This window comes from Osmerus eperlanus, chromosome 24, assembly GCF_963692335.1.
Source record: "Osmerus eperlanus chromosome 24, fOsmEpe2.1, whole genome shotgun sequence".
Classification (NCBI taxonomy): domain Eukaryota; kingdom Metazoa; phylum Chordata; class Actinopteri; order Osmeriformes; family Osmeridae; genus Osmerus; species Osmerus eperlanus.
The window spans coordinates 8,497,786-8,569,874 of NC_085041.1; the positions used below are offsets into that span (position 1 = coordinate 8,497,786).

The 72,089-nt window shown below is 40.7% G+C and overlaps 1 protein-coding gene across 1 annotated transcript; it reads left to right on the plus strand.

Annotated features, from left to right (window-relative positions):
* Positions 1-41,590: 41,590 nt before the first annotated feature.
* LOC134011026 (vitellogenin-like) lies at positions 41,591-50,606 on the plus strand. Its single transcript, XM_062450427.1, has 34 exons — positions 41,591-41,687; positions 41,776-41,796; positions 41,888-42,039; positions 42,128-42,379; positions 42,477-42,638; positions 42,732-42,880; positions 42,997-43,147; positions 43,240-43,397; positions 43,691-43,856; positions 43,937-44,062; positions 44,142-44,360; positions 44,448-44,665; positions 44,775-44,872; positions 44,977-45,101; positions 45,182-45,283; positions 45,394-45,513; positions 45,677-45,863; positions 45,959-46,052; positions 46,180-46,365; positions 46,459-46,597; positions 46,696-46,915; positions 47,014-47,537; positions 47,617-47,658; positions 47,734-47,802; positions 47,910-48,116; positions 48,367-48,509; positions 48,640-48,778; positions 48,872-49,001; positions 49,090-49,267; positions 49,408-49,502; positions 49,615-49,709; positions 49,820-49,985; positions 50,136-50,297; positions 50,387-50,606. The coding sequence occupies exons 1-34, from the start codon at positions 41,648-41,650 to the stop codon at positions 50,497-50,499; spliced, it is 5,148 nt and encodes a 1,715-aa protein (XP_062306411.1). The 5' UTR covers positions 41,591-41,647; the 3' UTR covers positions 50,500-50,606.
* The last annotated feature ends 21,483 nt before the right edge of the window (positions 50,607-72,089 follow it).

Consider the following 72,089-nt stretch of genomic DNA (forward strand, 5'->3'; position numbering starts at 1 on the left):
ATTATTGATTAATCCATAGACAATAAATCAATAAAAACACCAATATTTCAGTATTTCCTCAATATCTTTGTCAAAAATGAAAATAGAAACTTCAGACCTGTTTCACAGTCTTCTACTCCTAGCTGACCAAGTTGTCCAAGCTTTGGTTTGGTGATAAATTGATTATTGATTAACACATAGCCGATAAATCAACAAAAACACCAATATTTCAGTATTTCCTCAATAACTTTGTCAAAAATCAACATAGAAACTTCAGACCTGTTTCACATTCTTTTACTCCTAGCTGACCAGCTTGTCCAAGCTTTGGTTTGGTGATAGAGTTGATTATTGATTAACCTATAGCCGATAAATCCATAAAAACACAAATATTTCAGTATTTCCTCAATATCTTTGTCAAAAATGAAAATAGAAACTTCAGACCTGTTTCACAGTCTTCTACTCCTAGCTGACCAAGTTGTCCAAGCTTTGGTTTGGTGATAAAGTTGATTATTGATTAACCTATAGCCAATAAATCAAGAAAAACATATTTTCCAATATTTCATCAATATCTTTGTCAACAATGATCACAGAAACTTCAAACTTGTTTCACATTCTTCTACTGCTAGCTGACCAGCTTGTCCAAGCTTTGGTTTGGTGATAGAGTTGATTATTGATTAACCTATAGCCGATAAATCCATAAAAACACCAATATTTCAGTATTTCCTCAATATCTTTGTAAAAAATGAACATAGAAACTTTGAACTTGTTGCACATTCTTCTAATACTAGCAGACCAAGTTATCCAAGCTTTGGTTTGGTGATAAAGTTGATTATTGATTAATCCAAAGCCAATAAATCAAGAAAAACATTTTCCAATATTTCATCAATATCTTTGTCAACAATGATCAAAGAAACTTCAAACTTGTTTCACATTCTTCTACTGCTAGCTGACCAGCTTGTCCAAACTTTGGTTTGGTGATAGAGTTGATTATTGATTAACCTATAGCCGATAAATCCACAAAAACACAAATATTTCAGTATTTCCTCAATATCTTTGTAAAAAATGAACATAGAAACTTTGAACTTGTTGCACATTCTTCTAATACTAGCAGACCAAGTTGTCCAAGCTTTGGTTTGGTGATAAAGTTGATTGTTGATTAATCCATAGCCAATAAATCAATAAAAACACCAATATTTCAGTATTTCCTCAATATCTTTGTCAAAAATGAACATAGAAACTTCAGACCTGTTTCACATTCTTCTACTCCTAGCTGACCAAGTTGTCCAAGCTTTGGTTTGGTGATAAAGTTGATTATTGATTAACCTATAGCCGATAAATCCATAAAAACACCAATATTTCAGTATTTCCTCAATAACTTTGTCAAAAATGAACATAGAAACTTCAGACCTGTTTCACATTCTTCTACTCCTAGCTGACCAAGTTGTCCAAGCTTTGGTTTGGTGATAGAGTTGATTATTGATTAACCTATAGCCGATAAATCCATAAAAACACCAATATTTCAGTATTTCCTCAATATCTTTGTAAAAAATGAACATAGAAACTTTGAACTTGTTGCACATTCTTCTAATACTAGCAGACCAAGTTGTCCAAGCTTTGGTTTGGTGATAGAGTTGATTATTGATTAATCCATAGCCAATAAATCAAGAAAAACATTTTCCAATATTTCATCAATATCTTTGTCAACAATGATCACAGAAACTTCAAACTTGTTTCACATTCTTCTACTCCTAGCTGACCAGCTTGTCCAAGCTTTGGTTTGGTGATAGAGTTGATTATTGATTAATCCATAGCCAATAAATCAATAAAAACACCAATATTTCAGTATTTCCTCAATATCTTTGTCAAAAATGAACATAGAAACTTCAGACCTGTTTCACATTCTTCTACTCCTAGCTGACCAAGTTTTCCAAGCTTTGGTTTGGTGATAAATTGATTATTGATTAACACATAGCCGATAAATCAACAAAAACACCAATATTTCAGTATTTCCTCAATAACTTTGTCAAAAATGAACATAGAAACTTCAGACCTGTTTCACATTCTTCTACTCCTAGCTGACCAAGTTGTCCAAGCTTTGGTTTGGTGATAAAGTTGATTATTGATTAACCTATAGCCGATAAATCCATAAAAACACCAATATTTCAGTATTTCCTCAATAACTTTGTCAAAAATCAACATAGAAACTTCAGACCTGTTTCACATTCTTTTACTCCTAGCTGACCAAGTTGTCCAAGCTTTGGTTTGGTGATAAAGTTGATTATTGATTAATCCATAGCCAATAAGTCTATAAAAACACCAATATTTCTGTATTTCCTCAATATCTTTGTAAAAAATGAACATAGAAACTTTGAACTTGTTGCACATTCTTCTAATACTAGCATACCAAGTTGTCCAAGCTTTGGTTTGGTGATAAAAGTTGATTATTGATTAACCTATAGCCAATAAATCAAGAAAAACACATTTTCCAATATTTCATCAATATCTTTGTTAACAATGATCACAGAAACTTCAAACTTGTTTCACATTCCTCTACTGCTAGCTGACCAGCTTGTCCAAGCTTTGGTTTGGTGATAGAGTTGATTATTGATTAATCCATAGCCAATAAATCAATAAAAACACCAATATTTCAGTATTTCCTCAATATCTTTGTCAAAAATGAACATAGAAACTTCAGACCTGTTTCACATTCTTCTACTCCTAGCTGACCAAGTTTTCCAAGCTTTGGTTTGGTGATAAATTGATTATTGATTAACACATAGCCGATAAATCAACAAAAACACCAATATTTCAGTATTTCCTCAATAACTTTGTCAAAAATGAACATAGAAACTTCAGACCTGTTTCACATTCTTCTACTCCTAGCTGACCAAGTTGTCCAAGCTTTGGTTTGGTGATAAAGTTGATTATTGATTAACCTATAGCCGATAAATCCATAAAAACACCAATATTTCAGTATTTCCTAAATAACTTTGTCAAAAATCAACATAGAAACTTCAGACCTGTTTCACATTCTTTTACTCCTAGCTGACCAAGTTGTCCAAGCTTTGGTTTGGTGATAAAGTTGATTATTGATTAATCCATAGCCAATGAGTCTATAAAAACACCAATATTTCTGTATTTCCTCAATATCTTTGTAAAAAATGAACATAGAAACTTTGAACTTGTTGCACATTCTTCTAATACTAGCAGACCAAGTTGTCCAAGCTTTGATTTGGTGATAAAGTTGATTATTGATTAACCTATAGCCAATAAATCAAGAAAAACACATTTTCCAATATTTCATCAACATCTTTGTCAACAATGATCACAGAAATGTCAAACTTGTTTCACATTCTTCTACTGCTAGCTGACCAGCTTGTCCAAGCTTTGGTTTGGTGATAGAGTTGATTATTGATTAATCCATAGCCAATAAATCAATAAAAACACCAATATTTCAGTATTTCCTCAATATCTTTGTCTAAAATGAACATAGAAACTTCAGACCTGTTTAACATTCTTCTACTCCTAGCTGACCAAGTTGTCCAAGATTTGGTTTGGTGATAGAGTTGATTATTGATTAATCCATAGACAATATATCAATAAAACACCAATATTTCAGTATTTCCTCAATATCTTTGTCAAAAATGAAAATAGAAACTTCAGACCTGTTTAACATTCTTCTACTCCTAGCTGACCAAGTTGTCCAAGATTTGGTTTGGTGATAGAGTTGATTATTGATTAATCCATAGACAATATATCAATAAAACACCAATATTTCAGTATTTCCTCAATATCTTTGTCAAAAATGAAAATAGAAACTTAAGACCTGTTTCACATTCTTTTACTCCTAGCTGACCAAGTTGTCCAACTTGGTCAGCTAGGAGAATCCATAAAAACACCAATATTTCAGTATTTCCTTGAAATATTGGTGTTTTTATGGATTTATCAGCTATAGGTTAATCAATAATCAACTCTATCACCAAACCAAATCTTGGACAACTTGCTCAGCTAGGAGTAGAAGAATGTTAAACAGGTCTGAAGTTTCTATGTTCATTTTTGACAAAGATATTGAGGAAATACTGAAATATTGGTGTTTTTATTTATTTATTGGCTATGGATTAATCAATAATCAACTCTATCACAAAATCAAAGCTTGGACAAGCTGGTCAGCTAGCAGTAGAAGAATGTGCAACAAGTTCAAAGTTTCTATGTTCATTTTTTACAAAGATATTGAGGAAATACAGAAATATTGGTGTTTTTATAGACTTATTGGCTATGGATTAATCAATAATCAACTTTATCACCAAACCAAAGCTTGGACAACTTGGTCAGCTAGGAGTAAAAGAATGTGAAACAGGTCTGAAGTTTCTATTTTCATTTTTGACAAAGATATTGAGGAAATACTGAAATATTGGGGTTTTATTGATTTATTGTCTATGGATGAATCAATAATCAACTCTATCACCAAACCAAATCTTGGAAAACTTGCTCAGCTAGGAGTAGAAGAATGTTAAACAGGTCTGAAGTTTCTATGTTCATTTTTGACAAAGATATTGAGGAAATACTGAAATATTGGGGTTTTATTGATTTATTGTCTATGGATGAATCAATAATCAACTCTATCACCAAACCAAATCTTGGAAAACTTGCTCAGCTAGGAGTAAAAGAATGTGAAACAGGTCTGAAGTTTCTATTTTCATTTTTGACAAAGATATTGAGGAAATACTGAAATATTGGGGTTTTATTGATTTATTGTCTATGGATGAATCAATAATCAACTCTATCACCAAACCAAATCTTGGAAAACTTGCTCAGCTAGGAGTAGAAGAATGTTAAACAGGTCTGAAGTTTCTATGTTCATTTTTGACAAAGATATTGAGGAAATACTGAAATATTGGTGTTTTTATTTATTTATTGGCTATGGATTAATCAATAATCAACTCTATCACAAAACCAAAGCTTGGACAAGCTGGTCAGCTAGCAGTAGAAGAATGTGAAACAAGTTTGAAGTTTCTGTGATCATTGTTGACAAAGATATTGATGAAATATTGGAAAATGTGTTTTTCTTGATTTATTGGCTATAGGTTAATCAATAATCAACTTTATCACCAAACCAAAGCTTGGACAACTTGGTCTGCTAGTATTAGAAGAATGTGCAACAAGTTCAAAGTTTCTATGTTCATTTTTTACAAAGATATTGAGGAAATACAGAAATATTGGTGTTTTTATAGACTTATTGGCTATGGATTAATCAATAATCAACTTTATCACCAACCCAAAGCTTGGACAACTTGGTCAGCTAGGAGTAAAAGAATGTGAAACAGGTCTGAAGTTTCTATGTTCATTTTTGACAAAGTTATTGAGGAAATACTGAAATATTGGTGTTTTTGTTGATTTATCGGCTATGTGTTAATCAATAATCAATTTATCACCAAACCAAAGCTTGGACAACTTGGTCAGCTAGGAGTAGAAGACTGTGAAACAGGTCTGAAGTTTCTATTTTCATTTTTGACAAAGATATTGAGGAAATACTGAAATATTGGGGTTTTATTGATTTATTGTCTATGGATTAATCAATAATCAACTCTATCACCAAACCAAATCTTGGACAACTTGCTCAGCTAGGAGTAGAAGAATGTTAAACAGGTCTGAAGTTTCTATGTTCATTTTTGACAAAGATATTGAGGAAATACTGAAATATTGGTGTTTTTATTTATTTATTGGCTATGGATTAATCAATAATCAACTCTATCACAAAACCAAAGCTTGGACAAGCTGGTCAGCTATCAGTAGAAGAATGTGAAACAAGTTTGAAGTTTCTGTGATCATTGTTGACAAAGATATTGATGAAATATTGGAAAATGTGTTTTTCTTGATTTATTGGCTATAGGTTAATCAATAATCAACTTTATCACCAAACCAAAGCTTGGACAACTTGGTCTGCTAGTATTAGAAGAATGTGCAACAAGTTCAAAGTTTCTATGTTCATTTTTTACAAAGATATTGAGGAAATACAGAAATATTGGTGTTTTTATAGACTTATTGGCTATGGATTAATCAATAATCAACTTTATCACCAAACCAAAGCTTGGACAACTTGGTCAGCTAGGAGTAAAAGAATGTGAAACAGGTCTGAAGTTTCTATGTTCATTTTTGACAAAGTTATTGAGGAAATACTGAAATATTGGTGTTTTTATGGATTTATCGGCTATAGGTTAATCAATAATCAACTTTATCACCAAACCAAAGCTTGGAAAACTTGGTCAGCTAGGAATAGAAGACTGTGAAACAGGTCTGAAGTTTCTATTTTCATTTTTGACAAAGATATTGAGGAAATACTGAAATATTGGTGTTTTATTGATTTATTGTCTATGGATTAATCAATAATCGACTCTATCACCAAACCAAATCTTGGACAACTTGGTCAGCTAGGAGTAGAAGAATGTGAAACAGGTCTGAAGTTTCTATGTTTATTTTTGACAAAGTTATTGAGGAAATACTGAAATATTGGTGTTTTTATGGATTTATCGGCTATAGGTTAACCCTTGTGTTATCTTCGGGTCATTCTGACCCATCAGTCATTGTGACCCACCGTTGTATTGCGACAACTTTACCGCATACAAAAACAAAGTGAAGCATTTTCTTTTAACCGGTAGGCTGTCTCAGACCCCCCACATTGCGAAGGTTAAAAGAAAATTATTTTTATTTGTTTTTGTATTGGGTAAAATTGGGTAAACACAACGATGGTTCGTTATGAACCTTTGGGTCATGTGACCCGAAGACAGCACGAGGGTTAATCAATAATCAACTCTATCACCAAACCAAAGCTTGGACAAGCTGGTCAGCTAGCAGTAGAAGAATGTGAAACAAGTTTGAAGTTTCTGTGATCATTGTTGACAAAGATATTGATGAAATATTGGAAAATTTGTTTTTCTTGATTTATTGGCTATAGGTTAATCAATAATCAACTTTATCACCAAACCAAAGCTTGGACAACTTGGTCTGCTAGTATTAGAAGAATGTGCAACAAGTTCAAAGTTTCTATTTTCATTTTTTACAAAGATATTGAGGAAATACAGAAATATTGGTGTTTTTATAGACTTATTGGCTATGGATTAATCAATAATCAACTTTATCACCAAACAACCCGTAAACAACCCGCCCTCTTCAGAGGATTCAGAACGCAGCGGCCCGCCTGGTCTACAATCTACCCAGACGCTCCCATGTTACCCCGCTCCTCATCTCTCTCCACTGGCTACCTATCATGGCCCGTATCAGATTCAAGACCCTGGTATTGACTTTCCGAGCAGTGAACGGGACTGCACCCGCCTACATCAAGTCTCTCCTGCAGCCTTACACCCCCACCCGTCACCTACGGTCTTCTTCAGACAACCGCCTGGTGGTCCCACCGCTCAAGACCGCCCGGTCCCAACACAAGCTCTTCTCCTGTCTGGCCCCCCAGTGGTGGAATCAACTCCCCACTTCCATCAGAGACACTGACTGTCTCTCCACCTTCAAGAAAAGGCTCAAGACGCACTTGTTCCGGGAGTACAACGGTACTTAGGAATGGTTCGCTTGACCCGATGTTAGTTTCCTCAAGGATCACAATGACTCTTGCTTAGAGACTTGTTGCTCTTGTGGTTAGTGGTAACTGACTTAAATTTTTGTACTCGCTGTGATATATTGTTTTATTATTGTTGCTTGCTTTTTTCCCACAGGTACACTTGCACTTATAGCAGCTCATGTTGTTTAATTGTAACTTGTTTAACTACATGCTCTTATGGTTCTTCCCTTTGGCACTTATTTTGGTTGTTCACAATGTGTGCTTCATGTTTTGGCTACTCGCAATGTTTTGTGGCTATCTCGTTGTTATGATCAGTGACCTATGCACTTTGTAAAGCTCTCTCTTGGAAGTCGCTTTGGATAAAAGCGTCTGCTAAATGAATAAATGTAAATGTAAATGTAAACCAAAGCTTGGAGAACTTGGTCAGCTAGGAGTAAAAGAATGTGAAACAGGTCTGAAGTTTCTATTTTCATTTTTGACAAAGATATTGAGGAAATACTGAAATATTGGGGTTTTATTGATTTATTGTCTATGTGTTAATCAATAATCAATTTATCACCAAACCAAAGCTTGGACAACTTGGTCAGCTAGGAGTAAAAGAATGTGAAACAGGTCTGAAGTTTCTATTTTCATTTTTGACAAAGATATTGAGGAAATACTGAAATATTGGGGTTTTATTGATTTATTGTCTATGGATTAATCAATAATCAACTCTATCACCAAACCAAATCTTGGACAACTTGGTCAGCTAGGAGTAGAAGAATGTTAAACAGGTCTGAAGTTTCTATGTTCATTTTTGACAAAGATATTGAGGAAATACTGAAATATTGGTGTTTTTATTGATTTATTGGCTATGGATTAATCAATAATCAACTCTATCACCAAACCAAAGCTTGGACAAGCTTGTCAGCTAGCAGTAGAAGAATGTGAAACAAGTTTGAAATTTCTGTGATCATTGTTGACAAAGATATTGATGAAATATTGGAAAATTTGTTTTTCTTGATTTATTGGCTATAGGTTAATCAATAATCAACTTTATCACCAAACCAAAGCTTGGACAACTTGGTCTGCTAGTATTAGAAGAATTTGCAACAAGTTCAAAGTTTCTATGTTCATTTTTTACAAAGATATTGAGGAAATACAGAAATATTGGTGTTTTTATAGACTTATTGGCTATGGATTAATCAATAATCAACTTTATCACCAAACCAAAGCTTGGACAACGTGGTCAGCTAGGAGTAAAAGAATGTGAAACAGGTCTGAAGTTTCTATGTTCATTTTTGACAAATTTATTGAGGAAATACTGAAATATTGGTGTTTTTATGGATTTATCGGCTATAGGTTAATCAATAATCAACTTTATCACCAAACCAAAGCTTGGACAACTTGGTCAGCTAGGAGTAGAAGACTGTGAAACAGGTCTGAAGTTTCTATTTTCATTTTTGACAAAGATATTGAGGAAATACTGAAATATTGGTGTTTTATTGATTTATTGTCTATGGATTAATCAATAATCGACTCTATCACCAAACCAAATCTTGGACAACTTGGTCAGCTAGGAGTAGAAGAATGTGAAACAGGTCTGAAGTTTCTATGTTCATTTTTGACAAAGTTATTGAGGAAATACTGAAATATTGGTGTTTTTATGGATTTATCGGCTATAGGTTAATCAATAATCAACTCTATCACCAAAACCAAAGCTTGGAAAAGCTGGTCAGCTAGCAGTAGAAGAATGTGAAACAAGTTTGAAGTTTCTGTGATCATTGTTGACAAAGATATTGATGAAATATTGGAAAATTTGTTTTTCTTGATTTATTGGCTATAGGTTAATCAATAATCAACTTTATCACCAAACCAAAGCTTGGACAACTTGGTCTGCTAGTATTAGAAGAATGTGCAACAAGTTCAAAGTTTCTATTTTCATTTTTTACAAAGATATTGAGGAAATACAGAAATATTGGTGTTTTTATAGACTTATTGGCTATGGATTAATCAATAATCAACTTTATCACCAAACAACCCGTAAACAACCCGCCCTCTTCAGAGGATTCAGAACGCAGCGGCCCGCCTGGTCTACAATCTACCCAGACGCTCCCATGTTACCCCGCTCCTCATCTCTTTCCACTGGCTACCTATCATGGCCCGTATCAGATTCAAGACCCTGGTATTGACTTTCCGAGCAGTGAACGGGACTGCACCCGCCTACATCAAGTCTCTCCTGCAGCCTTACACCCCCACCCGTCACCTACGGTCTTCTTCAGACAACCGCCTGGTGGTCCCACCGCTCAAGACCGCCCGGTCCCAACACAAGCTCTTCTCCTGTCTGGCCCCCCAGTGGTGGAATCAACTCCCCACTTCCATCAGAGACACTGACTGTCTCTCCACCTTCAAGAAAAGGCTCAAGACGCACTTGTTCCGGGAGTACAACGGTACTTAGGAATGGTTCGCTTGACCCGATGTTAGTTTCCTCAAGGATCACAATGACTCTTGCTTAGAGACTTGTTGCTCTTGTGGTTAGTGGTAACTGACTTAAATTTTTGTACTCGCTGTGATATATTGTTTTATTATTGTTGCTTGCTTTTTTCCCAGAAGTACACTTGCACTTATAGCAGCTCATGTTGTTTAATTGTAACTTGTTTAACTACATGCTCTTATGGTTCTTCCCTTTGGCACTTATTTTGGTTGTTCACAATGTGTGCTTCATGTTTTGGCCACTCGCAATGTTTTGTGGCTATCTCGTTGTTATAATCAGTGACCTATGCACTTTGTAAAGCTCTCTCTTGGAAGTCGCTTTGGATAAAAGCGTCTGCTAAATGAATAAATGTAAATGTAAACCAAAGCTTGGACAACTTGGTCAGCTAGGAGTAAAAGAATGTGAAACAGGTCTGAAGTTTCTATTTTCATTTTTGACAAAGATATTGAGGAAATACTGAAATATTGGTGTTTTATTGATTTATTGTCTATGGATTAATCAATAATCAACTCTATCACCAAACCAAATCTTGGACAACTTGGTCAGCTAGGAGTAGAAGAATGTGAAACAGGTCTGAAGTTTCTATGTTCATTTTTGACAAAGTTATTGAGGAAATACTGAAATATTGGTGTTTTTATGGATTTATCGGCTATAGGTTAATCAATAATCAACTTTATCACCAAACCAAAGCTTGGACAACTTGGTCAGCTAGGAGTAGAAGAATGTGAAACAGGTCTGAAGTTTCTATGTTCATTTTTGACAAAGTTATTGTGGAAATACTGAAATATTGGTGTTTTTGTTGATTTATCGGCTATGTGTTAATCAATAATCAATTTATCACCAAACCAAAGCTTGGACGACTTGGTCAGCTAGGAGTAAAAGAATGTGAAACAGGTCTGAAGTTTCTATTTTCATTTTTGACAAAGATATTGAGGAAATACTGAAATATTGGGGTTTTATTGATTTATTGTCTATGGATTAATCAATAATCAACTCTATCACCAAACCAAATCTTGGACAACTTGGTCAGCTAGGAGTAGAAGAATGTTAAACAGGTCTGAAGTTTCTATGTTCATTTTTGACAAAGATATTGAGGAAATACTGAAATATTGGTGTTTTTATTGATTTATTGGCTATGGATTAATCAATAATCAACTCTATCACCAAACCAAAGCTTGGACAAGCTTTTCAGCTAGCAGTAGAAGAATGTGAAACAAGTTTGACATTTCTGTGATCATTGTTGACAAAGATATTGATGAAATATTGGAAAATTTGTTTTTCTTGATTTATTGGCTATAGGTTAATCAATAATCAACTTTATCACCAAACCAAAGCTTGGACAACTTGGTCTGCTAGTATTAGAAGAATGTGCAACAAGTTCAAAGTTTCTATTTTCATTTTTTACAAAGATATTGAGGAAATACAGAAATATTGGTGTTTTTATAGACTTATTGGCTATGGATTAATCAATAATCAACTTTATCACCAAACCAAAGCTTGGACAACTTGGTCAGCTAGGAGTAGAAGAATGTGAAACAGGTCTGAAGTTTCTATTTTCATTTTTGACAAAGATATTGAGGAAATACTGAAATATTGGGGTTTTATTGATTTATTGTCTATGGATTAATCAATAATCAACTCTATCACCAAACCAAATCTTGGACAACTTGGTCAGCTAGGAGTAGAAGAATGTTAAACAGGTCTGAAGTTTCTATGTTCATTTTTGACAAAGATATTGAGGAAATACTGAAATATTGGTGTTTTTATTGATTTATTGGCTATGGATTAATCAATAATCAACTCTATCACCAAACCAAAGCTTGGACAAGCTTGTCAGCTAGCAGTAGAAGAATGTGAAACAAGTTTGAAATTTCTGTGATCATTGTTGACAAAGATATTGATGAAATATTGGAAAATTTGTTTTTCTTGATTTATTGGCTATAGGTTAATCAATAATCAACTTTATCACCAAACCAAAGCTTGGACAACTTGGTCTGCTAGTATTAGAAGAATGTGCAACAAGTTCAAAGTTTCTATTTTCATTTTTTACAAAGATATTGAGGAAATACAGAAATATTGGTGTTTTTATAGACTTATTGGCTATGGATTAATCAATAATCAACTTTATCACCAAACCAAAGCTTGGACAACTTGGTCAGCTAGGAGTAAAAGAATGTGAAACAGGTCTGAAGTTTCTATGTTCATTTTTGACAAATTTATTGAGGAAATACTGAAATATTGGTGTTTTTATGGATTTATCGGCTATAGGTTAATCAATAATCAACTTTATCACCAAACCAAAGCTTGGACAACTTGGTCAGCTAGGAGTAGAAGACTGTGAAACAGGTCTGAAGTTTCTATTTTCATTTTTGACAAAGATATTGAGGAAATACTGAAATATTGGTGTTTTATTGATTTATTGTCTATGGATTAATCAATAATCGACTCTATCACCAAACCAAATCTTGGACAACTTGGTCAGCTAGGAGTAGAAGAATGTGAAACAGGTCTGAAGTTTCTATGTTCATTTTTGACAAAGTTATTGAGGAAATACTGAAATATTGGTGTTTTTATGGATTTATCGGCTATAGGTTAATCAATAATCAACTCTATCACCAAAACCAAAGCTTGGAAAAGCTGGTCAGCTAGCAGTAGAAGAATGTGAAACAAGTTTGAAGTTTCTGTGATCATTGTTGACAAAGATATTGATGAAATATTGGAAAATTTGTTTTTCTTGATTTATTGGCTATAGGTTAATCAATAATCAACTTTATCACCAAACCAAAGCTTGGACAACTTGGTCTGCTAGTATTAGAAGAATGTGCAACAAGTTCAAAGTTTCTATTTTCATTTTTTACAAAGATATTGAGGAAATACAGAAATATTGGTGTTTTTATAGACTTATTGGCTATGGATTAATCAATAATCAACTTTATCACCAAACAACCCGTAAACAACCCGCCCTCTTCAGAGGATTCAGAACGCAGCGGCCCGCCTGGTCTACAATCTACCCAGACGCTCCCATGTTACCCCGCTCCTCATCTCTTTCCACTGGCTACCTATCATGGCCCGTATCAGATTCAAGACCCTGGTATTGACTTTCCGAGCAGTGAACGGGACTGCACCCGCCTACATCAAGTCTCTCCTGCAGCCTTACACCCCCACCCGTCACCTACGGTCTTCTTCAGACAACCGCCTGGTGGTCCCACCGCTCAAGACCGCCCGGTCCCAACACAAGCTCTTCTCCTGTCTGGCCCCCCAGTGGTGGAATCAACTCCCCACTTCCATCAGAGACACTGACTGTCTCTCCACCTTCAAGAAAAGGCTCAAGACGCACTTGTTCCGGGAGTACAACGGTACTTAGGAATGGTTCGCTTGACCCGATGTTAGTTTCCTCAAGGATCACAATGACTCTTGCTTAGAGACTTGTTGCTCTTGTGGTTAGTGGTAACTGACTTAAATTTTTGTACTCGCTGTGATATATTGTTTTATTATTGTTGCTTTCTTTTTTCCCAGAAGTACACTTGCACTTATAGCAGCTCATGTTGTTTAATTGTAACTTGTTTAACTACATGCTCTTATGGTTCTTCCCTTTGGCACTTATTTTGGTTGTTCACAATGTGTGCTTCATGTTTTGGCCACTCGCAATGTTTTGTGGCTATCTCGTTGTTATAATCAGTGACCTATGCACTTTGTAAAGCTCTCTCTTGGAAGTCGCTTTGGATAAAAGCGTCTGCTAAATGAATAAATGTAAATGTAAACCAAAGCTTGGACAACTTGGTCAGCTAGGAGTAAAAGAATGTGAAACAGGTCTGAAGTTTCTATTTTCATTTTTGACAAAGATATTGAGGAAATACTGAAATATTGGTGTTTTATTGATTTATTGTCTATGGATTAATCAATAATCAACTCTATCACCAAACCAAATCTTGGACAACTTGGTCAGCTAGGAGTAGAAGAATGTGAAACAGGTCTGAAGTTTCTATGTTCATTTTTGACAAAGTTATTGAGGAAATACTGAAATATTGGTGTTTTTATGGATTTATCGGCTATAGGTTAATCAATAATCAACTTTATCACCAAACCAAAGCTTGGACAACTTGGTCAGCTAGGAGTAGAAGAATGTGAAACAGGTCTGAAGTTTCTATGTTCATTTTTGACAAAGTTATTGTGGAAATACTGAAATATTGGTGTTTTTGTTGATTTATCGGCTATGTGTTAATCAATAATCAATTTATCACCAAACCAAAGCTTGGACGACTTGGTCAGCTAGGAGTAAAAGAATGTGAAACAGGTCTGAAGTTTCTATTTTCATTTTTGACAAAGATATTGAGGAAATACTGAAATATTGGGGTTTTATTGATTTATTGGCTATGGATTAATCAATAATCAACTCTATCACCAAACCAAATCTTGGACAACTTGGTCAGCTAGGAGTAGAAGAATGTTAAACAGGTCTGAAGTTTCTATGTTCATTTTTGACAAAGATATTGAGGAAATACTGAAATATTGGTGTTTTTATTGATTTATTGGCTATGGATTAATCAATAATCAACTCTATCACCAAACCAAAGCTTGGACAAGCTTGTCAGCTAGCAGTAGAAGAATGTGAAACAAGTTTGAAATTTCTGTGATCATTGTTGACAAAGATATTGATGAAATATTGGAAAATTTGTTTTTCTTGATTTATTGGCTATAGGTTAATCAATAATCAACTTTATCACCAAACCAAAGCTTGGACAACTTGGTCTGCTAGTATTAGAAGAATGTGCAACAAGTTCAAAGTTTCTATTTTCATTTTTTACAAAGATATTGAGGAAATACAGAAATATTGGTGTTTTTATAGACTTATTGGCTATGGATTAATCAATAATCAACTTTATCACCAAACCAAAGCTTGGACAACTTGGTCAGCTAGGAGTAAAAGAATGTGAAACAGGTCTGAAGTTTCTATGTTCATTTTTGACAAATTTATTGAGGAAATACTGAAATATTGGTGTTTTTATGGATTTATCGGCTATAGGTTAATCAATAATCAACTTTATCACCAAACCAAAGCTTGGACAACTTGGTCAGCTAGGAGTAGAAGACTGTGAAACAGGTCTGAAGTTTCTATTTTCATTTTTGACAAAGATATTGAGGAAATACTGAAATATTGGTGTTTTATTGATTTATTGTCTATGGATTAATCAATAATCGACTCTATCACCAAACCAAATCTTGGACAACTTGGTCAGCTAGGAGTAGAAGAATGTGAAACAGGTCTGAAGTTTCTATGTTCATTTTTGACAAAGTTATTGAGGAAATACTGAAATATTGGTGTTTTTATGGATTTATCGGCTATAGGTTAATCAATAATCAACTCTATCACCAAAACCAAAGCTTGGAAAAGCTGGTCAGCTAGCAGTAGAAGAATGTGAAACAAGTTTGAAGTTTCTGTGATCATTGTTGACAAAGATATTGATGAAATATTGGAAAATTTGTTTTTCTTGATTTATTGGCTATAGGTTAATCAATAATCAACTTTATCACCAAACCAAAGCTTGGACAACTTGGTCTGCTAGTATTAGAAGAATGTGCAACAAGTTCAAAGTTTCTATTTTCATTTTTTACAAAGATATTGAGGAAATACAGAAATATTGGTGTTTTTATAGACTTATTGGCTATGGATTAATCAATAATCAACTTTATCACCAAACAACCCGTAAACAACCCGCCCTCTTCAGAGGATTCAGAACGCAGCGGCCCGCCTGGTCTACAATCTACCCAGACGCTCCCATGTTACCCCGCTCCTCATCTCTTTCCACTGGCTACCTATCATGGCCCGTATCAGATTCAAGACCCTGGTATTGACTTTCCGAGCAGTGAACGGGACTGCACCCGCCTACATCAAGTCTCTCCTGCAGCCTTACACCCCCACCCGTCACCTACGGTCTTCTTCAGACAACCGCCTGGTGGTCCCACCGCTCAAGACCGCCCGGTCCCAACACAAGCTCTTCTCCTGTCTGGCCCCCCAGTGGTGGAATCAACTCCCCACTTCCATCAGAGACACTGACTGTCTCTCCACCTTCAAGAAAAGGCTCAAGACGCACTTGTTCCGGGAGTACAACGGTACTTAGGAATGGTTCGCTTGACCCGATGTTAGTTTCCTCAAGGATCACAATGACTCTTGCTTAGAGACTTGTTGCTCTTGTGGTTAGTGGTAACTGACTTAAATTTTTGTACTCGCTGTGATATATTGTTTTATTATTGTTGCTTTCTTTTTTCCCAGAAGTACACTTGCACTTATAGCAGCTCATGTTGTTTAATTGTAACTTGTTTAACTACATGCTCTTATGGTTCTTCCCTTTGGCACTTATTTTGGTTGTTCACAATGTGTGCTTCATGTTTTGGCCACTCGCAATGTTTTGTGGCTATCTCGTTGTTATAATCAGTGACCTATGCACTTTGTAAAGCTCTCTCTTGGAAGTCGCTTTGGATAAAAGCGTCTGCTAAATGAATAAATGTAAATGTAAACCAAAGCTTGGACAACTTGGTCAGCTAGGAGTAAAAGAATGTGAAACAGGTCTGAAGTTTCTATTTTCATTTTTGACAAAGATATTGAGGAAATACTGAAATATTGGTGTTTTATTGATTTATTGTCTATGGATTAATCAATAATCAACTCTATCACCAAACCAAATCTTGGACAACTTGGTCAGCTAGGAGTAGAAGAATGTGAAACAGGTCTGAAGTTTCTATGTTCATTTTTGACAAAGTTATTGAGGAAATACTGAAATATTGGTGTTTTTATGGATTTATCGGCTATAGGTTAATCAATAATCAACTTTATCACCAAACCAAAGCTTGGACAACTTGGTCAGCTAGGAGTAGAAGAATGTGAAACAGGTCTGAAGTTTCTATGTTCATTTTTGACAAAGTTATTGTGGAAATACTGAAATATTGGTGTTTTTGTTGATTTATCGGCTATGTGTTAATCAATAATCAATTTATCACCAAACCAAAGCTTGGACGACTTGGTCAGCTAGGAGTAAAAGAATGTGAAACAGGTCTGAAGTTTCTATTTTCATTTTTGACAAAGATATTGAGGAAATACTGAAATATTGGGGTTTTATTGATTTATTGGCTATGGATTAATCAATAATCAACTCTATCACCAAACCAAATCTTGGACAACTTGGTCAGCTAGGAGTAGAAGAATGTTAAACAGGTCTGAAGTTTCTATGTTCATTTTTGACAAAGATATTGAGGAAATACTGAAATATTGGTGTTTTTATTGATTTATTGGCTATGGATTAATCAATAATCAACTCTATCACCAAACCAAAGCTTGGACAAGCTTGTCAGCTAGCAGTAGAAGAATGTGAAACAAGTTTGAAATTTCTGTGATCATTGTTGACAAAGATATTGATGAAATATTGGAAAATTTGTTTTTCTTGATTTATTGGCTATAGGTTAATCAATAATCAACTTTATCACCAAACCAAAGCTTGGACAACTTGGTCTGCTAGTATTAGAAGAATGTGCAACAAGTTCAAAGTTTCTATTTTCATTTTTTACAAAGATATTGAGGAAATACAGAAATATTGGTGTTTTTATAGACTTATTGGCTATGGATTAATCAATAATCAACTTTATCACCAAACCAAAGCTTGGACAACTTGGTCAGCTAGGAGTAAAAGAATGTGAAACAGGTCTGAAGTTTCTATGTTCATTTTTGACAAATTTATTGAGGAAATACTGAAATATTGGTGTTTTTATGGATTTATCGGCTATAGGTTAATCAATAATCAACTTTATCACCAAACCAAAGCTTGGACAACTTGGTCAGCTAGGAGTAGAAGACTGTGAAACAGGTCTGAAGTTTCTATTTTCATTTTTGACAAAGATATTGAGGAAATACTGAAATATTGGTGTTTTATTGATTTATTGTCTATGGATTAATCAATAATCGACTCTATCACCAAACCAAATCTTGGACAACTTGGTCAGCTAGGAGTAGAAGAATGTGAAACAGGTCTGAAGTTTCTATGTTCATTTTTGACAAAGTTATTGAGGAAATACTGAAATATTGGTGTTTTTATGGATTTATCGGCTATAGGTTAATCAATAATCAACTCTATCACCAAAACCAAAGCTTGGAAAAGCTGGTCAGCTAGCAGTAGAAGAATGTGAAACAAGTTTGAAGTTTCTGTGATCATTGTTGACAAAGATATTGATGAAATATTGGAAAATTTGTTTTTCTTGATTTATTGGCTATAGGTTAATCAATAATCAACTTTATCACCAAACCAAAGCTTGGACAACTTGGTCTGCTAGTATTAGAAGAATGTGCAACAAGTTCAAAGTTTCTATTTTCATTTTTTACAAAGATATTGAGGAAATACAGAAATATTGGTGTTTTTATAGACTTATTGGCTATGGATTAATCAATAATCAACTTTATCACCAAACAACCCGTAAACAACCCGCCCTCTTCAGAGGATTCAGAACGCAGCGGCCCGCCTGGTCTACAATCTACCCAGACGCTCCCATGTTACCCCGCTCCTCATCTCTTTCCACTGGCTACCTATCATGGCCCGTATCAGATTCAAGACCCTGGTATTGACTTTCCGAGCAGTGAACGGGACTGCACCCGCCTACATCAAGTCTCTCCTGCAGCCTTACACCCCCACCCGTCACCTACGGTCTTCTTCAGACAACCGCCTGGTGGTCCCACCGCTCAAGACCGCCCGGTCCCAACACAAGCTCTTCTCCTGTCTGGCCCCCCAGTGGTGGAATCAACTCCCCACTTCCATCAGAGACACTGACTGTCTCTCCACCTTCAAGAAAAGGCTCAAGACGCACTTGTTCCGGGAGTACAACGGTACTTAGGAATGGTTCGCTTGACCCGATGTTAGTTTCCTCAAGGATCACAATGACTCTTGCTTAGAGACTTGTTGCTCTTGTGGTTAGTGGTAACTGACTTAAATTTTTGTACTCGCTGTGATATATTGTTTTATTATTGTTGCTTTCTTTTTTCCCAGAAGTACACTTGCACTTATAGCAGCTCATGTTGTTTAATTGTAACTTGTTTAACTACATGCTCTTATGGTTCTTCCCTTTGGCACTTATTTTGGTTGTTCACAATGTGTGCTTCATGTTTTGGCCACTCGCAATGTTTTGTGGCTATCTCGTTGTTATAATCAGTGACCTATGCACTTTGTAAAGCTCTCTCTTGGAAGTCGCTTTGGATAAAAGCGTCTGCTAAATGAATAAATGTAAATGTAAACCAAAGCTTGGACAACTTGGTCAGCTAGGAGTAAAAGAATGTGAAACAGGTCTGAAGTTTCTATTTTCATTTTTGACAAAGATATTGAGGAAATACTGAAATATTGGTGTTTTATTGATTTATTGTCTATGGATTAATCAATAATCAACTCTATCACCAAACCAAATCTTGGACAACTTGGTCAGCTAGGAGTAGAAGAATGTGAAACAGGTCTGAAGTTTCTATGTTCATTTTTGACAAAGTTATTGAGGAAATACTGAAATATTGGTGTTTTTATGGATTTATCGGCTATAGGTTAATCAATAATCAACTTTATCACCAAACCAAAGCTTGGACAACTTGGTCAGCTAGGAGTAGAAGAATGTGAAACAGGTCTGAAGTTTCTATGTTCATTTTTGACAAAGTTATTGTGGAAATACTGAAATATTGGTGTTTTTGTTGATTTATCGGCTATGTGTTAATCAATAATCAATTTATCACCAAACCAAAGCTTGGACGACTTGGTCAGCTAGGAGTAAAAGAATGTGAAACAGGTCTGAAGTTTCTATTTTCATTTTTGACAAAGATATTGAGGAAATACTGAAATATTGGGGTTTTATTGATTTATTGGCTATGGATTAATCAATAATCAACTCTATCACCAAACCAAATCTTGGACAACTTGGTCAGCTAGGAGTAGAAGAATGTTAAACAGGTCTGAAGTTTCTATGTTCATTTTTGACAAAGATATTGAGGAAATACTGAAATATTGGTGTTTTTATTGATTTATTGGCTATGGATTAATCAATAATCAACTCTATCACCAAACCAAAGCTTGGACAAGCTTGTCAGCTAGCAGTAGAAGAATGTGAAACAAGTTTGAAATTTCTGTGATCATTGTTGACAAAGATATTGATGAAATATTGGAAAATTTGTTTTTCTTGATTTATTGGCTATAGGTTAATCAATAATCAACTTTATCACCAAACCAAAGCTTGGACAACTTGGTCTGCTAGTATTAGAAGAATGTGCAACAAGTTCAAAGTTTCTATTTTCATTTTTTACAAAGATATTGAGGAAATACAGAAATATTGGTGTTTTTATAGACTTATTGGCTATGGATTAATCAATAATCAACTTTATCACCAAACCAAAGCTTGGACAACTTGGTCAGCTAGGAGTAAAAGAATGTGAAACAGGTCTGAAGTTTCTATGTTCATTTTTGACAAATTTATTGAGGAAATACTGAAATATTGGTGTTTTTATGGATTTATCGGCTATAGGTTAATCAATAATCAACTTTATCACCAAACCAAAGCTTGGACAACTTGGTCAGCTAGGAGTAGAAGACTGTGAAACAGGTCTGAAGTTTCTATTTTCATTTTTGACAAAGATATTGAGGAAATACTGAAATATTGGTGTTTTATTGATTTATTGTCTATGGATTAATCAATAATCGACTCTATCACCAAACCAAATCTTGGACAACTTGGTCAGCTAGGAGTAGAAGAATGTGAAACAGGTCTGAAGTTTCTATGTTCATTTTTGACAAAGTTATTGAGGAAATACTGAAATATTGGTGTTTTTATGGATTTATCGGCTATAGGTTAATCAATAATCAACTCTATCACCAAAACCAAAGCTTGGAAAAGCTGGTCAGCTAGCAGTAGAAGAATGTGAAACAAGTTTGAAGTTTCTGTGATCATTGTTGACAAAGATATTGATGAAATATTGGAAAATTTGTTTTTCTTGATTTATTGGCTATAGGTTAATCAATAATCAACTTTATCACCAAACCAAAGCTTGGACAACTTGGTCTGCTAGTATTAGAAGAATGTGCAACAAGTTCAAAGTTTCTATTTTCATTTTTTACAAAGATATTGAGGAAATACAGAAATATTGGTGTTTTTATAGACTTATTGGCTATGGATTAATCAATAATCAACTTTATCACCAAACAACCCGTAAACAACCCGCCCTCTTCAGAGGATTCAGAACGCAGCGGCCCGCCTGGTCTACAATCTACCCAGACGCTCCCATGTTACCCCGCTCCTCATCTCTTTCCACTGGCTACCTATCATGGCCCGTATCAGATTCAAGACCCTGGTATTGACTTTCCGAGCAGTGAACGGGACTGCACCCGCCTACATCAAGTCTCTCCTGCAGCCTTACACCCCCACCCGTCACCTACGGTCTTCTTCAGACAACCGCCTGGTGGTCCCACCGCTCAAGACCGCCCGGTCCCAACACAAGCTCTTCTCCTGTCTGGCCCCCCAGTGGTGGAATCAACTCCCCACTTCCATCAGAGACACTGACTGTCTCTCCACCTTCAAGAAAAGGCTCAAGACGCACTTGTTCCGGGAGTACAACGGTACTTAGGAATGGTTCGCTTGACCCGATGTTAGTTTCCTCAAGGATCACAATGACTCTTGCTTAGAGACTTGTTGCTCTTGTGGTTAGTGGTAACTGACTTAAATTTTTGTACTCGCTGTGATATATTGTTTTATTATTGTTGCTTTCTTTTTTCCCAGAAGTACACTTGCACTTATAGCAGCTCATGTTGTTTAATTGTAACTTGTTTAACTACATGCTCTTATGGTTCTTCCCTTTGGCACTTATTTTGGTTGTTCACAATGTGTGCTTCATGTTTTGGCCACTCGCAATGTTTTGTGGCTATCTCGTTGTTATAATCAGTGACCTATGCACTTTGTAAAGCTCTCTCTTGGAAGTCGCTTTGGATAAAAGCGTCTGCTAAATGAATAAATGTAAATGTAAACCAAAGCTTGGACAACTTGGTCAGCTAGGAGTAAAAGAATGTGAAACAGGTCTGAAGTTTCTATTTTCATTTTTGACAAAGATATTGAGGAAATACTGAAATATTGGTGTTTTATTGATTTATTGTCTATGGATTAATCAATAATCAACTCTATCACCAAACCAAATCTTGGACAACTTGGTCAGCTAGGAGTAGAAGAATGTGAAACAGGTCTGAAGTTTCTATGTTCATTTTTGACAAAGTTATTGAGGAAATACTGAAATATTGGTGTTTTTATGGATTTATCGGCTATAGGTTAATCAATAATCAACTTTATCACCAAACCAAAGCTTGGACAACTTGGTCAGCTAGGAGTAGAAGAATGTGAAACAGGTCTGAAGTTTCTATGTTCATTTTTGACAAAGTTATTGTGGAAATACTGAAATATTGGTGTTTTTGTTGATTTATCGGCTATGTGTTAATCAATAATCAATTTATCACCAAACCAAAGCTTGGACGACTTGGTCAGCTAGGAGTAAAAGAATGTGAAACAGGTCTGAAGTTTCTATTTTCATTTTTGACAAAGATATTGAGGAAATACTGAAATATTGGGGTTTTATTGATTTATTGGCTATGGATTAATCAATAATCAACTCTATCACCAAACCAAATCTTGGACAACTTGGTCAGCTAGGAGTAGAAGAATGTTAAACAGGTCTGAAGTTTCTATGTTCATTTTTGACAAAGATATTGAGGAAATACTGAAATATTGGTGTTTTTATTGATTTATTGGCTATGGATTAATCAATAATCAACTCTATCACCAAACCAAAGCTTGGACAAGCTTGTCAGCTAGCAGTAGAAGAATGTGAAACAAGTTTGAAATTTCTGTGATCATTGTTGACAAAGATATTGATGAAATATTGGAAAATTTGTTTTTCTTGATTTATTGGCTATAGGTTAATCAATAATCAACTTTATCACCAAACCAAAGCTTGGACAACTTGGTCTGCTAGTATTAGAAGAATGTGCAACAAGTTCAAAGTTTCTATTTTCATTTTTTACAAAGATATTGAGGAAATACAGAAATATTGGTGTTTTTATAGACTTATTGGCTATGGATTAATCAATAATCAACTTTATCACCAAACCAAAGCTTGGACAACTTGGTCAGCTAGGAGTAAAAGAATGTGAAACAGGTCTGAAGTTTCTATGTTCATTTTTGACAAATTTATTGAGGAAATACTGAAATATTGGTGTTTTTATGGATTTATCGGCTATAGGTTAATCAATAATCAACTTTATCACCAAACCAAAGCTTGGACAACTTGGTCAGCTAGGAGTAGAAGACTGTGAAACAGGTCTGAAGTTTCTATTTTCATTTTTGACAAAGATATTGAGGAAATACTGAAATATTGGTGTTTTATTGATTTATTGTCTATGGATTAATCAATAATCGACTCTATCACCAAACCAAATCTTGGACAACTTGGTCAGCTAGGAGTAGAAGAATGTGAAACAGGTCTGAAGTTTCTATGTTCATTTTTGACAAAGTTATTGAGGAAATACTGAAATATTGGTGTTTTTATGGATTTATCGGCTATAGGTTAATCAATAATCAACTCTATCACCAAAACCAAAGCTTGGAAAAGCTGGTCAGCTAGCAGTAGAAGAATGTGAAACAAGTTTGAAGTTTCTGTGATCATTGTTGACAAAGATATTGATGAAATATTGGAAAATTTGTTTTTCTTGAATTATTGGCTATAGGTTAATCAATAATCAACTTTATCACCAAACCAAAGCTTGGACAACTTGGTCTGCTAGTATTAGAAGAATGTGCAACAAGTTCAAAGTTTCTATTTTCATTTTTTACAAAGATATTGAGGAAATACAGAAATATTGGTGTTTTTATAGACTTATTGGCTATGGATTAATCAATAATCAACTTTATCACCAAACAACCCGTAAACAACCCGCCCTCTTCAGAGGATTCAGAACGCAGCGGCCCGCCTGGTCTACAATCTACCCAGACGCTCCCATGTTACCCCGCTCCTCATCTCTTTCCACTGGCTACCTATCATGGCCCGTATCAGATTCAAGACCCTGGTATTGACTTTCCGAGCAGTGAACGGGACTGCACCCGCCTACATCAAGTCTCTCCTGCAGCCTTACACCCCCACCCGTCACCTACGGTCTTCTTCAGACAACCGCCTGGTGGTCCCACCGCTCAAGACCGCCCGGTCCCAACACAAGCTCTTCTCCTGTCTGGCCCCCCAGTGGTGGAATCAACTCCCCACTTCCATCAGAGACACTGACTGTCTCTCCACCTTCAAGAAAAGGCTCAAGACGCACTTGTTCCGGGAGTACAACGGTACTTAGGAATGGTTCGCTTGACCCGATGTTAGTTTCCTCAAGGATCACAATGACTCTTGCTTAGAGACTTGTTGCTCTTGTGGTTAGTGGTAACTGACTTAAATTTTTGTACTCGCTGTGATATATTGTTTTATTATTGTTGCTTGCTTTTTTCCCACAGGTACACTTGCACTTATAGCAGCTCATGTTGTTTAATTGTAACTTGTTTAACTACATGCTCTTATGGTTCTTCCCTTTGGCACTTATTTTGGTTGTTCACAATGTGTGCTTCATGTTTTGGCTACTCGCAATGTTTTGTGGCTATCTCGTTGTTATGATCAGTGACCTATGCACTTTGTAAAGCTCTCTCTTGGAAGTCGCTTTGGATAAAAGCGTCTGCTAAATGAATAAATGTAAATGTAAATGTAAACCAAAGCTTGGACAACTTGGTCAGCTAGGAGTAAAAGAATGTGAAACAGGTCTGAAGTTTCTATTTTCATTTTTGACAAAGATATTGAGGAAATACTGAAATATTGGTGTTTTATTGATTTATTGTCTATGGATTAATCAATAATCAACTCTATCACCAAACCAAATCTTGGACAACTTGGTCAGCTAGGAGTAGAAGAATGTGAAACAGGTCTGAAGTTTCTATGTTCATTTTTGACAAAGTTATTGAGGAAATACTGAAATATTGGTGTTTTTATGGATTTATCGGCTATAGGTTAATCAATAATCAACTTTATCACCAAACCAAAGCTTGGACAACTTGGTCAGCTAGGAGTAGAAGAATGTGAAACAGGTCTGAAGTTTCTATGTTCATTTTGGACAAAGTTATTGTGGAAATACTGAAATATTGGTGTTTTTGTTGATTTATCGGCTATGTGTTAATCAATAATCAATTTATCACCAAACCAAAGCTTGGACAACTTGGTCAGCTAGGAGTAAAAGAATGTGAAACAGGTCTGAAGTTTCTATTTTCATTTTTGACAAAGATATTGAGGAAATACTGAAATATTGGGGTTTTATTGATTTATTGTCTATGGATTAATCAATAATAAACTCTATCACCAAACCAAATCTTGGAAAACTTGGTCAGCTAGGAGTAGAAGAATGTTAAACAGGTCTGAAGTTTCTATGTTCATTTTTGACAAAGATATTGAGGAAATACTGAAATATTGGTGTTTTTATTGATTTATTGGCTATGGATTAATCAATAATCAACTCTATCACCAAACCAAAGCTTGGACAAGCTGGTCAGCTAGCAGTAGAAGAATGTGAAACAAGTTTGAAATTTCTGTGATCATTGTTGACAAAGATATTGATGAAATATTGGAAAATGTGTTTTTCTTGATTTATTGGCTATAGGTTAATCAATAATCAACTTTATCACCAAACCAAAGCTTGGACAACTTGGTCTGCTAGTATTAGAAGAATGTGCAACAAGTTCAAAGTTTCTATGTTCATTCTTTACAAAGATATTGAGGAAATACAGAAATATTGGTGTTTTTATAGACTTATTGGCTATGGATTAATCAATAATCAACTTTATCACCAAACCAAAGCTTGGACAACTTGGTCAGCTAGGAGTAGAAGAATGTTAAACAGGTCTGAAGTTTCTATGTTCATTTTTGACAAAGATATTGAGGAAATACTGAAATATTAGTGTTTTGTTGATTTATTGGCTATGGGTTAATCAATAATCAACTTTATCACCAAACCAAAGCTTGGACAACTTGGTCAGCTAGGAGTAGAAGAATGTGAAACAGGTCTGAAGTTTCTATGTTCATTTTTGACAAAGATATTGAGGAAACACTGAAATATCTGTGTTTTTATTGATTTATTGGCTATGGGTTAATCAATAATCAACTTTATCACCAAACCAAAGCTTGGACAACTTGGTCAGCTAGTAGTAGAAGAATGTGCAACAAGTTTTAATTTTCTATGTTGATTTTTTACAAAGATATTGAAGAAACATTCTGACTGTCTACTCTTTTACCCCGGTCCCTAAATATGACGCGGAGCCTGAACGGAGGTACGAATATGAATGTCTGTTGAATCTCGAATATGAAACTGATTTCACCTCGGTGCATGGACAAATGAAACGTAAATGTATTTGTCCAAGGGACAAGTGCCTCAAAAAGTTAATGTCAAGCTCTGAAATCCAGTGGCCAGAGATATATGATGACCTGATCCAAGTGTATACCTGGGAGAAGTCCGTCCTTTGCAGCCGACATGCGCAGTTGAGCATGCTTGACAGTGGTGTGACATAGGGTGATAATTGGTCTATATTAGCTATATTACTATCAAAATGATAAGTAGGCTACAAATACATAATGAGCATTCATGCAATCGCACTTTTTCTCTCACTCCCAACTGGGTACTCAGCTGCAAATGTAGCATGCCTTCCCTGGAAATGTCTTTCCACGTTACTCTTTTTGTTATTTGACAACTTCTCATTACAAAGCAAACATGCAGGCAATCCTTCCGCATTGGAAGCAAATGATTCGGTCCAAAAACGGTTGAATCCTCTGTTCTCCTCAGCTATCTTTCTCTTTTTCCCTTTGGGATCCATGGCCCATATGACACGCCCGCCGGTTTGTTTGCAACAGCCACCTGTCTGGCACTACGCCGAGCTGAAAGAAACGTGTGTCGCAGGCTATGACGTAAATCTTCGTTGACAGAAATGTTGAAATAAAATATTTATTATACACATGCACATTTTGCTGTAAAAATGTGTAAATTAAATATTTTTTCAACATTTCTGTTTTAATAATTAATACAAAACATATGTTCACACCATCTTTTTCCATTTTCATATTTTTGAAAAAGCTCCAGGGAGCCACTAGGGCGGCGCTAAAGAGCCGCATGCGGCTCTAGAGCCGCGGGTTGCCGACCCCTGCCCTAGCCCTTGGCCCTTGAAACTGAGGGGTAAGGGCTACAAATCCATAATAAATGAGACGCCACTTAGGTACGTCATCTAGCACGTATCGATATCTCCAAAGCAGGTAGCCTAGTGTTACGCACTGATATCAAACGAAATTCGCTGCTAATGGAGTTTACTTAAAACTGTAGACATAGTCAGAGAAATGCGGGACTGTTGTGCAAATCAGCACTGTAACATTAGCGTAGCAAATTAGCGATTTTTAGAAACGTTTCAATTAGGAAAATGGTTGCAAATATATATGTACAGGACTGTGTATAGCACAAAACAAGACTGTCATATTTTTTTAATCAATGAATTAAGCCGAAAATATTATATTTATCGGACTCTGGATGATCTGGCCGCCATTGTTGCCGGTGTTGGACCGAATTCTCACTCCCCCGCAGAATCCCACTCCCCTACGCGTGAACGCGCACTGCCTTCCTAGCGTATTGCTAGTTGTAGTTTGACGAACCGAGGCGATTTTTACAAGCCTAGGTTCCCTCGGCTTAGGCTTTGAGGAAACTGTCAGTAGGCTATTTAATTAATGTTTCATCAAAATATAAGTTATGTTGTGCTGCACTTGAGAGCCTATACGATTTGTATGTCGTGCTACTCGTAAAATCCGAATCATTGTCTCAAGAAAATAGACGTACTTTGGAGCTGCACTTGAAAAACGATGTTGATGTCGATGTTGTGCTACACTGTCCTATTATCGGAATGAGGGTAATATGTGAATTATGTTGTAGTTGCGACTGCTGTTATGTCACTGTCTGGTAAAAGCGAGCATCCTTTGTATTAATTTGTACGAATCACTTTTAGTAGAACCATTCACTTCTGATTCTTGATTACGTTGTACTTGCTGTTATAGGTATACTTACTAAATGCACTATATGCCAATTAATTGGCATATAATCGTCTGGTAAATGAGTATAGCTACATTATTTTACAAATGTAGGCTATATAAAAAGGCCCCTGCTCACAGGTCCCTCCTACCAGAATTCAACTTCTATTTCCCTCTCAGTAAACTACTTGCCTTTTTAGTACCTGATAAGCCAAGCCTTCCCTTTGTGAATGGCTAGTGAAAAACATCTAATAAATTATGACATTTTGATTGGTTCCATCACATTTATTTTAAACAAAAAACTATAATGATATATTTAACAAAAGGTAGAAAAAAGAGAGAAAGTGATCATTTAAATAAGAGTTTAAATATGAGATTTTGGATAAACATTAAGATTAATTTTTGGAATGATAATGAATGATCAAACATTAGGAATGGCAAAAACTGTCACTGTCACCTATAATAACAATACCACTTATACAAAGAAATACCAATGATTCATTATAACAGTGTCTAGCAGTGAAAAATGTATTGTATTCAATACCAGTTGACAAGCTATTACCCAGTTGTGTCGCCATCCAGATTGTCCACATCCCCGCATAGTTGGGGTGTGTCAGATCTTATAGCCCCAAGATATGGGGGGGGGGGGGGGGGGGGATTTCGGCAGGTAGGATGTTATCCACCATCATCCCTGTGCCCAAAAAGCCAAGACCAACAGGACATAATGACTACAGACCCGTCGCCCTGACCTCTGTGGTAATGAAGTATTTTGAGCGCCTGGTGCTGGCACACCTCAAATCCATCACAGACCCCCTCCTGGACCCCCTGCAGTTTGCCTACAGTTTGCTTACAGAGCCAACAGGTCTGTGGACGATGCAGTTAACATGGCCCTCCACTTCACCCTACAGCACCTGGACTCCCCAGCATCCTACGCCGGGATCCTGTTTGTGGACTTCAGCTCTGCCTTCAACACCATCATCCCCACCCTGCTTCAGGACAAGCTCTCCCAGCTGAACGTGCCTGATTCCACCTGCAGGTGTATCACAGACTTCCTGTCTGACAGGAAGCAGTGTGTTAAGCTGGGAACACACGTCTCTGACTCCCGGTCCATCAGCACCAGATCTCCTCAGGGCTGCGTCCTTTCCCCTCTGCTCTTCTCCCTGTACACCAACAGCTGCACTTCCAGTCATCCATCCGTCAAACTTGTAGTTGGCGGACGACACCACCCTCATTGGGCTCATCTCTGACGGGGATGAGTCTGATTACAGCTGGGAAGCTGACAACCTGGTGACCTGGTGCAGCCAGAACAACTTAGAGTTCAATGCTCTTACGACAGTGGAGATGGTTGTGGACTTCAGGAATAATACAGCCCCATTCACCCCCATCACCCAGTGCGACTCCCCAGTCAACACTGTGGAGTCCTTCCGCTTCCTGGGCACTATCCTCTCCCAGGACCTCAAGTGGGAACTGAACATCAGCTCCCTCACCAAGAAAGCACAACAGAGGATGTACTTCCTACAGCAGCGAAAGAAATTCAACCTGCAAAAGACAATGATGGTGCACTTCTACACAGCCATCATTGAGTCCATCGTCACCTCCTCCATCACCATCTGGTACGCTGCTGCCAAGGACAAGAGCAGACTGCAGCGTATCATCCACACTGCTGAGAAGGTGATCGGCTGCAATCTGCCTACCCTCAAAGACCTGCACACCTAGAGGACCCTGAGGCGAGCAAGGAAGATTGTGAACACACTCTGATTCAGCCACTCCCCTCCGGCAGAAGGCTGCAGTCCATCAGGACCAATACCACACGCCACAAAAACAGTTTCTTCACATCCGCTGTTGGCCTCTTCAACAAGGTTAAGGGCTCACACTGACTTAAATGACTTTAATCACAATCTGCACAATGACACCTTGCCACATTGCAATTTGCACTATATTACACTATTTGTATTTTTTGTACTATTTGTATTTTTTGTATTTTTATATTGTAAATTATGGCTACTTTATATTTTATTCTAAATCCCCTTAGTATTAGCTAGACTTTGTACCTTTTGTATAGTTAGACCACATATTTAAGTTTTTAGCCTACTGCAATGCATACAAGGTGAAAATAATGGGGCATTAAGTTGTATTAAACATACATGAACACAGCTCTATTTGAACATTTCAGGGATATAGGGGGTGGAAGAAAATACATTTCCTACGTGCTTATGCTGATCACAATAGCCATTTCCTTATCACCTGTTCATAAAGCCAACTCCAGAATTACTGGCAACACATTGGCAAATGTAAGTGAACGATGTGTTAAGAAAAATACAAATACACAGTAATATTTAGGAATTTACCAGCAGTAAAATATTGTAGCCTATATAGATAAGGTGACACAAAGGCAATATTTATATAACCCTATTGCAAACCTGTAGGCTGAGCTGAAGATGAGTGCACAATTGAGTAGGACCCTGGCGTATCTGGAGAGATTCTGTAAAGAGGATTGCTCTCTGATTCCTGACAAACCCTATTTGACTGTAAATCATGTAATAACTACTCCCTTTTGTACCTTTGCTAAATAAATCCGAGTTCTGCGCTTGGGTCTACTCCTGTCTCATGTGATGCGTTGCAGAAGACTTCGCCTCAACAAGACCCAGCGGAGTTTGTCACGAGCCTCCCTCAGCATTTGAGGATGTCCGAGCCAGATCAGCATATAGTAGGAGCCCCCAGTATGCAACAGGTCATTGAACACCTTGCTGCTGTACAAATGGAGCAAGGTCACAGACTCGGCCAAGTTGGGGAATCCCTCAACAATTTAGCAGGAGTCTTCCAGGATTTAAAACACCATGTGATGAGCCTTTCTGCTCAGGAACCTGCCCCTGCTGTCACAGCCGGGGTTTCTGGTGCCGAAGCCCCCCCCCTCAGCTCAGCACTCTGCACTCCATCTAGCTCCACCCCAGCGATATGATGGCAGCCCTGAATCTTGCAGAGGTTTTCTAACCCAGTGCTCTTTGGTTTTTGAACTGCAACCTACACAGTTTGCCTCATGGTCGCGCTAAAGTGGCTTTTCTTATATCTAGACTCACAGGAAGAGCCTTGGAGTGGGCCACGGCAGTGTGGGATCAACAGAACCCTGTTTGTTCAGACAGTGAGATGTTCATGCAACAGTTAAAACGTGTGTTTGATCATCCCATGAGGAGTCAGGTGGCTGAGCGGTTAGAGAATCGGGCTAGTAATCAGAAGGTCGCTGGTTCGATTCCTGGCCGTGCCAAATGATGTTGTGTCCTTGGGCAAGGCACTTCACCCTACTTGCCTCGAGGGGAATGTCCCTGTACTTACTGTAAGTCGCTCTGGATAAGAGCGTCTGCTAAATGACTAAATGTAAATGTATCCCACTAACATGCAGGAAGCTGCTAAACGCCTCCTAAATCTAGGCCAGGGACAACAGTCCGTTTCCGACTTTGCTATAGATTTCAGGACCCTGGCTGCAGAGAGTAGGTGGGAAAATTCCGCTCTGATGACAACCTTCTATCACGGCCTCAACGACATCATCAAGGATGAGTTGGTAAATAGGGACTGGGGTACTACCCTTGAGGGCCTCATCGACCTGGCTGCTCAACTGGACCGGCGCATGAGAGAGCGGCAGCTGGAAAAGAGTTTCAGGCGCAGCAATGTCTATCGTCCCAGGGTCTCTCCACATCCCCTCTCTCCTTCGGGCCCAGTTTCGGAGGAAGAACCTATGCAACTCGGGGGGACCCGATTATCTCTTGAGGAGTGTGAACGGCGTAGAGTAGAGCGTTTGTGTTTTTACTGTGGTAAAGCGGGACACTTTCGGAATACATGCCCACTTCGGCTGACTGGATCAGAACAGCCGCTACGTGTGAGTACGCTACTCTGTCCTAACATTACTCAGCACCAATGCCTTTTACCTGTCATTGTCTATGGGAGTGTGAGTCACGCAACCGTTTCAGCCTTGATAGACTCTGGATCTGCAGGAAACTTCATAAGTAAACGCCTGGTTCAACAACTTCAACTGTCTACGTCACCCTGTTCTCCTCCACTACCGATTACATCCATTGACAACCAGCCCCTTGGTTCTGGCTTCATTACTCAGGCTACAGTCCCGGTTACTCTGGTTGTGGGTGCTCTTCACTCTGAGGAATTGTCTCTGTTAGTCATAGACCACACAACGAACAATGTTATTTTAGGTATGCCATGGCTCGCTTATTATGAACCACAGATTTCCTGGTCCACTAATGAACTGCTCCGTTGGGGTAGCAAATGTGTTTCCCAGTGTCTTGCTAAACCCATCAGAGCAACCAGCATCGAGAGCCCTTCAGTCTCTGTCACACCAGATGTACCCTCGGCCTATCTAGACCTTGCAGCGGTCTTCAGCAAGAAGAGTGCCACCTGCCTGCCACCACACAGACCGTGGGACTGTGCCATAGATTTGGTGTCTGGAGCTACTCCACCCAGAGGTAGGATTTATATTTATGGAAACCTATGTGGAGGAGGCTCTCGCCAATGGTTTTATTCGCCCTTCCACATCTCCCGCAGCCTCAAGTTTCTTTTTTGTTGGGAAGAAGGACGGTGGTCTCAGGCCATGTATAGACTATAGGGGTCTGAATTCTGTTACTGTTAAGTACCGCTATCCCTTGCCTTCGGTGCCTGCAGCAGTAGAACAACTCCGGGAGGCTCGGATATACACCAAGCTAGATCTTCGCAGCGACTAACCTCATTCGCATCAGGGACGGTGACGAATGGAAGACAGCTTTTCATACTACTACAGGCCACTATGAGTATCTGGTGATGCCCTTTGGATTAGCCAACGCCCCTTCAGTATTTCAAGCTTTTGTTAACGAAGTTCTCCGTGAATACCTTGGCAAATGTGTGATCGTGTACCTTGATGATATTCTGGTCTACTCCTCAGATCTGGGTGAGCATGTCAAGCATGTATGCCAAGTCCTCAACAAACTCCTTGAAAACCGTCTGTACGTCAAACTGGAGAAGTGTGAATTCCACAAAACAGAAGTACAGTTTCTGGGGTACAGAATATCCTCCCAGGGGGTCCAGATGGATGAGGGTAAAATCAAGGCGGTAGTAGACTGGCCTGAGCCCCAGACCGTTAAGGAGCTTCAGCGTTTTTTGGGCTTTGCAAATTTCTACAGACGCTTTATTCGCAATTTTAGTTCAGTTGCAGCCCCTCTAACGTCTCTGTTAAAAGGGTCCCCCAAGAGGCTCTGTTGGAATGATGCTGCCGACCTGGCCTTCAGGAAGTTGAAGAGCGTGTTTACCTCAGCGCCTGTCCCCAAGCATCCGGATTCGGATCTCCCCTTCGTTGTTGAGGTAGATGCATCAGAGTCTGGAGTGGGAGCCATTCTCTCCCAGCACCATGGTAAGCCCGCCAAGTTACACCCGTGTGCTTTCTTCTCTCGCAAATTGACCTCGGCAGAGAGGAATTACGATGTGGGAAATCGAGAACTCCTGGCGATCAAACTTGCCTTCGAAGAATGGCGGCATTGGCTGGAAGGCACCAGGCACCCTTTCCTGGTGCTAATGGACCACCGTAATCTAGAATACATACAGTCTGCAAAACGGTTAAATCCCCGCCAAGCTCGTTGGTCTTTGTTTTTCACTCGGTTCCATTTTACTCTAACCTATAGACCAGGTTCAAAGAATGTGAAGGCAGATGCCCTCTCTCGGCTCCATGATTCTTCTTCCTCCCAGAACACCCCGGAGCCAATCTTGTCACCTCAACACATCATCGCCCCCATCAGATGGGATGTCCTGGAACACATTCAACAAGCCTTGCCAGCTGATCCAGTTCCCCAGGGGTGTCCCGGTGACAAGACCTATGTCCCCACAGCTGTTCGTGCTCAGCTTCTTCAATGGATGCACTCGTGTCCCAGCTCAGGTCATCCAGGTATCCAACGCACCCTGTCACTGGTCAGAAACAGATTCTGGTGGCCATCTGTGAGACGTGATGTTGTGCAGTATGTTAAGTCTTGTGCTGTTTGTGCGCAAGTAAAATCTCCCCGTCAACTACCCTTGGGTCTCCTGGAACCCCTTCCCATACCTAACAGACCATGGTCCCACATCGCTGTGGATTTTATCACTGACCTTCCCTGTTCTCAAGGTTTTACCACTATTTTGGTTGCGGTGGATGGGTTTTCTAAGGCATGCCGTCTGATCCCACTCAAGAAGCTGCCTTCTGCCATGGAGACCGCGGAATCCCTATTCCACCATGTGTTTCGGACTTTCGGCCTACCTGAAGAGATCGTGTCGGACAGAGAGGTCCAGTTTACCTCAAAAGTATGGTCATCGTTTTTCACACTGCTGAACGTGCAAATTAATCTGTCCTCAGGTTATCATCCACAGAGCAACGGTCAAACAGAGAGACTAAACCAGGAGATTGGCCGGTTCCTTCGCACCTACTGCTCTCAGCAACAGGGGCAATGGAGCAGGTTTTTGCCATGGGCAGAATATGCCCAGAATTCCCTTAGGAGCTCTTCTACAAAACTCACACCATTCCAGTGCGTCCTGGGTTTCCAACCAGCCCTCTTCCCATGGTCTGGGGAACCTTCGGAAATCTTGGCAGTGGATGACTGGTATAGACGGAGTAAGGCGGTCTGGGATGCTGCTCACGTCCGGCTACAACAGGCCGTCCGACGTCAGAAGATAAAAGCAGATCGACACAGACGTATGGCACCTCGGCTCCAACCCGGTCAGGAAGTCTGGCTCTCCACGCGGAACATCCGTCTCCGCCTCCCTTCCAAGAAGCTAAGTCCTCGTTTTATTGGCCCATTCAAGATTGTCAAGCAAGTCAATGTATCGGTTACTGTTGCCCTCTCACTACAGGATCAATCCAACTTTCCATGTCTCCTTGCTCAAACCTGTTGTCAGACCCCAAGATGGCCAGTCAGGCCCTGAGGTTCAGTCTGCGCCACCACCCCCTTTGCTTTTGGATGATGGCGTGGCATATACGGTCAGGTCTCTGCTTGACTCCCGTCGTCGCCGGACTGGTTTTCAATACCTTGTGGACTGGGAGGGTTATGGGCCGGAAGAGAGGTCCTGGGTTCCAGCCTCAGACGTTCTTGACCCTTCCCTCATGGCTGACTTCCATCTGGCTTATCCCGAGTGTCCTGGCCCTCGCCCCCGTGGTAGGCCGCCCCGTGGAAGTCAGTCTTCGGCTTCAGGAGCCTCCCGTGGAGGGGGGGGTTCTGTCACGATCCAACGCTCCTCTTCCCCTGAGTACTGAGGCCTTCAAATCTGGACCCCAAATTCCCCCCCTGTTTACTGTCTAGTTTGTTTGTTCCATTCTGTTTCTGCCTATCTGTTGTGCACGCCCACTCCTTGGATAGAGTTGCCCACTTATCCCTACACACCTGTGTCTGGTTACCCATCAAGCTGGTCTGTATATATATACCCCTGATTCCCTTGTGTTCCTTGCGAAGTCTTGTGTAGTTTACCGTCACATTCTGAGCGTTGATCTGATTTCCTGTTTGGCCTCTTGTTGACAATCCTTGTTTGTTCCAGACCTCGTTCCCTCCTGTCTGATCCTTGTTGGTACCTTCGCTTCTCTACCTGCTTCTGGATTTTGACTTCCTGCCTGAATACTGGATACGACTAGCCTACTCCCTTTTGTACCTTTGCTAAATAAATCTGCGCTCTGCGCTTGGGTCTACTCCTGTCTCCTGTGATGCGTTACATAAACATTCTCTCTAATCTGCAGATTGATAATAGGCTTCTTATAAAACCCACAACTCAGCTTAATTTTGTAACTCTGTTAGTGAAATGACAAACACTTTCTCCATTAAGGAGTTAACAGTTTGCCCTGTAGAACAGCAATCAGATGTTTTTCAATCCGCAGACATTATCCTACGTAATCAGTTGTGAAACGTCGCATTTGCACTACAGTGCATTTCACAATGCATTTTAGAAACAGTATAATAAAACTGAATTCCCTGAAATGTTCAAATAGAGTTGTGTTTATCTATGTTTAATACAACTAAAGGCCCCATTATTTTCACCTTGTATGCGTTGCAGTAGGCCAATGTGTATGAGTCTTTATCTCGCACGCTACCTCACCAATTTAACAATCCTAAAAACCAACTGCTACATGAATCAACTATTTAATGAGGCAGCAATTCAGTAGTTCTTTTTAACTTACTGGGGGAGTAGGATTTTGACAACACTGTTCATCAATCCTCCCCCCCTCATATCTTGGGACTGTAAGATCTGAAACCCCCCAAATTATTTTGGTGGCTCCTCATGCCCTGTAGAGCGTGCCATAAAAAGCTTTTGATACTAGTTGCATAAATGTAAAAGTTAGAAGGAGAGTAGGATTTTGGCAACACTGTTTTTTATACCTGCCGAAATCCCCCCCCCCCCCCTCATATCTTGGGATTATAAAATTTGACACACCCCAAAATTATTTTGGTGGCTCCTCATGCCCTGTAAAGTGTGCCATAAAAAGCTTTTGATACTAGTTGCATAAATGTAAAAGTTAGAAGGGGAGTAGGATTTTGGCAACACTGTTTTTTATACCTGCCGAAATCCTCCCCCCCTCATATCTTGGGATTATAAAATTTGACACACCCCAAAATTATTTTGGTGGCTCCTCATGCCCTGTAAAGTGTGCCATAAAAAGCTTTTGATACTAGTTGCAAAAATGTAAACGTTAGAAGGGGAGTAAGATTTTGGCAACACTGTGTTTCATACCTGCCGAAATCCTCCCCCCCCCCCCCATATCTTGGGGCTATAATATCTGACACACCCCAACTATGCGGGGATGTGGACAATCTGGATGGCGACACTAACTGGGTAATAGCTTGTCAACTGGTATTGAATACAATACTTTTTTCACTACTAGACACATTTATAATGAAGCATTGGTATTTCTTTGTATAAGTGGTAATGTTATTATAGGTGACAGTGACAGTTTTTGCCATTCCTAATGTTTGATCATTCATTATCATTCCACAAATTAATCTTAATGTTTATCCAAAATCTCAGGTTGGCTGTGACAGCTGCCTCAGAAGGTTCCATCACTGTTGTGCTAAAATCCAACTGAGAGGAATATGTCTGTGCTGCCTGCCGTAAACATCCCTGACCTGTTTTCATGATCAAGCCTCAAACTTGTTAAAACTCTTATTTAAATGATCACTTTCTCTCTTTTTTTCTACCTTTTGTTAAATATATCATTATAGTTTTTTGTTTAAAATAAATGTGATGGAACCAATCAAAATGTCATCATTTATTAGATGTTTTTCACTAGCCATTCACAAAGAGAAGGTCCAGGCTTCGCTTATCAGGTACTAAAACCAAGCACTGTACATTGCAAGTTAGAAGACACAAACTAGGCTGTGGGAAGCAGGATCTATAAAATGGATATGATTGTAAACACAAAACAGTTGTGTGGCAAGTAGTTTACTGAGAGGGATATAGAAGTTGAATTCTGGTAGGAGGGACCTGTGAGCAGGGGCCTTTTTATATACATTTGTAAAATAATGTAGCTATATTCATGTACCAGACGATTATATTACAATTGGCATATAGTGCATTTAGTAAGTAGCCTATAACAGCAAGTACAACGTAATCAAGAATCAGAAGTGAATAGTTCTACTAAAAGTGATTAGTACAAATGAATACAAAGGATGCTCACTTTTACCAGACAGTGACATAACAGCAACTAAAACATAATTCACATATTACCCTCATTCCGATAATAGGACAGTGTAGCACAACATCGACATCAACATCGTTTTTCAAGTGCAGCTCCAAAGTAGGCCCTACTTCTGTTTTCTTGAGACAATCATTTGGATTTTACGAGTAGCACGACATACAAATCGTATAGGCTCTCAAGTGCAGCACAACATAACTTATATTTTGATGAAACATGAATTAAATAGCCTACTGACAGTTTCCTCAAAGCCTAAGACGAGGGAACCTAGGCTAAACATTGTAAAAATCGCCTCGGTTCGTCAAACTATAGGAATACGCTAGGAAGGCAGTGCGCGTTCACGCGTAGGGAAGTGGGATTTTGCGGTGGAGTGAGAATTCGGTCCAACACCCCCCCCCCCTCCCCCCCTGGAGACACCCCAGTCAATAGGAATACCATATCAACATGACACTTCATAGTAACAGTAGCGAAATAACGCAACGCTATGCATACAGTCTGTGGGACTGTGAGCGCACGGCTTCGATATGTCGCATTGGCAACATACGGCTCAAGAAGCTGGCAAAGATACATAATTCCCTCAGCTGAGAATCTATATGTCACGGGTGCTGGCTGGCAGGTAGACCCAAATGCAGGACTCAGACCCAGGAGGTAAATTAAAGATTTATTTGACTTGAAAAAATAAGGTTGGAGAAAACAAAAGGCAGGGCTGCGGTAGCGGACAATCCGGGGGGAATGCTGGAACGACGGGACAAGGTTGGAGCAAGCAGGGGTATGAACCGTGTCTAGAAAAGGCAGAACAAAAACTGGTTATTTAACAGAATACGAGGCAAGACTGACTAAGGTAATTCAGACGGCCGACTGACGTGGACGATAATGACGACGTTGAACTGGCGAAGCTTGGATGGGAAACCCGGGTTGATATACAGATGGTGATGAGTAAATGATCCGCAGATGTGCGTCGTTAACAAGGAGCGTGTGTACAGGAATGCAGGTGTAATTGAAAATAAAGGGACCGAAGCCAAAGAACAGACAGAACGAAAAGGGCAGGTCCAACCCAGGGACATGACACTATATCTGTCATAAAGATACTCATGATCAGGTAATGCCAAAGGGATTTGTCGGTCTCTAAATGTTCTGGCTCTTCTGAGCGCACCTATCCACGCACCAAGCTCCACAGGATCTTCTATGAACGGTAAAGGCATTATCCTCAAGAATGAGTTAGTGGGCGGGGCTTTTATACCGGTTGATCTCTGATCTCCAACTTAACCCTTGTGCTGCCTTAGGGTCACATGACCCAAAGGTTCATAACAAACCATCGTTGTGTTTACCCAATTTTACCCAATACAAAAACAAATAAAAATAATTTTCTTTTAACCTTCGCAATGTGGGGGGTCTGAGACAGCCATACGGTTAAAAAAGAATGCTTCACTTTATGCTTCACTTTACCGCATACGTTTTTGTATGCGGTAAAGTTGTCGCAATACGACGGTGGGTCCAGGGGCGGATCTAGAAAAATATTCATGGGGTGGCAGAGAGGGTGGCAGAAGTATATATGCTGATTTAATTGCAGTCATATTAATCAATGTTTATTTGGAATGCCCCCAAATTAAGACATTTTAACTCAAAAACATTAGGCTACATTATTATGGCACATTATTAAAGCCTTAAATCAAAGATATTGAGGAAACACTGATAAATAAATAAAAAGTGTTTTCATTGATTTATTGGCTATTGCTTAATCAACAATAAACTGTAGCCTATCACCAAACCGAAGGTTGGACAACTTGGTCAGCTAGTAGTAGAAGAATGTGCAACAAGTTTGAAGTTTGTATGTTCGATTTTGACAAAGATATTGAAGAAACACTGAAAATGGTGTGTATTCAAATGTCTGCTCGTTTTTTGGGCATTCAGGCTCTCTACTCTTTTACCCCGGTCCCTAAATATGACACGAAGACTGAACGGAGGTACGAATATGAATGTTTGTTGAATCTCAAATATAAAACTGAGTTCACCTCGGTCTCGGCGCAGTGGGGAGGGTGGTTGGAGTCGTCTAGTGCTGCATTCACTTGCAGTGGGATATTAGCAGGCCCAAACGTAATTCGCGAGCGCAGAATTCCGACGATATCAAATTATATTTCAAATAGAATGCATTGGTCTGAGGCAAAAATTTAAATAAACTTGTCAACTCATATTACGTCTCTATTCTTTCGAAATATTTAACCTGTAAACAGAGCCCATTGCCACAAGTGTAGGTAGGTACGTGGTAGCAATCAAAGGAAGTCTGTCAACCCTGAAACTGATACAGTAACGTTCACGTTAGACCAGCTACTGTAGCCAATATTAAAACGTTAGTCAAAAATGCCCAGATTCAGCCCTGAAGAATTGACACGGAAAGACTTATCAACCAAAATTACAGGAATAGACAGGGCCAGTGAGTTTTCAGGCGATCTTTATGAGGATGGATGAATACTTTTCGGCAAAGTCTGTCAACATTCAGTCGACCATATTCGGCGTCAAACTGTTGTGGAACAACTTCGGTCTCTCCAACACAAGAACAGGAATTCCTGCCTTAAGGCCATCAAAATTCCGCAGATTTTAAGTCTGAATAACCGCAGAAAATGTGAAAAAAATCTGCAGATTTAGTTTGGGCTTGTATATATATTAGAAATGAAAATGTCCGACTCTGCGAAGTGGGGAGGGGGGGGGTTGGAGTCGTCTAGTGCTGCATTAACTTGCAGTGGGATATTAGAAATTCTCTCTCGCAAATGTCCAACTTGGTTGAGTGGGGAGGGTGGGTGGAGTTGTCTCGTGCTGCATTAGCTTGCAGTCGGAAATGTGGCTCATCGCAAATGTTCGATGAGCCACAACTTTTCTTTGTTTTCAAAGCTGCCAACTAGGGTGGCAGCTGGGGTGGCAAGGCTATATTTAGGGTGGCAGTTGCCACCCCATGTACCCCAGTTGATCCGCCCCTGGGTGGGTCACAACGACTGATGGGTCAGAATGACCCGAAGATAACACAAGGGTTAACCTGCTCCCGCCCAGGTTAGCCGTTCAGCATGTGTTACCATGGCGATCTACCCCGTTAACAAGTGATACTCTGTCGTAGTACAGAAAACCCTGGGTTGAACCTGAAGTTACCTCGCTAACGCCAAATCTTGATTCGTAGTAGACCTACAGGCCGTGTCAACGAAATAAATAAACAATAATACATCTAATTGATTTGATAAATAAAGGTTGTGCCAAATGTTTTGATGTGGAGCCTACGTATCAAAGTGTGCTTTCATAATCCTTGGTTTGGTATAAACAACATCTTCTTAAATTGTATTTATTTATCAGGCTATTTGTACGATGTTATTAGAATGCTTAAAAAAATGGGGAATAGCGTAGTGTTTGAAGCGCTGAACTACAAATTAAGCGGTTGCAAGTTCAAATCTGCCTGAACATGGTACTTTTGAGGTATAACAACAAATTATCCCTATCTGTGTCTAACTAGCTCTGTCAACCTATCTGTAGATTGTTAGTAATGTGACCAGCAGACCAAATTATTTTAAACAACAGTATTAAAAAAGCACTGAATTCGGCAACTTGGACATTGAACAATTCATGAAAAAACAACCAGAGAAAGGCCAGGTTGACCTAACCTAGTGTGTGTGACATTTGCAATCTCATTGATCTGTTAGTTTTAAAGTGTATTTTAATTGTCAGATAACAGGTCAACATGATAAAACTGTATTTGTTTAATGATATTATTTATTTATTTATTTATTTGCACAGTCAGCAGAAATTTGCTTTAAAAGGACGTCTGAGAATGTTTTTCGTTACATTCCGCCGAACATGAGAACGGTAGTGCTTGCCCTGACTCTAGCCCTTGTGGGTAAGTCTAAGTTGTTATTATTAGATGATCATTTGTTGCATTATGTTTTTGTTGTATATGAAGTAATATGTCTACTTAAACATTTCAGCGAGTCAACAGGTCAATTTTGGTAAGTTTTTTAAAATTTGTGTATTCATTCATTTCAATCAGAGATTAATATACAGATTACTTACAAAATTCAACATAATTGTTCATTGCAGCTCCTGAGTTTGCCTCCAGCAATACCTATGTGTACGAGTACGAGGCAGTGGTCTTGGGAGGTCTGCCTGAGGAAGGTCTGGCTAGAGCAGGAATCAAAGTCATCAGCAAAGTTCTCATCAGTGCAGTTGCCCAGAATAACTTCCTGCTGAAGGTACAGGATGCACATCAAGTTTCAATACTCAACAGTCAGGAGTTCATCTTCTTTTCATTAAATGTTCCTTTTGATTGTTTTCTCGCAGCTTGTGGACCCAGAGATCTTTGAGTACAGTGGTGTCTGGCCCAGAGATCCTTTTGTTCCAGCTGCAAAGCTCACTTCAGCTCTGGCTGCTCAGCTCCAGACTCCCATCAAGTTTGAGTATGCCAATGGAGTTGTGGGTAAGATACATGCCCCTGCTGGTATCTCTGCTACGGTGTTGAATGTCCACAGAGGTATCTTGAACATCCTTCAGCTGAACATCAAGAAGACACAGAACATCTATGAGCTGCAAGAGGTCAGGCTTCTATCTTAAAGCTCAAATGAAAGGGTTAGCCCTACTCTACCACTACTCTAACTCTTAGCCAAACCATGCTGTCTTTTATGTTCACCAGGCTGGAGCTCAGGGAGTCTGCAAGACCAGCTATGTCATCAGTGAGGATGCCAAGGCTGAGCGCATTCATCTGACCAAGACCAAGGATCTGAATCACTGCCAGGAGAGACTCGAGAAGGAGTTTGGTTTGGCTTACACTGAGAAATTGGTAGCTTCTCAGGATGTAAGTAGCTGTTTCATCACCTTCATTTTTATTCTGATAGGTATCAGTATGAACATCTGACATTTTGTGCAACATTACGTTTTATCTTTATAGTCTAGAAAGAACTTGAGGGGAGCTGCAGCCTACAACTACATCATGAAGCCAACTGACAATGGTGCTCTGATCATGGAAGCCACTGTTACTGAGGTCCATCAGTTCTCTCCATTCAACGAGATGACCGGAGCTGCCCAGATGGAGGCAAAGTATGTTGTCTAATAACTGATATCTGAGAAACATCTGGAGATCTATTTGAATTGATACAATGACAGTGTATTCAACATGTAGAGCAATCCATAATAAGTTAATATCCTTTTCATAGACAAAGGTTGACATTCCAAGAGATTCAGAAGGCCACAGTGGAACCCATTGGAGCCGAATACATTTCCCGTGGATCTCTGCAATATGAGTTTGCCACTGAGCTTCACCAGATACCCATTCAGCTCCTCAGGATCAGCAATGCACAAGCTCAGGTATTGAGGGTTTAAATCCTTATTCAACAGTAAAAAAAAAACATAAATGGTTCTCCTCAAATCCTTAATACTTTTTGTCTTTTTCTTTACAGATTGTTGAGGTTCTGAACCATTTGGTTACCCACAATGAGGCAAAGGTTCATGAGGATGCCCCTCTGAAGTTTGTGGAGCTCATCCAGCTCCTGCGTGTGGCCAGAATGGAGAATATCGAGGCCATCTGGAGTCAGTACAAAGCGAATCCAGCTTTCAGGTGTTTAATTACATAATTACATTTAGCAGATGCTCTTATCCAGAGCGACTTACAGTAAGTACAGGGACATTCTCCCCGAGGCAAGTAGGGTGAAGTGCCTTGCCCAAGGACACAACGTCATTTGGCACAGACTTGGCACAGGGAATCGAACCGGCAACCTTCTGATTACTAGCCCGATTCCATAACCGCTCAGCCACCTGAATCCCAAATATTCCCACATAACAAGAACAAATATAATTTGAATAGGAAAAGAAATGAAGAATGTCACTAAAATGCAGGTTTTACTTTTTTAGACACTGGATCCTGAGTGCCATCCCGGCGATTGGAAGTCCTGTCACTGTTAGGTTCATCAAGGAGAAGTTTATTGCTGGTGACCTCACTATTCCTGAGGCCGCTCAGGCTCTAATGGCTGCTGTCCACATGGTGACGGCTGATTTGGATAGTGTCAAGCTTGTAGAGGTAGGTAAACCTTCAAGTCAACATTAAGTACTCTTATGAATATTATAAAACCAGACCACAATATAAAGTCTCTCTTCCAGGGGTTGGCTTTCCACCACATGATTCAGCAAAACTCAGTTCTTCGTGAAATCGCCATGCTTGGTTATGGTACCATGGTTTTCAAGTACTGTGCTGTACACACCAACTGCCCTTCAGAACTTGTGAAGGTAATGTAAATTTCTCTCTTAGGCAGTGTTTACGTCCATTATCCTGGAGATTGAAAAACTTCATGTTTTTTCTCAACAGCCCATCCATGACCACGCTATTGAGGCGCTTGCAAAAGGGGAAATTAAAGAACTTGTAGTTGCTCTTAAAGTCCTGGGTAATGCTGCCCACCCTTCTAGTATTAAACCAATCACAAAGCTCTTGCCTGGATTTGGAGCTGCTGCTGCTTCTCTGCCTATAAGAGTTCAGGTTGATGCCATCCTGGCCCTGAGGAACATTGCCAAGAAGGAGCCTAGAAGGGTAAGGACATTTGTTCATGGCTATGGATGACACCGTAAACAAGTTAACTTATCATTTAAATCTGTCAATGTCATTTCTGTAAATTAGATTCAGGAAGTGGCGGTGCAGCTGTTCATGGACAGGGCTCTCCACCCAGAGCTCCGCATGGTTGCTGCTGTTGTGCTGTTTGAGACTAGACCTCCGATGGGTCTCGTGATTACCCTTGCCGATGCGGTGCAGAAAGAGACAAATCTGCAAGTGGCCAGCTTTGTGTACTCTTACATGAAATCCCTGACTAGGAGCACCGCCCCTGACTTTGTTCCAGTGTAAGGATAAGTTGCTTCATGTATATATTTGGACTACATGACACAGTTTGCTCACAACTGTCTTATATCTGACTTTATTGAACTGTTTCATATATATCTCCCATTTCAGTGCTGCAGCATCCAATGTCGCTGTCAAGATCCTCAGTCCCAAATTCGATAGGTTGAGCTATACCTTCAGCAAGGCCTTCCACCTGGACTCCTATTCCTGTGAGGGTCTTTTTTGGCAACTTGTTTTTGGTTTATCTTAAATGTACAGCATTCATTATTGTCTATTATGTCTTATAAAAACATATATGTGTTTCTTTCATAAGCTCCTCTGATGATGGGTGCTGCTGCCAGTGCTTTGTACATCAACGATGCTGCCACCTTATTACCTAGAGCTGTGGTAGCCAAGGCAAGAACATACATTGCTGGAGCAGCTGCTGATGTTCTGGAGGTACGAGCTCTTCTTTAAATACTATGGATAGCAATGAACTCGTTTTCTACGTTATTCTAAGTCACCATCTTCTCTTTCAGGTTGGAGTAAGAACAGAGGGAATCCAGGAGGCTCTCATGAAGATGCCCAATATTGCTGAAAATGCTGACAGGATCACTAAGATGAAGCGTGTCATTAAGGCGGTGAGTGAAAGGGATATTTTGAAACTACTTTAAAGAGTTGTTGAAAAAACGAATTAGTTCAGATAAAGTGTCGAAGGTTATCAAAGTTTACTCTGCTCTTCCATCCACAGCTGACTGACTTGAAGTCCCTGCCCACAAACAAGCCACTAGCTTCTATGTATGTGAAATTCTTTGGACAGGAAATTGCTTTCGCTCACATTGACAAGGAAATGATTGAACAGGCCATACAGGTATGACACATACAACAACTTTTATAAACATCTTAAAACAGGGAGACCATTATTTGAAATATAATGTTCCATTATATCTATGATTTATTTGAAATATAATGTTCCAGTATATTTATGATTTCCTTTAAAAATAATGTTCCAATATATCTATGATTTCCTGTAGCTGGCTACTGGACCTTCTGCACATGCAATTGGAAGGAAGGCTCTGAAGGAATTGTTGTCTGGAGCCTCCTTCCAGTACGCAAAGCCCCTGCTGGCTGCAGAGGTACGTCACATCTTCCCTACAGCTGTTGGTGTGCCCATGGAACTCAGTTTCTACACTGCTGCCGTGGCTGCTGCAACTGTACAAGGTAAAATCTCTCCACCAACAGAGTAATGTAAACGACTGCTGTTACAATATTGATCAAATTAATATTTTATACTTGTGTTCTCTCCAACCCCACAGTCAGAGTGGCCATGACTCCTTCACTTCCTGAGGCTTTCCATCCTGCCCAGCTCTTGAACACAGACATTCAGCTGCATGCAGAGATAACACCAAGGTAGTATTTGATCAGTTTGCTACAGGGATACTAGTACAATACAATTTTACACCTATACATTTGTTATGAAAAGGTTACTTCATGTGATACAATTATTGTTACAAGTATTTATTTTGTAATGTTTCAGTGTTGCCATGCATACATTTGCTGTGATGGGAGTGAACACTGCCTGGATCCAGGCTACTCTTATGGCAAGGGCAAAAATACACACAATTGTCCCAGCAAAAATGGCAGCTAAAGTTGACATTGCAAAGGGCAACTTCAAGTTTGAGGTTTTGCCTGTTCAGTCTGCAGATCACCTGGCAACTGTGCGGTATGCAACTGCTTCTTTTAAACTTTACATCTGAAAAAACTATTGCATTGTGTACTATAATATTTGAATGAATTTCATAAATCATTGTTACAGTGTTGAGAGTCTTGCTGTGGCAAGAAATGTTGAAGACCTTGCAGCTACTAAGATGATACCAATGATTCCTGCCAAAGAAGCACAGCTGTCTAGAGATACTTTGAGATCAAAGATCTCATCCTCACAGGAAAGTGATTGGGTAAGATGAGTAACCTATTTGAAACCATACAATTTGACCATTTACAGCATGAACTTCTTCGTATACCCCGGAGATCTAATCTATTGTATATGTTTCAGTCAAGATCATCTGAACGGATTTACTCTGATTTACCTTCTAATATCATTCCTAAAATGAGAAGGTTGTCTGCACAACTGAAGAAGAAATTCTGTACCGCATTCAAAACCTTTGGTATCAAGGCATGCGCTAACATTGAATCCCAGAATGCTGCCTTCATCAGAAACTCACCACTCTATACCCTTATCGGGAAACACTCAGTCACTGTTGATTTGTCACAAGGCAAGTGAAATTATAAATTTTATATTTGATTGAAATACAATTACAAATTAGATACAAATTCCAATGTCTAAAAATATTGTATCTATTTTTGGGGATAGCTTCAGGCACAGTCATTGAAAGAATGGAGATTGAGGTCCAGGTTGGAGCAGAGGCAGCTAAAAAGATTGTCAAAGTGATCACTGTGAATGAAGATGAAGAATCTCCAGAGGCAACAAATGTCCTGTTGAAACTCAAGAAAGTCTTGGTTCCCGGTCGCAAGAATGGTACCAGATCTTCCTCCAGCTCCAGCAGTTCTAGTTCCAGCAGCTCTCGGTCTTCTTCTTCCTCCTCTTCCTCCTCATCTAGCTCATCCAGCTCATCTAGCTCATCCAGCTCATCCTCCCGTAACAACAAAAAAATGCTGATTGTTGGTGCTGCTGCAGCTAACAAGCAGTCTAAGAGAGTACGTAGCAACAGTAGCAGCAGTAGCAGCAGCAGCAGCAGCAGCAGCAGCAGCAGCAGCAGCAGCAGCAGCAGCGGACGCAACAGCCAAAGGAACACCAGAAGATCACCAAACAACCGCTCTTCCAGCTCCAGCTCCTCAAGCTCCAGCTCTTCCAGCTCCAGCTCTCGCATGTCAAAGGTAAGGTAGAATCAAAAAGTACTATTTTTCTCAAAAGAAAAATGCATTTACTGAAAGGTTTGCTTTTCTATTATGGCAGGAACTCAATGACATGAAGTTTACCAAGGACCACGTCCACAAGGTAATTTTTCATATAAAATGTTGTGTGTGTAAATAAACACCTACTTCAATCTAACCTGCCTCGTCACTCTTGCAGCATGCCATCTCAAAGGAAAGAACGTCCAGCAGAAGCAGTGCATCCAGCTTTGAGGCAATATACAAACAGGTGAAACAATACCCCTAACAAAAAACGTCAACAATAATTTATTCTCCCACAGCTCAAACCAACCCTGGACACGAGTATGAGAATAACTTCACTTTACATCTTGTCAGAACAAATTCCTTGGCAATGCTGTTGCTCCTTCCGTGACAATACTCATCCGTGCTGTGAGAGCTGACCATGCAGTGCAGGGATACCAGATTACTGCCTATCTGGACAAAGCTACTTCCAGGGTGCAGATCATTGTGGCTAACCTAGAAAAGGATAACCATTACAGAATCTGTACCGATGGAGTGTTGCTGAGCAACCACAAAGTTATGGTAAGCCTGAAGACATCTGATGCTGTCTAAAGTGACAAAAACAATGATTAGTAAAAGTATTTTCATGGGCACTGCTGTTATCTACAAAAATGTCCCCTTAAACCACCCTCTACCATTTATTCTGTGCGGTTGGTGCAGGTTATAATATATTTAGTTTGTTATTATGAACTACTATAATTGTTTGTTTTACAAGCTATCTGAGGTCCTGCAAGATGCACATAACAACCCACAACACAATTTCTCCTCTTAGGCTAAGATTGCATGGGGTGTTGAGTGCAAAGAATATGAGACTGAGATCACAGCAGAAACTGGTCTTGTCAACGAAAATCCTGCTCTCCGTCTGAAGCTGTCATGGGACAAGATCCCAAGTGCCCTGAGGCGAAATGCAAAGAGGTACAATCTCTCATTTCACTATTAGTCATTCAACACTATGGCTTTGTGGTCTATACTATGTGCAACATTGTTTTAGAAATAATCATCTACTGTATATGAGAATGTTTAAAATGTTACTTTCTTGATCTAGGGTCACTGAGTACCTTTATAGTGCTGCTATCCTGGCTGGGGTTAGTCAAGGAAAAGCCAAAAACATAAAGAAAGAAATAAAACTCACACTGGCTCTTACCTCTGCGAGAAGGTTGAATATTGTGCTGAAGACTCCAAAGGTGAGCTAGTCATCTGTTTTTAACTGAGGTTACTTTTATAGAAGCTGGTTTTCCATCCATTATTTACATTTACTTCATTGTTGTTCCTTACAGATGACCATTTCCAAACTGGCGTTGAGTCTCCCTATTGCTTGGCCTGTCGGAGACACCGCTGCTGAGCTTTCTGTGCTGTCAGACAACATTGTTGACCAAGTGTACTACCTGTTCTCCAAAGCCAATGCAGGTGAGAAGAATATGATTATTCAAAATAATGTTTTAGGTATAAATGGTTTAGTGAATGGTGTAATCATTTTACTTTTTCTTAACTCTAGCTGAATGTAGCATGGACGGAAACACACTGACGACATTCAACAACAGGAGGTACAAGAGTGACATGCCACTCTCCTGCTACCAAGTTGTGGCTCAGGATTGCACACAAGAGCTCAAGTTCATGGTTCTGTTAAAGAAGGACAATGATCAGAACCACATCAGTGTTAAGATCTTTGACATGTGAGTATTCAATAACAAGCACAACATGATGGGGTTAACTAACTAAAATATATTTTTGAATCCCTTACTGTTCATGTTGAATTGGGGCATACTGTATATTCGATTTTTACAACCTAACCAAATTGGATTATTTTCACAAGCGATATTGAGCTGTATCCCGAAGACAACCAGGTACTGGTGAAGGTCAATGGACAGAAAATTCCCATCAGCAGCCTCCCATATCAACATCCTACAGGTTATTTTCATTCATTATAAAATATAAATTTCCTTTAACAAGAGCAGCATATTGAACGGCAGGTTAGGCAATATTAGGACATTTCATGAAGATAATGCTCTTCCTCACCTAGGCTCAATCCAGATCAAACAAAAGGGTGATGGGATCTCTCTCCATGCTCCAAGCCATGGTCTCCAGGAGGTCTACTTGGATAAAAATGCATGGAAGGTAATAGAAACCTTCTTATAAGATGTATTAATTTCACTTGATAGGTAAACAACTTGGTTAAGATAAAAAAAAATAGGAGGTAAAGATAACATACATTTTTGAACTACTAGGTCCAAGTTGTGGACTGGATGAAGGGTCAGACCTGTGGTATCTGTGGTAAAGCTGATGGGGAAGTCAGACAGGAGTTGCGCATGCCCAATGGACGCCTGAGCAAGAGCCCAGTCAGCTTTGCCCATTCCTGGGTGCTTCCAGCTGAGAGCTGCCGTGACACCACTGGTGAGTGCTTTCTGGTTTTACTGAAAAGTGGGGGATTCAACCTTCACAGGAACATTAAGAATGAACAAGAATTATACCGCCAATAGCACAGCAATGGTGGCACAATAAAGTATCTGGCTAATTGCTATCGTTCTGTACGACTGTTTACAGAATGTCGCTTGAAACTTGAATCTGTGAAGCTGGAGAAGCAGATGATTGTCAATGGCCAGGAGTCCAAATGCTACTCTGTTGAGCCTGTGCTGCGCTGTCTGAACGGTTGCTACCCAGTGAGGACCACCCCTGTAACCATTGGCTTCCACTGCCTGCCCACCGGTGAGTGCATGATGGTCTACGTATGTTTAACTGAAATGAAAATGCATCAAATCCTGTACCTTGCTTTTTACCAACATTTTACTTTACAGATTCCAACCTGAACCGTTCAGAGGGTCTGATCAGCATCTATGAGAAGAGTGTGGACCTGAGGGAGACAGTGGATGCCCATGTGGCCTGCCGTTGCACCGCTCACTGTGCTTAGTCTCATTGCGGTTTCTGCGACATTTTCCTTACTTGAACACTTTTGGTTAATAACTTTGTTTCAAATGTCATTAAGAATAAATTTCACACAGCATTCTAAAGACAAAAGGTTTCTTGAAAATTATTTAATATTTTTTAAATGATGACTACATTTCATCATCCACAAATTTAGATGTTCTAAATCACAAAGGTGTGGATGTTGTTTTCGACAAACACAATATATATTTTTTTTCAATTGCACATTTGTAAATCTGTAGCATATTGTCTTGAGTTAGTATTCAATGGCTTGCACCAAACTTGACTTGACGTTTTTATAATCAAACTAGACAATTTCTTGATTTCCATCCATCCATCATCTTCCGCTTGTCCGGGGGTCGGGTCGCGGGGGCAGCAACCTAAGCAGGGAGGCCCAGACTTTCCTCTCCCCGGCCACTTCCACCAGCTCTTCCTGGGGGACCCCGAGGCGTTCCCAGGCCAGCCGAGAGACATAGTCCCTCCAGCGTGTCCTGGGTCTTCCCCGGGGCCTCTTCCCAGTGGGACGTGCCCAGAACACCTCACCAGGGAGGCGTCCAGGAGGCATCCTTATCAGATGCCCGAGCCACCTCAACTGGCCCCTCTCGACGCGGAGGAGCAGCGGTTCTACTCTGAGCCCCTCCCGGATGACCGAGCTTCTCACCCTATCTCTAAGGGAGAGCCCGGACACCCTGCGGAGAAAACTCATTTCGGCCGCTTGTATTCGCGATCTCGTTCTTTCGGTCACTACCCACAGTTCGTGACCATAGGTGAGGGTAGGAACGTAGATCGACTGGTAAATAGAGAGCTTCGCCTTTCGACTCAGCTCCTTCTTCACCACAACGGACCGATGCAGAGCCCGCATCACTGCGGACGCCGCACCGATCCGCCTGTCGATCTCGCGCTCCATCCTTCCCTCACTCGTGAACAAGACCCCGAGATACTTGAACTCCTCCGCTCGGGACAAGATCTCCTCCCCGACCCGGAGAATGCACTCCACCTTTTTCCGGTCGATAACCATGGCCTCAGATTTGGAGGTGCTGATTCCCATCCCAGCCGCTTCGCATTCGGTTGCGAACCGCTCCAGTGAGAGCTGGAGGTCACGGCCCGATGAAGCCAACAGGACCACCTCATCCGCAAAAAGCAGCGACCCGATCCTGAGGTCCCCAAACCGGACCCCCTCAACGCCCTGGCTGTGCCTAGAAATTCTGTCCATATAAGTTATGAACAGAATCGGTGACAAAGGGCAGCCCTGGCGGAGTCCAACCCTCACCGGGAACAAGTTCGACTTACTACCGGCAATGCGGACCAAACTCTGGCACCGGTCGTACAGGGACCGGACATCCCCGATCAGGGAGTCCGGTACCCCGTACTCCCGGAGCACCCCCCACATGAGCCCCCGAGGGACACGGTCGAACGCCTTTTCCAAATCCACAAAACATGTGTAGACTGGTTGGGCGAACTCCCATGCACCCTCCAGAACCCTGCCGAGGGTATAGAGCTGGTCCACAGTTCCACGGCCAGGACGAAAACCACATTGCTCCTCCTGAATCCAAGGTTCGACAATCCGACGGACCCTCCTCTCCAGCACCCCTGAATAGACTTTCCCAGGGAGGCTGAGGAGTGTGATCCCCCTAAAGTTGGAGCACACCCTCCGGTCCCCCTTTTTAAAGAGGGGAACCACCACCCCGGTCTGCCAGTCCAGAGGCACTGTCCCTGATGTCCACGCGATGTTGCAGAGTCGTGCCAACCAAGACAGCCCTACAACATCCAGAGCCTTAAGGAACTCCGGGCGGACCACATCCACCCCAGGGGCCTTGCCACCGCGGAGCTTTTCAACCACCTCGGTGACCTCAGCCCCAGAGATAGAAGGGCCCCCCCCAATGTCCCCAGACTCTGCCTCCACGTCGGAACGCGTGTTGGTGGGATTAAGGAGGTCTTCAAAGTATTCCTTCCACCGATCCAGGACGTCCCCCATCGAGGTCAGCAGCGCACCATCCCCACCATATACAGCGTTGACAGTGCACTGCTTCCCCCTCCTGAGTCGCCGGATGGTGGTCCAGAACCTTTTCGAAGCCGTTCGGAAGTCATTCTCCATGGCCTCGCCGAACTCCTCCCACGCCCGGGTTTTGGCCTCCGCGACCGCCAAAGCCGCATTCCGCTTGGCCTGCCGGTACACATCAGCTGCCTCTGGAGTCCTACCAGCCAACAAAGTCCGATAGGCCTCCTTCTTCAGCTTGACGGCTTCCCTCACCTCCGGCGTCCACCACCGAGTCCGAGGGTTACCGCCGCGACATGCACCGACCGCCTTGCGTCCGCAGCTCCGGTCAGCCAGCCTCAACAATGGAGGCCCGGAACATGGCCCATTCGGACTCAATGTCCCCGGCCTCCCCCGAGACATGGTCGAAGCTCTCCCGGAGGTGGGAGTTGAAGCTCCTTCTGACAGGGGATTCCGCCAGCCGTTCCCAGCAGACCCTCACATTACGTTTGGGCCTGCCAGGCCTGACCGGCGTCTTCCCCCACCATCGTAGCCAACTCACCACCAGGTGGTGATCAGTTGACAGCTCCGCCCCTCTCCTCACCCGAGTGTCCAAGGGACTGGATGTACAGGCGCCAAACCGAGGGGAAACAAGTATTCCCACCCCAGCTCGACGCCTCTCACCGAGGGCAACTCCAGAGTGGAAGAGAGTCCAGCCCCTCTCAAGGAGACTGGTTCCGGAGCCGATGCTGTGCGTCGAGGCGAGGCCGACTATATCTAGCCGGAACTTCTCTACCTCGCGCACCAGCTCCGGCTCCTTTCCCGCCAGCGAGGTTACGTTCCACGTCCCTAGAGCTAGCTTCTGCAGCCGAGGATGGTAGCGGATGGTTGAGAGGGTAGCCTCCCTCCGCCTTCGGGTGGGGGGACGGGTCCTCACTGTTGTTTGTGCTTATGCACCAAATGGCAGTGCAGAGTACCCACCCTTTTTGGAGTCTCTGGGAGGGGTGCTGGAAAGCACTCCTCCCGGAGATTCCCTCGTCCTCCTGGGGGACTTCAATGCTCATGTGGGCAATGACAGTGAGACCTGGAGGGGCGTGATTGGGAGGAACGGCCCCCCCAATCTGAACCCGAGCGGTGTTTTGTTGTTGGACTTCTGTGCTAGACACGGCTTGTCCATAACGAACACCATGTTCAAGCATAAGGGTGTCCATATGTGCACTTGGCACCAGGACACCCGAGGTCTCAGTTCGATGATAGACTTTGTAGTCGTGTCGTCGGATCTGAGGCCGAATGTCTTGGACAATTTCTTGATTTCTTTTTATATATTCTCCCTTAAAGTAATTGCACTAGGCTAATACTGGAATTTGATTTACAACTACTTTAAGGTCAGCTATTACTGCCAAGAAGGGCTCCAAAACTACTATCCACTTTTCTGTCTCTTTCCAACTGTCTCCATATATTAATCTAAGATATATCTTTAATTTGGTGTTCTTCGCCTTTAAATAGAAATCCAACAATGAGTATTTATATATTGTTCCTACAATTAACATTATTCACCTGTGACCATGCACCCACCTGTAACTGGTGTTCCAGAAAATTAATTTCAAGATAAGGCTTCCTAATCTTCTGTCTGGGGCGCTATTCGACCCCCTATCAAGCCTAATCAGACAACAATACCACAGGATTATCAAGATCCAAGGTATGCTAAGACTACCCACAGCCCATCAACACTTAGAGGAGCTAACGCTGCTAGCATTATAGAACTTACTGCTAGCACTGACACAGTGGCTAACCTTGGTCTAGCACACCGAGGTGAAGTTAGTTTCATATTCGACATTCGACATTCGTCTCATATGGCAGGCCAAAAGGACAAGTATTAGGACGTCTCCGTGTGTAAACCACGCGTAATTTACGCCGACTTTGCATGCAAAGACGGCGTCCATTACGCCGACTTCCATACAAAGTCGGCGTCTTTTTCGCCTCAAATTGAACCGTGTCACGTGACACGTTCAAAGCACGCGTTTATTTAGACGCGTGCTTTTAACGTGTCTTCTCGAGTGAAAAGTACTAGATTTGAACTGAACTTCCATTCAGGGATACGACTGCAGATGCATTGATTACAGAGAAGTTTTAATAATTATAATAGACATTTTTGTAAGTCCAACGGTAATATCTGTAGGTTGCCACCTACACTCAGAAGCCAATGCTACTTAGAAACCCTTTTAAAATCAAACACTCTAAAAGTAAGGTTATACAATTTAATTTGATGTCTTTAATTAATTCAAATATGCCTTATGTGTTACAGTGTGTGGTGGCGTAGGACCCAAACGCAGGAGAGTAGCCAGACATTGCCTCAAACTAAGGGTTTATTCTTTTAATTGGGAAACAGACAGGGTCAGTAGCGGTCCTAGTACATATGGCGCCGAGCTTCTCACCCTATCTCTAAGGGAGAGCCCGGACACCCTGCGGAGAAAACTCATTTCGGCCGCTTGTATTCGCGATCTTGTTCTTTCGGTCACTACCCACAGTTCGTGACCATAGGAACGTAGATCGACTTTGCATGCAAAGACGGCGTCCATTACGTCCATTGCGTCTTTTTCGCCTCAAATTGAACCGTGTCACGTGACACGTTCAAAGCACGCGTTTATTTAGACGCGTGCTTTTAACGTGTCACAAAGCACGCGTCTAAATAAACGCGTGCTTTTTTGAGACGTGTCTATCAAACCACACGAAATTAACGCCTGGTTTTGACTCAATCAGCGTCTGGTTTTCCTAAATTAAAGTCTGCTTGCTTGAATCTCCGATGGGAAATTACGGCAACAATTGTAACACGTAAGTAAAGTAGGTCTTAGAATGCTCGTGCGAGCTAGGCTACTATCAAATACAATGCTAGTTAGCTATTAGTATGAAGTTGGTGGTCACAATTGCAATACTCTATGATATAAAAATTGGTGCAGAGACAAATAAATGCAGTAATATCAGGCTGGCTGGCTGTCTGTCTGGCTTGGAGCTTTGTGAACTTCCCTTGCACTGCGATTGCGTTGCCTCAGTATTGTGCGCAAATGCGCAAACTTAGTTGGTGGCAATATACAACTGTTGTTAGGCTAATCTTCAAGTCAAGTGTATTTTATTGTCATTTTCAATTGCATATGCTTGTACAAAATAAAAACGAAACAGAGTTTCAAGTTCAAGTCTTTTAATGTCAGATGCACAGACCAACACAGGGTCAGACTGTGCACTGAAATTCTTAGGACAAGACAACGCAACCTGGCATAACATGACATATAAGTACTCAGAACAAGTGTACACCTATGACAAGCTAACATATAATAAACCTCCTAAATAAATACAAAATAAACACTAAACCTATTCCCCCAGGACCATGATGCCATATAAAACAACATATAACAGTAATTGGTGCCAGTGCAAACGTATGTAGCCTACAGTTACAGGACAATATGTACAGTGATTGGAGGTAGCACTTATGAAGTGATAGGTTCTCGTGCCAATATATTGTGATGCCAATTTGTTAAGCGGTCATCTTCCTTGTATAGACCTAGAAAAGTGAAATACACAGCCAAGGTGACAGAAATAAAGGTTCATCGGCTGTCCTTCACATTCACACACTGTTGTCTTTATACTTAACAGATCATCTATGATGTCCCAAAGGCCCAACTCCTTCTCAGGTCACCTTCTGGCAGCAACCATGCAGCTGGATTTCACTGTGCAACCAGGCCTACCCAAGCTGCTGCTGCTGGGCCCAGGGTTGATTGTAATGGCACACTGGGACTTGCAGATGACCTGAAATACATATTTTTCTTTCTGCTGTGTAAGATGTAGGCCTACTGCTTTTAACTTGAGTTGAACGCTGTTAAACACTGCCATGGTCAGCAAACACTAGCCATTGCTCTACTTCAGAAAGGATACTGTTCACTGCTGTATGAGTCAATAGGACATTACCTGAATGACTTGTAGTGATCGGGAGGTTATGCCTGTGCTGATGATGGTATAAACCATGTTAGATTGTTGGCTCTGTGCATTGTTTGGGTCTCCTCTGTGTTCTGCTTCTGTGTCTTTGGTTCTGTTGCAGGATGGCAGGCAGGTAGAGGAGCTGTGATTGCTGCAAGGGCACACCTGTGACCTGTGCCTTGGTCCTTAATAAGCTGTGCCCTAACAAGCTGGGTCTCTCCATTACTAGCAGGAACATCAAATATAATCTTCCTATGAACCCAGTTAACACAAAATATTGTACACTGCTAATCATCAGCTAACTAAATGGTAGGTGAATAGTCAATCAAGCTTGATATGGTATAGTCATGAACTAGCACTGTTCAAAGATGTCCAACCTAAGTTCTCAATGCCAGCAGAAAAACACGAAAGAGCAGAAACCTGCTCTCGCAATGCAGTGTTACTACTAAAAAAATAATTGTGATAATTTTTCAACTTTCATTTATCTTCATAGCGCCCGCTCACTAGGGATGATTTTCCATAACAAATTACGCAATGTGCCCTCTACTTTTATGAGGTGACCTGACGCTCAGGTTGTTGACCCTTTAGTGACACCATCTATATGGGTAACACAATTTTCATTATCTGGGAAATCACACCATAATCTTTTGATACATTTCCTTCTCATGTAATACACTTTCCCCTACATTCAGCCTAATAACATACTCCAAACTAACACAATGTACCATCATTAGGCTACAGTGTCTTGGTAACGAGTGAAAAGTACTAGATTTGAACTGAACTTCCATTCAGGGATACGACTGCAGATGCATTGATTACAGAGAAGTTTTAATAATTATAATAGACATTTTTGTAAGTCCAACGGTAATATCTGTAGGTTGCCACCTACACTCAGAAGCCAATGCTACTTAGAAACCCTTTTAAAATCAAACACTCTAAAAGTAAGGTTATACAATTTAATTTGATGTCTTTAATTAATTCAAATATGCCTTATGTGTTACAGTGTGTGGTGGCGTAGGACCCAAACGCAGGAGAGTAGCCAGACATTGCCTCAAACTAAGGGTTTATTCTTTTAATTGGGAAACAGACAGGGTCAGTAGCGGTCCTAGTACATATGGCGCCCTAGGTAAGATTTATCAACAGCACCCCCTCTTCATGCTGCCCTAGGCGGCTGCCTATGTCGCCTATAGGAAGGACCGGCACTGGACAGGGTACTCACGTTAACAAGGGTAAGGACAAGACAAAGACTGGACACAAAACAGGAACCTAAAATACACAGAACCAAACAAGACACAGGAGGACATGATAATACAAACAAGAACTGAAACCACTGAATGAGACACAGGTGAAGACAATGGCAGACACAGACACAGTAGGGCAGGGCAAAACCAAAAACGGGGTCACGTTTGTGGCTGTGACATTATCCCTGCCCAAAGGTGGGTGACTGTATTATCCTAGACTCCATGTACTGTTTGAACTGTACATGGGTTGTGTGTATGGGCAGTCTCAGGGTTATGTCACAGGTGTTGGCCTCTGGGTACACCCTTGGTGCTGGGGGAGGACCAGGGGGACAGGGAGCTGCTGGTGCTGGGGGAGGACCAAGGAGATGGAAAGAGGCAGAAGAATTGAATATCCAATACAGTGCCAATACACACATCTGTATAAGCCCGACATGAGGTGTGTAGCCAACCAGGGCTTGTTTAATGCTGTCATAACTTGATTCATAGGAAGATTAGATAAGAACTTCAGGAAGTGACAAGCCACGGTAATAAGGATAACAATGTATTTATTTAATAAAAAGTGCTTACAAAGAAATGGTTGGTAAATTAGAAGTGTATGGAATGGGTGTGGGATCAGTGCAAGTGTAGAGTGAAGAGAATCATTACATACTAAAAAGCAAACAGTGATGATGTTCCTGCTAGTAATGGAGAAACCCAGCTTGTTAGGGCACAGCTTATTAAGGACCAAGGCACAGATCACAGGTGTGCCCCTGCAGCAATCACAGCTCCTCTACCTGCCTGCCATCCTGCAACAGAACCAAAGACAAAACAGAAGACAATGGAGAGGAGACCCAAACAATGCACATAGAGCCAACAATCTAACATGGTTTATGCCATCATCAGAACAGGCATAACCTCCCGATCACTACTACAAGTCATTCAGGTAATGGTAATGTCCTATTGACTCATACAGCTGTGAACAGTATCCTTTCTGAAGTAGACATGGCAAATGTTTGCTGACCATGGCAGTGTTTAACAGCGTTCAACTCAAGTTAAAAGCAGTAGGCCTACATCTTACACAGCAGAAAGAAAAATATGTATTTCAGGTCATCTGCAAGTCCCAGTGTGCCATTACAATCAACCCTGGGCCCAGCAGCAGCAGCTTGGGTAGGCCTGGTTGCACAGTGAAATCCAGCTGCATGGTTGCTGCCAGAAGGTGACCTGAGAAGGAGTTGGGCCTTTGGGACATCATAGATGATCTGTTAAGTATAAAGACAACTGTGTGAATGTGAAGGACAGCCGATGAACCTTTATTTCTGTCACCTTGGCTGTGTATTTCACTTTTCTAGGTCTATACAAGGAAGATGACCGCTTAACAAATTGGCATCACAATATATTGGCACGAGAACCTATCACTTCATAAGTGCTACCTCCAATCACTGTACATATTGTCCTGTAACTGTAGGCTACATACGTTTGCACTGGCACCAATTACTGTTATATGTTGTTTTATATGGCATCATGGTCCTGGGGGAATAGGTTTAGTGTTTATTTTGTATTTATTTAGGAGGTTTATTATATGTTAGCTTGTCATAGGTGTACACTTGTTCTGAGTACTTATATGTCATGTTATGCCAGGTTGCGTTGTCTTGTCCTAAGAATTTCAGTGCACAGTCTGACCCTGTGTTGGTCTGTGCATCTGACATTAAAAGACTTGAACTTGAAACTCTGTTTCGTTTTTATTTTGTACAAGCATATGCAATTGAAAATGACAATAAAATACACTTGACTTGAAGATTAGCCTAACAACAGTTGTATATTGCCACCAACTAAGTTTGCGCATTTGCGCACAATACTGAGGCAACGCAATCGCAGTGCAAGGGAAGTTCACAAAGCTCCAAGCCAGACAGACAGCCAGCCAGCCTGATATTACTGCATTTATTTGTCTCTGCACCAATTTTTATATCATAGAGTATTGCAATTGTGACCACCAACTTCATACTAATAGCTAACTAGCATTGTATTTGATAGTAGCCTAGCTCGCACGAGCATTCTAAGACCTACTTTACTTACGTGTTACAATTGTTGCCGTAATTTCCCATCGGAGATTCAAGCAAGCAGACTTTAATTTAGGAAAACCAGACGCTGATTGAGTCAAAACCAGGCGTTAATTTCGTGTGGTTTGATAGACACGTCTCAAAAAAGCACGCGTTTATTTAGACGCGTGCTTTGTGACACGTTAAAAGCACGCGTCTAAATAAACGCGTGCTTTGAACGTGTCACGTGACACGGTTCAATTTGAGGCGAAAAAGACGCCGACTTTGTATGGAAGTCGGCGTAATGGACGCCGTCTTTGCATGCAAAGTCGGCGTAAATTACGCGTGGTTTACACACGGAGACGTCCTAATACTTGTCCTTTTGGCCTGCCATAGTCTCACATTCAGAAGACGCTACTTTGCAGCGTCGAGTTAGGGACCACATTCGACATTCGTCTCACATTCAGAAGACGCTACTTTGCAGCGTCGAGTTAGGGACCAGGTGAAAATTACCCATACAATTTTGAAAAATGTAGACTTTTATAATGATTTTATGACTATAAAACCTCAAAAAAACAGCAGAGTATTCCAACAATGTCTAGTATACTTCCACAGCCTTTAATTTTTATTAATAATGTTTTTAAAAGAATGATAGAAAATCGCTAATCTCTGAAAATAGCATGAAATCTTCACTAATCTCAATATATTTTTCAAATTTGTGTCAATAAATCTCAAATATACACCAGATTATTCTAATAATGTCTGGCCTACTTCCACACCCTTTACTTTTTCAATAAAACTTTTTTTTAAATGATAGAAAATCGCTAATCTCTGAAAATAGCATGAAATCCTTGCTAATCTCAATATCTTTTTCAAACTTGTGTCTAAAAATCTCAAATACACACCAGATTATTCTAATAATGTCTGGCCTACTTCCACACCCTTTACTTTTTCAATAAAACTTTTTTTTAAATGATAGAAAATCGCTAATCTCTGAAAATAGCATGAAATCCTTGCTAATCTCAATATATTTTTCAAACTTGTGTCTAAAAATCTCAAATACACACCAGATTATTCTAATAATGTCTGGCCTACTTCCACACCCTTTACTTTTTCAATAAAACTTTTTTTTAAATGATAGAAAATCGCTAATCTCTGAAAATAGCATGAAATCCTTGCTAATCTCAATATATTTTTCAAACTTGTGTCTAAAAATCTCACATACACACTAGATTATTCTAATAATGTCTGGCCTACTTCCACACCCTTTACTCTTTCAATAAAACTTTTTTTTAAATGATAGAAAATCGCTAATCTCTGAAAATAGCATGAAATTGTTGCTAATCTCAATATCTTTTTCAAACTTGTGTCAAAAAATCTCAAATATACACCAGATTATTCTAATAATGTCTGGCCTACTTCCACAACCTTTACTTTTCCAATAAAACTTTTTTTTAAATGATAGAAAATCGCTAATCTCTGAAAATAGTATGAAATCATTGCATGCACTCATGTTAGTGGGTGTGATTTCCACTTCAGGGCCACCGTATATTAACCTGTTGGCTTAATTTCCATAATGAAATAAGATAGCTAGCTACAGACTAGTGTTAGCCTACATTTCATCAACATTTAATCAGTACAGGGAAACGTTTAGCAAGATATTCATATTAAATCATTGTCCCGACTCCCTGCCCCTTTTAGCAGACTTAACAACAGATGAGTCGGCAGCACCCAAGTCTCCCCATAACTGTACCCCTCCCTATCCCAGTGAAGAAAGGGAGCAACATTGTGTTACAGTTTTTCACAATTCTTAACACACAAAAAGCAAACATTTTGCACAATTTTCACGACCTTAACTTCATGTACCAATCGCTCGACCCAATTTGGCACGACTTCACACTCCCTTATCTGCATTAGACTCTGACCTTCCTTGTTTACACACTGATGTCAATTACACATCACCTTGTTGTCAAAATACGACACACAATGTTCAGTTGTTGCACACACTTCTCAAGTAAAGTCTCAAAGCATCAACCTACAACACACAAATATCCAAATCTCTAAACACTCAGGTCTGGTGAGCAATTTGCGATCAGGACTGTAGCATAAAAACGGCCTTGAGCCTCTGTTTTGTTTGGTGAACAATGGAGAACTTATGGAGAACATATCAACAACCAGAGAAGGAGATGGGTAAGAGTGAGAGGAGGAAGAGGAGGACAAAGAAGAGCACAAGGAAGAGGACAAGGAAGAGGACAAGGAAGAGGAGGGAGAGGATGACAAGGAGGAGGATAAGGAGGAGGAAGAGGAGGACGACAAGAAGAAGGAGGAGGAGGAGGAGGAGGAAGAGGAGAAGAACAAGGAGGAGGAGGAGAAAGAAGAAGGAGAACGGTGATCTCTAATGAGATTCGGGGCACTGTGGTTGACCATGTGCTCAACCATGGTTTGAGCATGAGGGAGGCTGGCCAGAGGGTCCAACCAAATCTCAGCCGCTTCACAGTTGCTGCCATCATTAGAACCTTTAGAATGGAGAACAGGTATGAATTATATTTGCATTGTGTACTGAAATACTGAATATCAATAGAATACAGTGTGCTCACTGTATTTGTATTTTGCAGGACTGAAAGAGAACCACACCGTGGAGGAAGAACATGCACTTTCACAGCCGAACAGGAGACTGACATTGTGAAAATGGTTTGTGAAAACAATACTATCACAGTCCGACAGATACAAACCAGGATCCTGGCTGACCATGCCACATTCGGAAACATCCAGACCGTCATCCTCTCTACACTGGACAGTGTTCTCCGCAGGAATGCCATGCGGATGAAACAAGTGTACAGGGTCCTATTCGACCGGAACACAGACCACATCAAGGAGTTACGCCAAGAGTTTGTGCTTGTAAGTCCCATACATTCAGCACTGACACATGCATGTATTGTACCTGTAATCCAATATTGTTCCTTTTCTACAGTGTCTCACTGTAGCCCACTGTGTTGACCCATCTGTGTCCATACTATAACTTGCATTATCATGCTGTCTGTTCCAGCGGATCCAGGAGCATGACACAGCTAATGAGCTATATGAATACATATTCATTGATGAGGTTGGATTCAACCTGGTGAAGAGGAGGCACCGGGGCAGAAATGTCATTGGCCAGCGCGCCATTGTTGAGATCCCCGGCCAGCGTGATGGCAACATCACTTTGTGTGCTGCAATGGGTTGAGCAGGCCCGTTGACAGTACTGTACTGTTCAGAAATAAAACCTTTTTTGCCGGATATGTGTGCTGTTTTATGTTTGACTATGAAAAAATTAGGCCTACACTGAGACATTTTACAAAAGTTGAAATGACTCATTCTCCAGAGTCATTGTCATTCATATGGTGTGTTCCATTTCTAGAATTGTGTTTTCCATTTTGCACTACTGTGTGCTGTGAATGCTTGGTAGTGTGCAGCAAATGCTTATTGTATGTACTGTTATGAATGGTATGTGTGTGTCATTTGAAAATATGGCTGTGTGTACCAAATGAGAACACAAGTTGCATTTTGTGAACTGGTAAGAGATTTGATGGCAAAGAGTCATCTTGCAAAGGGAGTGTCAGGTTTAGCATTTTGTGTGTGAGGTTTTCAGTTTTGTGTGTGCAGTTTTGAGAAAGCCGTTATTGTTTTGAGAAATGTGTGTTAACAATTGTGAAAAACTGTAACGACATGCCAGTTAGCATCATTCCACGGAGTCTGTGGGGATTTCTCTGTCTCCCTTGCTCTTTTTACCATAACAAAAAATATAAATAAATATTTAGTAATGACAGAAATTCAAACTAATTATTTTCTCACATAATGATCATTATGAAATAATAATAATACTTTTAAAAATGACTGTCTGTACTGGATGTATATATGTGTATATCTCACATATATATCACATGCATTGTGTACATTAAACATAGCCAGGGCCCTCTCAGGTAGAGCTAGAAGGAGGAAGAAGTGTAGAAGCACAGGAAGAAGGGAAAGAAAGTTACAGTGCTAATGAGGATGAGAGATGCATGGTGGAAGAAGACAGAAGTCATAAAAAGGATGTTGACCCAGGTTTGTGGCCATCTGATTTGACTGACAGGGACAGGGAGGCTTTTGTGAGGGCACTGGCCAGCAGAAATGATGATGATGTACACATGCAGACTTGAATGTACAAATCACCAGCAGTACATATTGTGTAAAGCTTTTGATGGGACAGTTAGGTCCCAAAGGGGGCCCAATTGGATTTATTTGTCATGGGGCCCAAAATTCCTGGCGGCGTCCCTGCATACACCCCCCTTAAATTCTGCAAAATTTGTGAAGCACAACAAAAAAACTAACAAATAAACAAAAACATACATATAAGCATACAGAACAATCAGGTAAACAACATGAATCACGTAGAGCACCATCGTACATGTCAGTCAATGAAAACCCTCCCCAAGGGAGTGTGTGAGGATGGGGTGGTACCATACCCCAAACTAAACACAGAAGAAAGAAATGCCGACCACCTCATACAAGTACGCGGCCCATACATTGAAACCTGTAAACACTTGCTCTGTGTAAACAGCTCCTGCTCATTCCCCTAACCAATCTGTAACCAATCTACATTGCAAAAACACAAGAAAACAAGGATGCCCCCGATGGCACTGAATCAGTTACAATTTGGTCATTTACTTCACAAATAAGCCTCTTAGGAGGTCTAGTAATTCTACCAACTCTAGTTCTGGTGGACTCAAGCATGACGCTACATGGCTGAGTGCAAACTACGGAACCTGTCCTGTCATTGCCTACTGGGTCATCTTCACAAACAGGGGAGTCAAGGACACTGCCTATTGAAGGTTGGGTACTGTCGTCACTAGAGACATCACTATCCTGGTAGATCATGACTTCACTCAGGTCACTAGCTAGGACATCCTGTGAACAATCTTCTCTCTGGCCGTATCCAAATCCTTGATCCTCTACACGTTGATGTCCGGTGCCACTGATGTCACTTCGTAGATGGTCGAGTCCCATTTTTCTGCAACCTTCCTCTTACCCCGTTCACCTCTGTTGGCCAGCAAAACCCTGTCCCCTACTGCTAACGGTGATCCTCTAACCTTGCTGTTGTAGAGATTGGCATAACGGGTCTGCTCTCTGAGGCTGTGTTTCTGAGCAATCCGGGCTGCCTCACTCAGGTCTTTCTTCAACTGGGACACAAAGCTCAACCGGTCCACTACACTGGTATCTGCAAGAACATTCTGAAACATGACATCGACTGGAAGACATGGGACTCTCCCAAACATGAGATCAAAAGGCGCAAAGCCAGTTGTCTCATGTTCAGTGCAGTTGTAGCAGATGGTTAACGTTTGAAGCATCTGCGGCCACCTGGCTTTGGACTTCAACGGCAGAGACCTTATCATAACACCAAGCGTTCTATTGAAGAGTTCCGTGATCCCATTCCCCATCGGATGGTATGGTGTAGTATGTGACTTTTTCACTCCAGCCATTTCCAAAAGTTCTTTAAAGATCCTGTAAAGTAAATTCCATGTTTTGCTTCTAAGTACATTATATACGTGTGAAATGAGTTCCTGAAAGCATGTGCAAAGCGCTAAAACTTTGTCGCACTGAAATATGGAGTTAGACCGAAGAACAGTTTCTCTTCCGCTTTCAGATCAGGTTTTAATGGGCGGAGCCAAAAAACTAGTATCTACGTCATTTCGACCTATCTACGTCAGATCACTGAATGGCTCCTCCTGCTGTACTGTTATTGTAGCTTACATCAGCTAGCTAGCTTCAGGATATCTCCCACCACCCGCAACTGCATCTTCCCTGATGCAAGAACTCCAGCTGCGCTGCAACGCCACTTAAAGGTGACATGACATGAAAACTTCACTTTAGGAGGTTATTTAACATTAATATGAGTTCCCCTAGCCTGCCTTTGGTCCCCCAGTGGCTAGAATTTTCGATCGGTGTAAACCAAGCCCTGGGTGTTCTTCTCCGCCTTTCAGAAAAAGAAAGCTCAATTGCTCTGTTTGAAAATCTCCTCTTTGTTACGTCACAAGGAGGAAGGTTACCTCCCCTCTCTCTGCTTTGCCCGCCCAGAGAATCTGGCCCGCCCATAAGAAACTGAGCTACGACCGTGCAAGTGTTTTTATCCTCGAGACATCATGGCTTGCAAACGAACGACCCAGCTAACACAGTTACGTTGCCTTTACGTTGCCGCAACGTCACTCGATGACCAAACATACGTTGCCGCAACGTCTTTGGCGACGTTGCGGGACCGTGCATCTGTGGGACGCCAGAACGTAACCGCAACGTAATCTTGTGACGTTGCCAGTCCGTAACAACGTTATTTTCCGACGTTGCCAGTCTGTAACCGCGACCTCCTAGCAAAGTCATTTTCCGACGTTGCCAGTCCGTAACCGCAACCTCCTAGCAACGTAATTTTGTGACGTTGCCAGTCCGTAACTGCAACGTTAACTAAGTAACCTATATTTCTCAATTCTACTGCTTATATTGGGGCGGTTCATATGCAGACCTCATTTGCCCAAAATGCTACTTGTTCTTGTATAATAGGCTACATGGTAGCCAACTTTAGGAGGACTATGTTTGTGTGATGTGTAGCGTAACTCCAGCTAATCATAAGCAAGGCAGCATTTCCATGTAACATTGTCATTTTATTTCAAACAAAGTGCCAAACAGTGAATTAAAATCTTCTGCCAGTCCCCGCTACAGGTCCTGTCTGTTGGCCCTGACAATGAAGCACAAAATAAGTTAGTGTTCTATCAACATAATTGCACGTGTAAAAAGGCGCTATACAAGTCATAAAAAAATCACATCTAAAATAATATACATCAAAAAAATATGTGATTCTAGATTTGTCACATAGCCATGTGAAAGGTTGGATATGGAAGCTGCAATCATGATTCATTCACCTGGCTTGTTTTGAATGGGCTACCGGGGTGTGTTTGAGTGTCTCCTCTATGAGGAGCTCCACAGCTTTCTCTCCCAGTCCCGTCTTCCACTTCATCACAGCGTCTGGAATTAGAAGTCATGAACTTATTGTCAGCACCAATGTGAACGTTGAACGCTGCGTGTAAGCCATAGTTCATGGCATCTCCAAACACTTACCACTCTCTTTCGCAACTCCAGCACCTTAAGGCGCTCCTCAAGGTCTTGGAGTTCAGCCTGTGTTTGGGCCACCTGTAGGTCCATCACCGGCACCTCTTCAGTGTGTCTGCCCTGTAGTCGCCTGAATGGGAGAGCCTCTCGCTGGTTCTCCTCCAATGTCTCCATCTGCCGGAGCATAACCTGTAATGTGTCTGTCATTAAAGACAAGTAAAACAAGTTTACAAGAGTTAGCATGATTGGCATACACTGTGGTTCTTCTAGATTAGCTGTAACATTGATGTAAATAACAAATTTTACCTTGAATGGTTGTATACAAAGCATATATTTTTTTGAGTGTCTTATATTTGCACTTGCCTGGCTACCAGCTGTTTTCCTGGGCCCCCAATTGGTTCACCTCCACCAGACCAGAGTTGACATCTAGGGGTATGGAATCTGGTGATGCAAAAGTTTTAAGTCATGCTTTTGCTTCAAAACATAGCCTTTATAGGTTGCCATGGCTCATACAATTATTGTCACTGTTTTAAACGGTCATTCATTACTTTACCATCATTTCCCAGGGACACAGTGCTAGGCCGTGTGACGGTGGTAGGATAATCTGTACAGAAATGAAAATGGAATGTAGTTTATGTACATAGTTATAGCATATTGATATTAACCCTGCGAACATATGTGATCCATATGTGATATCATATGTTATCATATATATCATATGTGATACATCGTAGCGTCGCACATGTGTGATTCTGAACATTCCAACCGACTGTTTTCCGATAGACAAAAACTATATGACAAACGCTATAGTATGGCTTCAAAATTTACAATTAGTAGGCTAACAAGTAACACTAGCAGGTAGTAGCATTGCTACGAGTATTATGCTAGGTTGCTAGGTAACGGAAGCTAATTAAAGCTACCTAGCTGCCGTTTTGGAAAAATAACTGGTGGAAGCGTCGGAAATATTTAGAGCTCACGCATCTAAAGTCATGTCATGTAAAAATTGGAAAAATTAGTAACATGATACTTTTATAGACGCCATTGCTGTGCATGCCATGACCGACTGTGATTAAAACGTGATCAGCCACGCTACAGTAGCTCCACAGTCTTTGAAAATTCCGGGCTAAATAAACTATTTTGGGACAAGGTTTTTTAACAGTTCTGAACGTTTATTTTCACTGATTCTTTTGTGGGTGATTTGTGAGACGCTAAACTTTGATAACATGTAGGCCTATGCATTTTCAGTATTTCAACATAACTTTCTGGAGGGTTTAACCAGTACTGTACTATAGCGAAATCCTAACGTAAACAATGTGAATCTGATAGCACATAAACAGGCTAAATTGCCTAAATTTCAAACATATACGTATTAGCATGCCCCATCCAATTTCTGAAAATATGTTTATATATTTAAACTATTTCTTTAAAGAAACTCACCTTTGAAGTAGCTAATTTCCAGTTGAAATCCAATGCGTACAAGACGGTGTTGAACCCCTGCAAAATCTCTTCTGAAACCCCAGTTTCAGCGATGCGTTGAAATAGGCATGCGCAAAGTTGTTGCTCAGGGGCAGACTGAGGGGCAGGTTTGCTAAGGAAGAATTGTAATATTCTGTGATGACTTGTCTTTGTAAATGAAACTCTTAAGAGTCGCTTACCTTTTGGTCACATTTAACAATTTTGTATCACAAAAATTATTGGAGCACAAATTTGCATTGTGTGTCATACAGCTTTGGTGTGCTATACAAAGAATGTTTGCTTAATCATGTTAAACATCACACATTGATTGCTTTTGTACATGTTTATAGTAAAGAATGAAAGACTAAATTATATTCCAAATTCAGTCTTTTATTTATTAAAGCTATGTTTCTGCATATGATAAAATTGATGACCAATGACATGCTGGGGCTGAGCTGCACATGAATTACATGCATTGTCTACATTTATACGTGCTGGGTGCAACATTTAATATTGTGTGTGATTGAAATTCATGAAGACTATGGCTACATTGCAAAAGTGTCAGAATTGAGAGCAGTCCAGTGTGATCTCTCCATCTCTGGATAAACCACTATATTGCACTCGTGATCCGTTGTCCTGCGACCAAAGAGCGACTTAACCGCAACTTAACCCATGGTACCAAAATTAATGTATCCAGCCGACCAAGGTACAACGTCACGGCAACGTTGTCCACGGGACCAACAAATAACGTAACCAGCCGACCAAGGTACGACGTCGCGGCAACGTTGTCCACGGGTCTAAAAATAAGGTAACCAGCCGACCAAGGTACAACGTCGCGGCAACGTTGTCCAGGGGACCAAAAAATAACTTAACCAGCCGACCAAGGTACGACGTCGTGACAACGTTGTCCATGGGACCAACTGGCAACATTCCCTTTATAACGTTGCTACGACGTTGCCAGAAGGTAACGTCGCGGGTTACCAACTGAGCACTTACTGGCAACGTTGCCGCAACTTCATGTGTTAGCTGGGGATTACATTTGCTCAGTTTGGATGTACAAAGGAAAACAAAAATCTTTTTACAGTTCCTTCATCCGAGCCTCTGAAGACCCAGTATCTTAATTTTATTTTCTCTGGAAATGCGCCTACACAACTTCTGTTGTAGGCGCATTTGTTTTTTATGTCTGCGCCAAACACTTCAGCCACGACTGTTTCCTCAACTTGAGCTAATACAAAACTGGCCTTGCTGAAATTAAATTCTGGATCAGTACTAACTCTCCTTCGTCCAGCTACTAACCTCGGACAAGTAAGTTAACTAACGCTATATCATTTTGTAGCTTAATGGTTACCTAGCTTGCTACCCTTAGAATGTGGCTGTAACATTAGCTCTGCAGCTAACAGCTGAGTTACTGTCGCTAATGGAAAGGTAGATAGCGTCAAGTATGTGTGTGAATACACATGCTGTAACGTGAGTGTTGTACACTTCTTTGTTATTTGGATAACCGTTCTGCTGTTGGTGTTATGGCGCGTGCGATATCCGCCTTTCCCCTCATTGAAATGACTGAGTGTGTACCTCTGCAAACCAGGGTTATCAGATGAGAATGGGCAAATTCGAGGAATCTTACAGCAACGGGGCTACAGCCATTGCGATACATCCATTGTAAACATTAGCGCATGGTGCCGCCCCTCCGCTCCTCATTAGCATTTAAAGCTACAGACACCAAAACAGCGCGTTCTGAGGAAAGCTCCTTGTGGGACTGCTAGTAGTGGCTGTAACTCTGCACCAAGGCTGAATTTCGGGAAAGAGACTTCTGATACAGTATTAGGGGACCACTAAGGCCTAAATAAAAGCATTCAAAAACAGCATGTCATGTCTCCTATAAGTTCCCTATTGATAATGAAAGGAAAAATAGGTGGATAGATTTTATGAAGACCATTTCACGGCGGACAGTTTTAACATGGACCAGAGACAGACGGGGTTCACCAACACACGGCTTCTCTTGCAGCGCGGAGCCGTACCGAGCATCGCCCCCCCGTCCGTTCATCCTCCGGTCTCACCTGGACCATCCACCGCCGCCAGCAGTTCATCACTCAGTTCTGTGTGCTTGTTATAATTATACTAGATAACTTTTCCAGAGGTATCTCTGCTATGAGTTAGTGCAAACCGCTAACTTGATATTGGGCTACTCGGTCTAGAATGATGGTATTTTGGTGAAATGGTAGCTATGTGCTAGAAGTAGTTGGAGAGCTCACTGTCTGCTGTCTCTGGTGTCCATTTTTACTCCTGTGTTACGGCTCAGGGGAACATTTAATTTATATGCATCTGTATGTTTCAGTCATTGAACAAATACATTCTAATTCTATACTGTTTTGTTCGGCTTGACGTAGTGTCCATTATCTGGGTCGTATGTAGCTTACTTGAGAGAGGTAGCGCCTTCCAGCGAGGGGGCCGAGCTTCAGCTCCTTCAGGCGACACACCCCCCCAGTCTCGAACAGAGAAGACTGCTGATTTTCTTACGATTTCAAAGCCTAATTTAACATACTTGTCTGTGTTTTTTTAAATTTTAATTTGGATGGGTAGTTAATAACACATTATTCTGTGGTGTGGTGAACTTGAAACTCATTTTAAATTCCACTTTACAGGATCTTTAACCCTTGTGTTATCTTCGGGTCATTCTGACCCATCAGTCATTGTGACCCACCGTCGTATTGCGACAAATTTACCGCATACAAAAACAAAGTGAAGCATTTTCTTTTAACCGTTGGGCTGTCTCAGACCCCCCACATTGCAAAGGTTAAAAGAAAATTATTTTTATTTGTTTTTGTATTGGGTAAAATTGGGTAAACACAACGATGGTTCGTTATGAACCTTTGGGTCATGTGACCCGAAGGCAGCACAAGGGTTAATCAATCTGCTCTCAAAATTAGCCCCTTGGTCAGAGTGAATGCGCTTTGGGAACCCATAAATGCAGAATAAGGTTATCCACAGCCGACGGGCAACTTGCTTTGCAGACTGGTTCTTGCAAGGGAACGCATGGGCCATTGTTCAGAAATGATCGGTCATGACTAGGACATCAATGGACTTGTTGTCGCCCTGTTCCGCTGTCCAAAAGTCGATGCAAACTAGTTCCATTGGCTCTGAAGTGTGGATGTTTGCTAGTGGAGCACGAGCATGCGGTTCAGGGGTCTTCCCCACGATGCACCGATGGCAGTTCTTCACATGGCAGTTCTTCACAGATGGCAGTACTTGCTGTTTCAGAGAGTCGAGTACGACATACTGGAAGAGCTTTTTGCTCATATTCTCCGCCCTCCGCTCTCTGTACAATATCCCATCACGGATGGTGAGCTTGTTCAGGTGCTTCAGCAATCTGATCACGCCGCGAGGCTCAGACGCACGTTCATGTCTGGTAGGTCTATGACGTTTCCGGACGTAGTAAAAAACTCTGCACAGAATATTATCTTGCTCTTGAAGGCTCAGAAGGTCACTCTGGGGAAGGGCTGTGGGTTGATCTCCTTGTGGAAGCTGAAGGACAGATGCACCGATACCCAATACTTCACTCAGCCCACCTGAGCATTGTGCATCCAAAACGGCAGAAACTTCATCAGCAGAAATGGAACCACCTGCCCTAGGCAAAGAGGCGGTGACAATAACCTCTCCAGGTGAACTCACACCAGGCGAGCTCGCCACTGCCATGTAATTGTTGCTGGCTCTGAAAGCATCCTGTACTGTTGTATTGATCACTCCGTTTACTCGATCCAGGAGAGATAGTTAGGGCTCTGTCACGAGTCGGTGACTGATACATGACTGG

Coding starts and splice junctions, on each gene's coding strand:
- LOC134011026 (XM_062450427.1), top strand. CDS start 41,648: ATGAGAACGGTAGTGCTTGCCCTGACTCTAGCCCTTGTGG. Junction 48,117..48,366: donor TGAGCAACCACAAAGTTATG/GTAAGCCTGAAG, acceptor TTCTCCTCTTAG/GCTAAGATTGCATGGGGTGT. Junction 49,268..49,407: donor AGTGTTAAGATCTTTGACAT/GTGAGTATTCAA, acceptor TATTTTCACAAG/CGATATTGAGCTGTATCCCG.